General features: G+C 46.7%; 7 non-coding genes across 7 annotated transcripts; 3 read left to right on the top strand and 4 right to left on the bottom strand.

The window, feature by feature from the left end:
- Positions 1-5,662: 5,662 nt before the first annotated feature.
- Positions 5,663-5,734, bottom strand: trnae-cuc (transfer RNA glutamic acid (anticodon CUC)). The gene has a single exon. It is a non-coding gene; the product is annotated as a tRNA-Glu (tRNA).
- Positions 5,735-11,347: 5,613 nt separating this feature from the next.
- trnaw-cca (transfer RNA tryptophan (anticodon CCA)) lies at positions 11,348-11,419 on the bottom strand. The gene has a single exon. It is a non-coding gene; the product is annotated as a tRNA-Trp (tRNA).
- A 15,593-nt stretch (positions 11,420-27,012) lies between these two features.
- trnae-uuc (transfer RNA glutamic acid (anticodon UUC)) lies at positions 27,013-27,084 on the top strand. Its single transcript has one exon. It is a non-coding gene; the product is annotated as a tRNA-Glu (tRNA).
- A 6,367-nt stretch (positions 27,085-33,451) lies between these two features.
- Positions 33,452-33,523, bottom strand: trnaw-cca (transfer RNA tryptophan (anticodon CCA)). The gene has a single exon. It is a non-coding gene; the product is annotated as a tRNA-Trp (tRNA).
- Positions 33,524-46,895: 13,372 nt separating this feature from the next.
- trnaw-cca (transfer RNA tryptophan (anticodon CCA)) lies at positions 46,896-46,967 on the top strand. Its single transcript has one exon. It is a non-coding gene; the product is annotated as a tRNA-Trp (tRNA).
- A 5,633-nt stretch (positions 46,968-52,600) lies between these two features.
- trnae-uuc (transfer RNA glutamic acid (anticodon UUC)) lies at positions 52,601-52,672 on the bottom strand. The gene has a single exon. It is a non-coding gene; the product is annotated as a tRNA-Glu (tRNA).
- Positions 52,673-68,060: 15,388 nt separating this feature from the next.
- Positions 68,061-68,132, top strand: trnaw-cca (transfer RNA tryptophan (anticodon CCA)). Its single transcript has one exon. It is a non-coding gene; the product is annotated as a tRNA-Trp (tRNA).
- Positions 68,133-72,089: the final 3,957 nt, after the last annotated feature.

The raw sequence follows: 72,089 nt of genomic DNA, 5'->3' as shown, positions 1-72,089 counted from the left end.
TGAAGAGATGCATGGATATGGGCTTCGAAATCCCTGTATTCAACAGCTTTCTCCATTTAACATTCAACACTTTTCCTCCTGGCAAAGTGCACAACGTCATTTCCCAACATTCTATTCATTCGGCCAAAGGTTTGCTCATTTGCTTAACCTGTCTATATCCCTCTCCAGATATTTCATTTCATTCTTACCACCTGCCTTCCCATCAACCGTCTCTTCTGCAATCTTGGCAATAGTGCATTCACTTTACTTATTCAAGGAATTAATACAGATTTTGTGAATAATTTTGGCCCCAGCACTGATCCCTGTGGCACGCTACTAGTTACAATTTGCTATCCTGAACATGCCCCTTATCCCAATTGTATCATTGGTTAGCCAATCCTCTGTCCCTGCCTCTTTGCTTATTATTTCATGAGATGTTACAATCATTGACTGTGCCAACAACCCTTCCCAAACTGTCCTTGAATACGTGGTGCTGAGCTGCCTCTTAAATTGCTTCACAATTATGATTTGGTCTGCAATAATGTTCAGGAGCGAATTCCAGGCATTTGATCAATAACAAAGAAGCAATGCGATATATTTCACAGTTGGACTGCTGTGTTCACACTTACCTGCTCTTGGTGGTTGAGATGATGGCTTGGAAGGTGCTTTTGAAGAGCCACCACTTTATCAAGCCAGTCTGATAGATTGTAGCCAGAGATTCTGCTTTTTGACTTTCCTCATTCTTTCCAGCCACATTTTTAGTCTTAAACTGCCACAGAATGCCTCCTGTTATAGCTTGAGTCAACTATACGACGATTCTTGGTTTGATTTTTCACACCTGAGTGCAACATAAATACTGATCATTGTTTTCAACTTTGGTGGAACAAAAAACAGCAAATTGGTGGATAATTACAGTTAGTACAAACAAAGCTAGTGATCAATAAAGATTAACCCAGTTCACTTCAATGGCTAAATTACATTTTGAAAACCAAGTACACTCAGACAACATATCAAAGTGGTTCATAGAAGGCGAAATGGGGCATTGAAGAGCAGTGAAATTATTGCTTTTGGTCACCGCCACCATTGTCTGCCCTTGACGGATTGGGAGGGGGAGTTAAAGTGTTCAGCCACAGGGCGGTGGGGTCGTTCAGTTGTGGAGACCTAGAGCTGTTCCCTGAAATGTTCTGCAAGTTGGCATCCAGTCTCCCCAATGTGGCAGAGCAATGGATATATAAATAAATCTTATACATAAATTCTATAAATTTTAGCATGCCAGAGTTATTATCTTCAATTAAGTAAAAGAAAATTTTAATTAAATTGGGTGACTGCATGAAACGGTTTGTTGGTGAGGCTCAACACATCACCTTCAAATGAGACAATGCCATTGATTACGGTGAACTGCTCTTTTTGCTAGAAAATCACAAGTTATTGATTTATTTTCACAACTTACTGGTATTCACATCTGCACATTCAATGTCAAACTCTGACATCAGAAATGAAATTACACCATTCACTTGGACTTACAATATTCGAACAAACAAATTAATAGCACACATTGAATACCAAGTCTGATAAATATGAAATCAAATTTGACCAAAAAACTATAAAATCAAGATGGGAGTTAAGAAATGGGGAAGAGCAGAAGGCAAGAAATGCAGCATCATAGAAGGTGCTCCTCCAGGGAGTGTATTTTACCAACTACAACTGCTAAGTATAAACAAACACTCTGACATGATCCTCCGGTTTTAATGGAAACCATCGCCCCATACAGTAGGTACCATTTAAATAAGTTAATATGATACAAGCCTTGAGCAAATCCAACCTCCAGCCTTACACCCGGCTTTTTGGAGCTCGGACCTTCCTCCAGCTCCAGGGGGTTGTTGAGCTCCTGGGCTCCAGCTGCCACTACCACTCCTCTACTGAAGAAGCTTTGGGAAGCAGATGCAAAGGCAAGATACAGAACAGAGCACCTTTGCCAAGGAAAGCAGCTTAAGGAGACATTGAGCAATAGCATCATATGGTTTTGACCTATCGACTTCTGGGTTATCTACCCAGCACACTCATGCTGTACTACTCTGCTTCGGTGCTCCCAGCAGCTGGATTGTGGATCGGTTTAAAGTAGGTCCTATATCTCTGATAACATCGCTGCACAAGGCAGTGAAGAAAGGTTTAGGCACACTAATCTTCATCAGTTAGGGAATTGCGACAGATGTTGGGAAGTTATATTGTAGTTATACAGGACGTTCATGAGGATGCACCTGGAATATTGTGATCAGTTTTGGTTCCCTTGGTGTTCTGACTTCTGACTTCTTCAACTCTGGGTTTGTGTTGAACTTGATGGGATACTTTGTCCAACTCAGCATGATTAAACAGTATCGCTCAGAGGGATTCATTTGAAACATTTGAGGAGGTGAGCGCCACAAGATTGAACTATTCAAAGTTACTTGGACTTTATTTTAAACTTACATCAGGACCAGTAGTCAGAGACACATACAGCGTGGAAACAGACCCTTTGGTCCAACTTTTCCATCCTGACCTGAAATCCTAAAGTTATCTGGTCACATTTGACAGCTCCTGACCCATATCCTGTGGCAGGTCATTTCATATATGTACCACCCTCTGCATGAAGAAGTTGTCTATTTGTATATTTCGCCTCTCACCCTAAACCTATGCCCTCTAGTTCTGGATTCCCCCATCCCAGGGAAAATACCTTGTCTATTACCCTGTCCATGCCTCGCATGATTTTGTCACCTCCATTAGGTCACTCCTCTGCCTCCGATGCTCCAGTGAAAACAGCCCCAGCCTATTCAGACTCTCCCTGTAGCTCAAACCCTCTAACCCCCAGCAACATTCCATAAATCGATTCTCATAGAAAAGTCAACGTTTCAGTCCTGAAGAATGGTTAATACCCAAAACGCTGACTACTCCATATCCTGGTGCTGCCTGGCTTGCTGTATTCTCCCAACCTCCTGCTTGCCTACTTCGGGTTGCAACATGTACTGGCTCAGCCTCACACCGCCAGGAACCCAGGTTTGATTCCAGCCTTGGGTGGCTGTCTGTGAGGAGTTTGCACATTCTCCCAGTGTCTGCGTGGGTTTTCTCTGAGGGTCCTGTCCAAAGATGTGCAGGTCATGTGGATTGGCCATGCTGTATTGCCCATAGAGTTAGGTGCATTAGTTAAAGAGAAATGGGTCTGGGTGCGTTACTCTTCAGAGGGTCGCTTCTGGACTTATCGGGACAAATGGCCTGTTTCCACACTGTAGCGAATCTCATCTGAATTTTTTACTCTATCAAATGGCAGAGTAGACTTGAAGGGCCGAATGGCCTAACTTCTGCTCCGATGATCTTGTGGTCTTAGGTTTCTCTGGATCATTTCATTGCCAATGTGCAGTCCCGAGCTCAATGAGCAGCAGTGTCCTCTCAAAGCAAAGCTCAAAGGATCGGAGAAATCCTACAGTGTGGAAACAGGTCCTTCAGCCCATCACATCTGCACTGATCCTCCGAAGAGTAACCCAGTCAGATCCATTTTCCTATCCTCCACAAATTGCACACAGACCCCCAAGGGTGGAATTCATCCTGAGTTCCTGGTGCCATGAGGCAACAGTGCTAAGCACTGAGTCACCGTGACGCCACTGAGTCACAGTGAGGTTATGGTTTTGGGGGGTGGTGGAGGCAATTGCAGTCCAGCAGAAAACAAAAACAGCTCACCTACTCTCCCACTGCACCCACTGTCAGACGTGGCAGGAGGTTTAGTCCATGGGGTGACCCAAGGCAGAACACCGGTGGGATCTGATTGCTGAGAGCGTTGGTGCCCCCGCTGGTGCTTCCACAAGTTGCAGGAAAACATGAATCACTTCCCACACTCGTGCCAGCTGAAGGGTCTCTCCCCGCTGTGGACACACTGGTGCTTCAACAGGGCGGAGGAGCGGGTAAAACCCTTCCCGCACTCGGGGCAGGAAAATGGCTTCTCTCCAGTGTGGACGGATTGGTGGTTAAGCAGGGCTGAGGAATTGCTGAGGGCCTTCCTTCACTAAGGACAACTGAACGACCTCTCCCCCATGTGGATCCACTAGTGGGCCAGCAGGTCAGAGGAAAGAGCAAAGCCCTTCCTGCACTCGGGGCAGAAGGACGGCCTCTCCTCGGTGTGAACCCACTGGTGTCTCAGCAGGTGGGAAAAACTGCAGAAGGCCATCTTGCATTTGGGGCCAGAGTACTTACGTCCCTGGCGCGGGCCAACTGCTCCGTCAGCATTGCAGAGGAATCACTAAAGGCCTTCCCGCACTCAGGACAGCAGAATGGCCTCTCCCCTCTGTTGACCGATAGGTGCTTCAGAACCCTTTCAAATTTCACATTATCCTTCTGATAGGAGGGAGACGAGAATTGCACACAATATTCCAAAATTATTCCACAATATTCCAACGCCCTGTACAGCCACAACATAGCTTCCCAACTCCAACACTCAGTTAGAGGATTAGGAAAGTTTCCAAAATACACAAAATAAAATAGGAAAGAATGGAAGGACAAACCGAATTTTTGAGAGTCAGCTTGGAAGCATCAATGAGAAATTGGCGGAATGGGTTTATTGGGTACCCTTTCTCCTTAAATACACTATATACGTCTTTCTCTTCTGCTCTTCGTAGTTTCTCTGTCCTGCAGTGTGTCCTGGCTCGTTGAAATAATGTCCTGCTGCAGGTTCGTTTGTGGGTGTTGGGATGATTGCTTCTGTGATTAAGGACTTGGTTTGTGTGTGTTATTTTTCTGTCGACGCGAGTTTGAGGTTCCCCATTGACTGTTCGCTCTACTGTAACATCTAGGAATGGCACTTTGTTGCTGTTCTCCTCCTCTTCAAACCAGGAGCACCCCTCAGGCCATAGTCTCACCACTTGGAACACAAATATACAGACTAATCAAAGACCCCCACTGAAGACTAAAACACCAAGTCGAAGATTCGCTGTTACTCTATCCAAGAACTCTTGAACACCAAAGACACCAAGGTAGAAGAGGATGGAATAATGTTGTCCTTTGATATACAGCCATGTTCACATCCATTAACATAAACGTGGCCAAAGAAAAATGAAGACACTACTCGAAGAACCAAAGACACAAACACAGCACCAACTTCATCAGCAAAGATAACACTATCAAGCTCGTGGAGCTGTGCCTTACCACCCACTTCATATTCAGTAACAAATCCTACAAACAAATCAACGAAACACCCATGAAACCACCAGTATCAGGATTCCTAGCAGAAGCAATAATGCAGAGACTCGAACAAACAGCCCTTCCAACGATCCAATCCAAACTTTGGGTCCGCTCCAGCGATGATACTTTTGTCATCATAAAATGAAACAAATTAGAGGAAACATACAACACCATCAATAATATCCTGACTGTCATAAAATTCACAAAAGCGGAGAACAACAAGAAAGTGCTATTTCTAGATGTCACAGTGGAGCGAACAGTCAATGGTAAATTCAAAACAGCCTCTACAGGAAAACAACGCACGCGAACCAAAAACTTAACTACAGAAGCAAACATCCCTACACATACAAACAAATCTGCATCAGGATGCTATTTCAACGATCCACTACACACTGCAGCACCCAGGAACTATGAAGATCAATAAATAACTGTACAGCGCATTTAAGAAGAATTAGTAGCCAACAGACACGCAAAAGATTGGTTCCCTGACCGGGAATCAAACCCGGGCCGCAGCGGTGAGAGCACCGAATCCTAACCACTAGACCACCAGGGATATATGCATGCTCCGTGCTAGCTCTACTGAGAATTGCTTCTCTGCCTGGGAATCGAACCCTTGCCGCGATGGTAAGAAGACTTTCACCTGTACATCCACCAATGTAATTTTTTGTATCCATTGCTCCCGATGCAATCTCTGCAACTTTGGGGAGACTGGAGAGTCAAGTCACATCTCCGGGACACCGGCACCAATCAACCCCATCGTCCTATGCCCAACATTTCAAACCCCCCCTCCCACTCTGCCAAAGACATACACGTCCTGGGCCTGCTTCACCGCCACCCCCTCCCCACCCGACGCCTGGAGGAAGAACACCTCATCTTCCGCCTCAGAACACTTCAACCCCAGGGCATCAATGTGGACTTCACCAGTTTCCTCATTTCCCCTCCCCGCACCTTACTTCAGTTTTAAGCTTCCAGCTCAACACTGACCTCATGACCTGTTCTACTTGCCAAGCTCCCTTCCCACCTATCCGCTCCACTCTCCTCTCTGACCTATCACCTCCATACCCACCACTATTCACCTATTTTACTCTTTGCTACCTTCGCCCCAGCACACCCCCCCCCATCCCCAATTTATCTCTCCAACCTGGAGGCGTCCTACCTCTACTCCTGATGAAGGGCCTCTGCCCGAAACTTCGATTTTCCTGCTCCTCGGAAGCTGCTTGACCTGTTGTGCTTTTCCAGCACCACTCTGATCTAAACTCTGGCTTCCAGCATCTCCAATCCTCAGTTTTGCCTACCCAATAAACCCAGAATGCCGATTTCTCATCAACAAATTGACACAAGCAGACACAACGTGTGCAGAATCCCTAGCCACAATACCTTACATTAAATACATCTGTTAAATGATGTCCAGACAACTCAAACCCCTCAGCATCATGGTAGCCCACTAACCTACCAACCCACTTGAACAGCGGCTAATGAACCTGAAATACCCGATACAAACAACCAGCAAACGAATGTTAGTTACAAAATACCATACAAGGAAATATATACATGAACTCTGCCGCACGGGTCTCTGTGGCAAGAAATGCTGGGATGAGATAAGGAAGATATTTTCAGCCAAAAAGAATTGACACTGACTGGACAGTCATTTAAAATCACCCCTGTCAGCCCAGGATGGAAGACACGAAGGAATGAACATTTTTCTTATTTCCTGAAGATTTACGAAGCTGAGACTGGGTTTTGGTGTTTGTTGGCTTTCCACTCCCAGGAGCCGCAGTGGTTGGGGCGGTGAGTTGGGGAAAGTGAAATGTGCCCGTGAGCAGCGTGTGGGTCTCTTTCAGCTTCCTCTCCTCTGACAGCGCTGTGACTTGACTTTGATGTTCTCAGGAACAGTCACTGACGCGAGACAGTGAAAAGAGTCTCATTCCCGCAGATCGGGAATTCAAACCTTATGCCCGCTTCACGACAATGAGAAAGATTATTTGGGGTGTGTGAAGAAGCTGTGAGCTGCATTTCAAACAGGTAGGTGGAGTCAGATGCGTCATCCATTGCGGCCCCGGCACTGTGCGGACCTGACACCGCCATGCTGCAGAGTTCTGACGTTAACACAGACATGCGCAGCAATGGGAACATTCACAAGGTGAACAGCCAAAGATAATCACCGTCACTGCTTCCCTTCCATAGTACAACTTTGTGAAGCAGTATCTTTCACTGGCAAATAAAACACCTTTGTCCTCAGGTGCCTGCTTCATATCGATCACGACTTCACGCCCCTATTGTTCTCGTCTCATTTCCAAATACTTGACTCACTGCCTCAAAAGCAGCTCTGTGGATATCTGCTTGTACCACCCTGACAGGCAGTGGGTTGCAGATTCCCGACCAGTCCTAACATGTGTGAAATATCTTTCACCCTCCACTGATTTGAATCTGTAAGAAGAAACTGGGGAACAGTCTCCCTTTCTTTTTGACGACATTTCTCATTTTGTAGTCGGCAGGCTTCACACCTGCGTGGGGAAATCGCAGTTTTTAAATCCTAATGTTCAGCAGCACAAGAAAACTGTCGGTCAGCAATCGTATTTCAAGTGTGGTACTTCCAGCTCTGGTAGTCCTGCTGGGTCACCAGAGAGGGAGGGAGAGAAGATGTCACATCTAAAAAGCAAACCGAAAAGTTTTTGTTTGTTCCGTCAGTTGAGTGGGTTCTGCACTCAGATGAGACTGGATTCTGATTTTAATGGATCAGAATTGAACACTACAATGGAACACATTACATTTCAAGAGTGTTGAAAGGGCAAATCAAACTGTAACCTTGGAGAGATATGCTTCCATTTCTAACCTGGGGGGATCCAAATGAGACATTTTTACTGATCGCTCCATTTCAGAGTGCTGCTCTTTCATCAGGTGGTCATGGACAATAAGATCATGATCACAGAATTTATAGCCAAAGGAGTCCACGGTCATGGAGCTGTCCTTCACTAAACAATTTTAGATTAAATCTTTCATATTTTAGAATGGGCTTCTGTTCTTTGGTACATTAATCCCAGAACTTGTTTTAAATTACCTTCAAGAACTTCATTTAAACGCAGAGATTTTTGAACAACAATGCCAGTCTGACTCGATATTGGGACACAGACAGAATTCACACCTATTTTGAGAAAAGCTCTACATTTAAATGACTTTCTGAAATGGCTGATCTTTAACATCATGCTGATGACGTCCTTTTGTTCTTGGCCAATCTGGAGGAGTCCGTTCCTCGATTGATTCAAACAGTTAATTTATTTGGCAGTGTTTTGGGTTGCAGGATCAACTTTACAAAATCGGAAGGCGTGCCGATGTAGGGGGAGAATTAGTGGAGGTGCCTGATCATATTTCAAGTAACAATATGCAGAAATACACAGAGAAGGTAAGTGAATAATACGAATAGAGACACACGTTTACTTACTTTGTCGAACCAGCAGAGTGAAGGTGGGCCGCATGGCGTCCGTCTGCGCTGTGACACATGCTGTGATTCAGAGTGAAATCACAGTTCGACCAACAGAATGTGGGAAGTGAGAAAAAAGTTTATATTTACACCGTCTCCATACGTCTGTGAAACAGCATATTACACGACAGCAGTGGAGGTCTTTGACACCAGTCTCGAACGTGTCTCCTTGAGCAGCTTCTCAGATGGCAATGAACCGGTGAAGTTGAAACACATGACTTGCTGTTTTTGTCCATTTCCTGCAGTAAAGAAACCAACAGCCGTGTAACAAAAGACTTTCTGCAGGATTGCTGTGTCAAGACAAATTCTGAACACCAAACAGGCTGCACAAAAATGCACTCATATCAATTTATCTGAGGGAAGAGTCTCCGGTGTCCATTTCTCTCTGTCCCGACAGCGCAGAATCTTTCTATCTCTCCGTTAACAGGACCTTTGGAACAAGTTCAAAGTTACCCATTTCCTACACATGACTGTAACTGACTTCTCCTGATTCACGTAATAGTGAGAGAGAGCAGAAGAGTGAATGGGCTCTGCCTTCCCCCAGCACAGCTTGTAAGTAGAAACGAAATGGTTCAATTATCCACCAGTGGAGACAGCCTGGCTCCTTGGGACGGGACAAACAGCAGCGTCCTGAAAACAGAGAGACAGAAAGAGAAGCGGATGGTCTTGAAACTCTTTGCTGCTTGTAATTCTGGGAGCAATGTACAATGTATTTCGGACTGAGCAAATCCCAGTTGCTTTTGGAGGCGAGCACTCACATGGTATTTGGCTCGTTGGTCTCGGGGTATGATGCGAGCTTTGGGTTTTCTCGCTTATACAGACGGGTGGGAGGTGCCGGGCTCCAATCCCAGGAGAACCTTAATTTCTTAAATTGACCTAAGCAAAAATACCGGGTCAGTTTTCTCAAAAAGCCGCTTCGTTAAATCAGATCGGACTGCCTGAATTAGGAATGGGACAGAGGTACCATTGCAGTGAACACGGCGAAGGGAAACACTTGCTCAAAGTGAAAACAAGTATTGCAGAGTTTTTGCCCGCGCAATTCGAATGAATCCTCCACCTGTATTACGCTCAATCCTGAGGGTGTTACTTCAGGAAGCGGGGAAATGAAGTCATTGCAGACAGCACTGAATTGGTTGAAATGAATGGTGCCGTGCATGAGGAATGTCAGTCATGAAGGTAGATTGGAAAGTTGGGGCAGTTCTCTTTGGTGAACAGAGGGCTGAAAGCTGGTCTGATTGAATTTTCCACGTAAGGAGGGTTTTAGACAGAGGAAATAATGCAATGAAAATGCTCCCAGGCCGAAAAGGATCGAGAACGATTTGGCAGAGATTGAAAGTCATCAGGAAAATAAGCAAAAGTGACATTCGGAAAACCGTTTAAGCACAGGGAGTGGGGTCAGTAAGTTCCTGAATGACAGTGATCAAGAGGTAGATTCAATGGACACAAAAGGGAATTTGGTGGTCACGTTCAATGTAACAATATGCAGATTTACAGGGAGAAGACGACAGAATTAGATACTTATTTACATATTGTGTTGAGCCAGCAGAGCTCAGGGGGTTACATGGCCTCAGTCTGCGCTTTCACACATTTTGTGATTCTTAGTGAAATCAGAGTTGGACTAACAGAACGTGGAAAATTTGACAACGGGTATATTCTGCCCAACAGGATACTCCATCACAGCAATGAAGGTGTTTTGACAACATTATTGAAGGTACATGCCACAATGCAGATTCAAAACCGAGTAATCCTTTGAATCACTGAGTAATTTGTTTAGTTATGCAGTTGAGGTGAGCGGAGTTACGCATTGGGAGCCACTCCAGTTGATAGGTCGAAGCCATTTTCTCCTGTGTGATAGTCCCACCAGCACTCCAATTTGCTGTGCTTCCAGTTAGAAGATGCAGATTACTATCCCATACTGATACACGGGCCACGATGACCCAGCTGTGGTGATAAGCTTGTGAAGGGCTGAGTGCACTTCTCCTGTTCTCTGTCTGGCTGCTATGATCCGAATCATCAAGCCTCTCTTCTCAAGATAGGAATAAATTGGTGAGGGTGAAACACATCAGTTGCGGTGTGTTCCATGCACAGGAGGCCCTGCAGTAATTCCCCACGCTGTTTCACACAGCAGCATCCTCTCGGTGAGTTACACTTGGCAAAAAAAAGATTGAACCAAATCAGTGTCCGCCACTGGATTTTACTGACACCGTTTATAAAATTCAGGCTCACCGTTAATGTGGAGAGAGGCCGTCAGACTGTAGTTTCCGCTCCTTCTGTTGAATAAAGATAATTTTAACTGTGTCCAGTGAGAGGAAAGGATTTGCTGTTGGTGGGAAACATTTCTATCTGAACTCGCTGTCACTCTCCTGATAGATTGAAACATAAAGCTGGGAGTCTCTGGATTATGTTGTAAAAATATCGGTATTATGTTATTCACACCGCGCTGTCACCAACTGAACGAAGCGGCTGACCAGACGGAGGCGGCTGTGTTTAAATCCCGTGATGAACTGGGGGAGCTGAGCATTTACCCAAACAATGGGCACACCACCTCCCTGACACAGTGTTCACAAATCAAACTGACAGCAAAGCTTCACGTGTGTTCGAAAGTTTCCATAAAGAAGATTTGCCTCAACAGATATCTGGAATGAACGTACTCATTTCTTGATTTGAAATGCAAGAAGTCGACGTCAGTGAACCTGATGTGATTTGAACACGTAACCTTCTGATGTGGAGTCAAACGCGCTACCATTGCGCCACAAGCTCACGGATGACCCAGTCCTTCTGTTCATGCTTAAGGGAAGTGATCGCACTGCAATGATTTTACGTTATGAGTAACAGCGGAGATCAACAGTTGATGTCTGTTCTGTCTCTCCCCTCTCTCCTCCTGTCTGTCGAAACAATTTCCAACTCTACCTCAATAAAAAGGTGAAAGAATTGCGGATGCTGTATATCAGAAACAAAAAAAACAGGAGTTGCCGGTGCTCCTTCCACAGAACTGATGGTGATTGGGAAAACTTTGGTTTATATGCAGGAGATATTGTGGGAGGAAGGCGGATGCAGTAAATGATAGATCAGGATAGAGCCCAAAGCGAGGGAAGAACTGTTGGACAGGAAAGGGAGTTGATAACGATCTGCGTGGGAGGGTGAATGGAGACTGTTTGTGGCTAAGAATAGGTAGTGTGCAAAGACAGACTACGTGATAACAAGGCTTGGTGTGTGTGGAAGGGACGAGGATACGATGGATTTCAGGGCATAGAATTATTGAATTCGACATTGGGACCAGAGTGATGCCCAACCAGGGAGCCCAACCTCGTTTGACGAAGGTGCTTTTTGAGAAAATTAAACAGGCACTTTCGCACAAGTCATGAAACGCGGGCTCGTCCGCGATTGGAACCAGGGATCTCTCGCACGTCTGCGTCAATGAAGACCCAAAGCGAGAATCACACTGCTAGACCAACGAGCCCCCCGGTTGGCGCGCTGGCGTCCCTGCCCCCGCCCTACCTCTTGAACCAGTTGATATTGAATAGGCTGGGGCTGTTTTCTCTGGAACGTCGGAGGTTGAAGGGTGTCTTTATGGAGGTTTACAAAAGTATGAGGGGCATGGATAGGATAAATAGGCAAAGTCTTTTCCCTGGGGTCGGGGAGTCAAGAACTCGAGGGCATAGGTTTAGGGTGAGAGGGGAAAGATATAAAAGAGACCTAAGGGGCAACTTTTTCACGCAGGGGGTGGTGCGTGTATGGAATGAGCTGCCAGAGAAAGTGGCGGAGACTGGTACAATTGCAACATTTAAGAGGCGTATCGATGGATATATGAATAGGAAGGGTTTGGAGATATATGGGCCGGGTGCTGGCAGGTGGGACTAGATTGGGCTGGGATATCTGGTCGGCATGGACGGGTTGGATCGAAGGGTCTGTTTCCATGCTGTACATCTCTATGACTGTATGAACAGCTGCTTCTCATTCTGTCTCTCTGCTGCCGTTTGCCCGTCCCCAGGAAACGGGCCCTCTCTACTGGCAGAAAATTAAATAGTTTTCTTTCTAAACTTTTCTCTGACACCGGAGTGATCAGTGACAAGCATTGGCCTCCTCAACATAGGGTACAGAGAACAGAAGAAGACCCCGTAGACCTCCACGAGTGTGTCATCTCAACTCTGCATACTGGGCCTGTGTATCAATGTGAAATATTTACGTCGAAGTTTTTTGGGAAGCAGATCAAAAGGCGAGGTGCACAACAGTGCGCCGTTCTACGGGAAAGCTGCTAAAGACGACATTGAGTGAATAGGGAAGATGGTTTCCCTTCTGGGTTATGCTCTCATCGCGCACCGGCAGACATATCGCCGACGAACAAATATTAACTCTGTCTAAATTGCCACATTCTGTTTTTCCGAACCGTGATTTCACTCAGAAGCACAATTTACCTGCTCCCTCCAGAATATCCTTCCAGGCTCGAACATTCCTTCCAGGTGAAGCAGCACTTTACCTGCACATTTGCTGCAACCTAGTCTACTGCATTCGCTGCTCACAGTGTCGTTTCCCCAACGGAGCACCAAGTATAAACTGGATGACTGCTTCGCAGAACATCTCGGCTCTGCCCGCAAAAAAAGGCCCTGAGCTTCTGCTTTCCTGCGACTTTAACACGCCACCATGTTCCCTGGCCAACATCTCTCTCTCAGGCTTGCAGCAGTGTTCCAGCAAAGCTCAGCTCCAGATGGAAGAACAACGCCTCATATTCCACTTCAAAACCCTACAGCCCTCCGGTCTTCCAGATCGAGTTCCATGACTTTAGGGCCTGAAATCCCCCATGTCCTTGACCCCTACCACACACATACGAGCCCTTGTTATCACATAGTCTGCTACGACACACTACTTATTGTTAGTCACTAACGGTCTCCATTAACAGTTATTCACCCTCCCACACGGTTCGTTATTTACCCCTTTGTCCCTCCTATTGTTCTCTCTCTGAGCTGGCGGGAAAGAGAGCAATGTACACTGGAGACTCTGAGCCAGCTGAAACTTGCTCAGTGTGAAATACATTCCACTTTGCTCCAAGAATTGCAAGCAGCAAAGAGTTTGCAGAACATCTGCTTGTCATTCTGTCCACGGGATGCGGTTTCCGACATGCGGATTGTCTTGTCATTCACGTCGGAACGGACTTGGCGAACTACTGCAGGGAAGGCACGAAACCACAAGTCATGCGTTTCAATTTTATCAGTTCATTGGCATTTCAGAGAAGTGGTTTTGCGATTCAGTTCATAGGAAACCGACGAAGAACAGGAGAAGACCACTCAGACCTCCAAAAGCACGTTACTTGAACGGTTTGAAAGGCAAGGTGCTCAACAGAGTACCATCGCAAAAGCAAGTCGCTCATGGAGGCACTGAACAATAGCAGAGGATGATTTCGATCCATCGACCTCTGGGTTATGGGCACAGCACGCTCCCGCTACGCCACTCTGCTCGCACGCACAGTGTGCCGCTCTACAGGTCCCTTCAGCCTTTCGGCTGGCGCGTGGCATGCACGTTCGAGACTGATGTCAAAGATCTTCACTGCTGTCGTCTTATATGGTGTTGCGCAGACGTATGGAGGCTGTGTGAATATCAACTTTTTCTAACTTCCCACATTCTCTTGTGATTTCACTCTAAATAGACGCCATGCGGCCCACCTTCGCTCTGCTGGGTCGACACAGTAAGTAAACGTGGGTCTCTATTCGTATCATTCTCTTGCCTTCTCCATGTAATTCTGCACATTGTTACTTTAAACACGATCACCGAATTCCCGTTTGCGTCTAATGAATCTGCCTCTTTGTCAGTGTCAGTTAGGGATTTACTGACCCCAACCACTCCCTGTACGAAAGCATTCTTCCGAATGTCACTTTTGGTTCTTTTCCTCATGCCTTTAAAACTCTGCCGAATCGTTGCCGATCCTTTACGTCGAATTTTTTAGGAAGCAGATGAGAAGGCGAGCTGCACAACAGTGCGCCGTTCTACGGGAAAGCTGCTAACGGCGACATTGAGTGAATAGGGAAGATGGTTTCCCTTCTGGGTTTTGCTCCCATCACGCACCTGCAGACATATCACCGACAAGCAAATACTAACTCCGTCTAATTTGCCACATTCTGTTTTTACGAACCGTGATTTCACTCAGAAGCACAATTTACCTGCTCCCTCCTGAATATCCATCCAGGCTCGAACATACCTTCCAGGTGAAGCAGCACTTTACCTGCACATTTGCCCCAACCTAGTCTCCTGCATTCGCCCGTCCTCGTGAGTTTAAATCTATGCCGAATCACTATAGATCCTTTCAGGCATTTGAGCATTTTCACAGCATTATTTCCTGTTTCTAGGCCCCTACTGACTTGGACAACTTTGGTTCTCCGAGGAGAGCTGGCCCAATTTTTCAACCTACCTTGATTGCTGACATTTTTACCTTATTCGTCAAATACCGCACCACTGACGTCAACCTGTTCAACGCGATCTCCAACCATTTCACTTCCCTGTTTTCTGCCTCATTCGTCTTCCTGGCAGCCCAACCTCGCTTCACGAAGGTGCTTTTTGAGAAAATTAATGGGGCATTTTTGCACAAATCAAGTTAAGAGACGCAGCCTCGTCTGGGATTTGAATCCCGGACCGCGCACAAGTCTGCACAATTAAAGACTCTCGGAGAGAATTATGCCCCCAGACCAACAAGCCAAACAGCGGCTCTTTCTGCATCCACCACACTCCTCTTGAGCCAGCTGAGACTTGCTTAGTGTGAAATACATTTGACATTGCTCTCAGAATTGCAAGTGACAGAGTTTCCAGAACAGCTGCTTCTCATTCTGTCTCCCTGCTGCTGTTTGTCCCGTCCCCAGGAACCGGGCTCCCTCCACTGTTTCGAAACTTTTCTCTAACACCCGAGTGGCCAGTAACAAGCATTGCCCTCCTCAACATAGGATACAGAGAAGAGGAGACCCCTCAGAGGTTGTCACCTCAACTGTGCACATTGGGCCAGTATATCATTGTGAAATATTTATGTCGAAGCTTTTTTGGGAAGCGGATGTGAAGGCAAGGTGCAGAACAGAGCGCCGTTATACGGGAAAGCTGCTAAAGACGACGTTGAATGAATAGGAGAGAATGGTCTCTCTTTTGCGTTACGGTCCCAACACGCACCCGTTGTGCCATTCTCCTGCATTGCCCAGCAGTTTTTCCAGAGACGTATTCAGCTTTTCATCTGGCGTGTGGCAGGCACGTTTGAGAATGACGTCAGAAGATCTTCACTGTTGTCGTGTCATATGTTGTTTTGCAGACATATCGTCGATGTGCAAAAATAAACTCTGTCTAAATTCCCACATTCTGTTTTTCGAACTGTGATTTCGCTCAGAATCACTAATTTTAAAACTCGCGATATTCAAACTTTAACAAATTGCTCATAGAAATGATTAGTGAACACCTGGAAGAAATTCTTCCAAACTTACTTGGGGAATTTCGCTTTGAGGGGTCTTGAACTTTAAGTGGAAGGAAGGGACGTTTGCCTCGAGGCTGCTAATGTGGAGATGTGTTCTCCATGTAAACTGGTCGTAGTTGACCATCCCAGTGCTTCCCGATGCAGGGCTGTCTGACCCCCAGGGAGGTTTACTTGTAGCAACTGGAGTGAATCCAGAGAGGGAGCAGATTCTGCAAAGGTGATCAAATACTTTCTATCTCCCTTATAGGTATTTTCCTTGTTTATTCCCTCAGTTTGGCGCGTATGCAGTTTTCACCCTGGAAAAGGATTGCTTTTTTCCTCATGTTCACGATTAAAAGTGTAGTTTCTCATGGAACTGAGCCACATTGAAAGGAGTGTCATATTGATATATATATGTACACGTATTTAGTTTAAGATTAGATTATATTTGAATGAAGTTTTCCTCTAAACACACCTAAGCCTATCTGGCTGCATGAGGGATTTCAGGTTTCTGTGTGCTGGGTATTATGTGATCAGCAGGCACTTGGCAAACTACAGGAACTGCCACCTATGTTATGTTCGTTTAAGTGTACTGCTAATGATCAATTTATTTTGTGATTTGTTTTGCAGGAAGACGTGCCGAAAGAAATCTGAAAACAAATGATACATCAACTTCTGACAGAGCCACTTGATTCATTGATACTTGAACATCAGCAGCCATTCCAATCAAGAAGACATGGTTGCTTTTGTTGGCTTGAGATATTTTGGACACTGGTGCGGCAGGAAGAATCCTGAGACACCGAGTGAGGGAGATTCAGTGCGTTGACTGTGAAAAGTGCTCCAAACCATTTACTCAGCTTGGGGGAATCAAAGTCTCATCCCTGACGGTGGGGATAGACTATGTCCTCGTTCTGATTGTAATTTCAAAGCCAGACCAACACAAGGGATGCTCCCCCAATGGGGAAACTGTGGGAATGTGGGGACTGAGGGAAAGGATTCCCTTCCCCATCCGTGTTGGAAACCCACAGACGTATTCACAGCGGGGAGAGGCCATTCACCTGCTCGGTGTGCAGGAAGGGCTTCAGTCGGATCAGCCATCTGGAGACGAACCAGTGGGTCCACAAGTGAGAGAAGCCATTCACGTGCCCCATGTACGGAAGGGGGTTCACTCAGTCAGCTGCACTGCTGACCCACCAGTGGGTCCACACCGGAGAGAGACCGTTCACCTGCTGTCAGTGCCGGAAGGGCTTCACCTGATCCTCCCACCTGTGGAGGCACTAGCGCGGTCCCATGCCATCGCAGGGGGGATGGAAGGAGCGATGGCCGAGCGCCGCGAACAACCCAGCTCTGGGGACTCTCAGGTTCGAATCCCGTCGCGGCAGATGGCAGAATTGGGATTCGGTCAGTAATCTGGACTTCAGAATCTAAGGATGAAACCGTTTTCAGAGGGCAAAAGCCCCACTGATTCACTCATGTCCTTTTCAGTGATGGAAACTGCCATTGCAGGAAAGGATTCACTCAGTCGTCCCAGCTGCATGCTTTACCCGGCTGTACGAAGGATCCAGTTACAAAAGGACAACTCAACTGACCAATAATAAAGAAAGTGTGGTGGGAGGAGTTGGGGTGATGTGTGCACTTTGAGCTTGAGGTGTTTTTGTTTTAAGAAAAGCTACTTTTTGTACGCCTTGTGCTGTGGAGATCTGAAGCTGCAACAAAGTTGGGTCGCAGTAAAGGTTACCTGAACTTACCGTCAGGCTTAAACTCTCATTGAAAGCTGTGAGATCCAACAGCTTCTCATTTCTTTCAGCCACCAGGACCGAGTTTCCAATGTCGTGTCTCAGAAGGAACAGTGAATGAGTAGATGGTATTGTTCGAAATTGTAAATTTTTTAGAACTGCAGGTTTATTGTTTCATTGGCATTGCAAAGTTTACTGGCAACAGTGGGAGGTGCGTGCTTTATTCACTTGAAACAAACTTTTAAAATGACACAAACACCAGGGTATAGTCCAACAGGTTTGTTTGGAAACACTCGGTTTTGGAGCGCTGTTCCTTCATCAGGTAGCTGTTGAGTAGAATGGTAAGACACAGAATATATAGCAAAAGATTATAGTGTCATGCAACAGAAATGATATATTGAAGAAACCTGTTAAGTCTTTCATCTTTTAAAATGGGTTGCAGATTTCGGTTCATTAATCTGTAAATCCCAGAACTTCTTTTTAGTTACATTCTCCAGGTAACTTAATGTTTTATAAAGGGAGGTGACACCTCAGGTCAGACAACGCATGAGAGCTGTGAGGTGAGAGGCGTTCTGTATCCCAGTCTTGAGTCAGACTTTTTCTATTTCCAAATATAATCCTGCAAATGCAATTCACCCCAAAGACTTCTATGTGTGAGTGCATTCATGAGACAGAGCGTCTGTGTGTGTGAGTGTGCATGCTGGGTAAAGTGTGCGTGTGATGGAGTATAATTGTGTGAGAAGGTGTGTGCATGGATGTGAGTGTGAGGGGTGTATCACTGTGTGTCTGAGAGAGAGCCTGTCGATCAGAGACGGTCTGCACGACCGTGTGAGTACGTGTGTGTGTGTGTGTGTGAGAGAGAGAGAGAGACACAGAGAGAAAGACAGAGAGAGAGACAGGGTTTGCGTGTATTGTGTAGCTCGGTCTCCTGCAGTGAGACATGAACCCAAGGTTTCAGCTGAGGTCATTCTCGTGTGTTCCAAACTTGTTATCAGCCTCTGCTCGGCCACTAGAAATGATTAAGCAGTTAAGCAGTTTCACAACACACACTGGAGAGGGCAAGGTGAAGGGCTTATGTCTGAAACGTTGATTCTCCTGCTCCTTGGATGCTGCCTGACCTGCTGTGCTTTTTCAACACCACACTCTCGACTCTGATCTCCAGCATCTGCAGTTCTCACTTTCTCCTCATGGGCGAGGTGGGATTTGTCTTTTATTCACTCATTCACTCTTACAGCCTATCCTTGGTTGTGGCCCAACTGTGCATCCTGAAGAAGGGCTTATGCCCAAAACGTCGATTCTCCTGTTCCTTGGATGCTTCCTGACCTGCTGCGCTTTTCCAGCAACACATTTTCAGCTCTGATCTCCAGCATCTGCAGTCATCACTTTCTCCTCAGAGAATAGGGCCCCTCAAAGATCAGAAAGGCGGCCTTTGTGTGGAGCCACATAAAATGGGGGAGATACTATATGAATATTTTGCATCAGTATTTACTGTGGAAAAGGATATCGAAGATATAGACTGAAGGGAAATAGATGGTGACACCATGCAAAATGTCCAGATTACAGAGGAAGAAGTGCAGGATGTCTTGAAACGGTTAAAGATGGATAAATCCCCAGGACCTGATCAGGTGTAACCAAGAACTCTGTGGGAATCTCGAGAAGTGATTGCTGGGCCTCTTGCCGAGTTATTTGTATCATCGATAGTCACAGGTGAGGTGCCGGAAGACTGGAGGTTGGAAAATGTGGTGCCACTGTTTAAGAAGGGGGGTATAGACAAGCCAGGGAACTATATACCGGTGAGCCTGACCACGATGGTGGCCAAGTTGTTGGAGGGAATCCTGAGGGGCAGGATTTGGAAAGGCAAGGACTGATTCGGGATAGTCAACATCGCTTTGTGCATAGGAATTCATGTCTCAGAAATTTGATTGAGTTTTTTGAAGAAGTAACAAAGAAGACTGTTAGTAAGTTTTCAGATGACACCAAAATTGGAGGTGTAGTGGACAGCAAAGAGGGTTACCTCAGATTACAACAGGATCTGGACCAGATGGGCCAAGGAGCTGAGAAGTGGCAGATGGAGTTTAATTCAGATAAATGTGAGGTGCTGCATTTTGGGAAATCAAATCTTAGCAGGACTTATACAATTAATCGTAAGGTCCTAGGGAGTGTTGCTGAACAAAGAGACCTTGGAGTGCAGGTTCATAGCTCCTTAAAATTGGAGTCGCAGGTAGATAGGATAGTGAAGAAGGCGTTTGGTATGCTTTCCTTTCTTGGTCAGTGTATTGAGTACAGCATTTGGGCGGTCATGTTGCGGCTGCACAGGACATTGGTTAGGCCACTGTTGGAATATTGCGTGCAATTCTGGTCTCCTTCCTATCGGAAAGATGTTGTGAAACTTGAAAGGGTTCAGAAAGATTTACAAGGATGTTGCCAGGGTTGGAGGATCTGAGCGAGAGGGAGAGGCTGAACAGGCTGGGGCTGTTTTCCTTGGCGCATCAGAGGCTGAGGGGTGACCTTATAGAGGTTAACAAAATTATGAGGGGCATAGATAGAATAAATAGGCAAAGGATTTTCTCTGGGATCGGGGAGTCCAGAACTAGAGGGCATAGGTTGAGGGAGAGAGGGGAAAGATAGAAATGAGACCGAAGGAGCAACTGAATCACGCAGAGGGTGGTACGTGTATGGAATGAGCTGCCAGAGGAAACGGTGGAGGCTGGTACAATTGCCACATTTAAGAGGCTTTTGGATGGCTATATGAATAGGAAGGGTTTGGAAGGATATGGGCTGGGTGCTGGCAGGTTGGACTAGATTGGGTTGTGATATCTGGTCGGCATGGATGGGTTGGACTAAAGGGTCTGTTTCCATGCTGGACATCTCTGTGACTCTATGATTTTGTCGGGCAGCTCAACCTTTGTATATCTATTCCCCAGGGTGGTGGAAGTCCAAAACTAGAGGTGTTTAGGCTGAGAGGGAAAAGGTTTAAAAGGGACTGAACGGGGTAACTTTTTCACGCAGAGCGTGGCATGCGTTTGGAATAAGCTGCCAGAGGCAGTGGTCGAGGCTGGTAGAATTACAACATTTAATAGGCAACTGGATGGAGGTATGAAGAGAAAGTGCTGAGAGAGATATGGGCCAAATGCTGGCAAATGGATCACGAGGTTAATTTAGGAAATGTTGTCGGCGTGGACCGAAAGGTTTGTTTGTCTTCTCTGCAACTCTTTGACTGCATTTCTACATATTCTGAACCAATTTCACAAGACAAGGAATAGGCCATTCCAAGTTTACCGGCTGTCCTCAATTGTGGCCTAACTGCGCAGATTTCAATGCAAGTTTCAGAAAGATGTCTGCAGCTTTTTTTTTAAACATTTGAATGTGCTTTCAGACATTACTGATGTTTCTGAATATATCATTTTAGCTATTCTCAATGTTAAAGGTCAGCCATTTCTCACGCTTCCCATCCCCACCCCCACCCCAGGTCGTCATCACCATCCATTGTCTCTCTATCATTAGAAGGGTTTGATACAGCGATCAAAGAGGGCTCGAGGCACGAGAAAGGACGGGGGGAGGGTACTCAGAGTGAGATTTGACCGGGGGCGCAGAGACTGGGGGAAGACAAAGAGAGAAAATGGGTAGGAGAGCAGAGCATCGGGGGTAGAGAATGCATGGGGGTACACAGGGTGGGAGCAGAGAGAGAGAATGTGGTGAAGAGGATTGGGGAGGAGAGAGAGAATGCGCAGTTGCAAAGTGCGAAGTGAAAGAAATTGGTTGCAGAGTGTGGGGAGAGAGAATGGATGGGGCAGTGGGTGGGGAGAGAATGGACTGGGGCAATGGGTGGGGAGAGAATTCATGGGGCAGTGGATGGGGAGAGATTGGACGGGGAGCAGTGGTCAGGACAGAATGGACACGGGGCAGTGGGTGGGGAGAGAATGGACAGGGGTCAATGGGTGGGGAGATAATGGACGGGGATAGTGGGTGGGGAGAGAATGGACGGGGGAAGTGGGTAGGGAGAGAATGGATGGGGTCAATGGGTGGGGAGAGAATGGACAGGGAGCAGTGGGTGGGGAGAGAATGGACGGGCGGCAGTGGGTAGGGACAGAATGGACGGGGCAAAGGTTGGGGTGAGAATGGACAGGGTAGAGGGTGGAGAAAGAGAGCAACAACGAATGGCAGGAGAAGGTGGGGGAGAGAAGGAATGGATGAGGGCAGAGTGTGGGAGGTGAGAGAAAATGAGTGTAAGGGAAGGGACTGGATTGGGGAAGGCAGAGGGTGGAGCGATAAATGGAATGGATGGGGACAGTGGGTAGATGAGGGACTGGACAGAGGGCAGAGGGTGTAGAGATAGAATGGACGGGGTGGGGAGAGTGGCATGTGTGGGAGAGAGAGAGAAGGGACTGGTAGGTTAGGGTAGAGAGAGAGAATGGACAGGGGATGCTATGGGTGGCGGTGAGGGAATGGACATGGGACGCTATGGGGATGATTGGATGGGGAGGTGAGAATGCATCCCACCCACTCCCAGCATCCCCTTCTCTGCACATGTGCAGTGCAGACTTTTCTGAATGACAGGAGAGACGAGTCTGGAACACTGTGTGAGTGCAGTCACCCTCACATCCTGGCATCAGCAAACCACTGCCTTTCTGTTTTAAAAACTAAATAAAGATGTAGGCTATATACTAAGGATGGCGAGATGTGGCTGAGAAACTGAACAGAGGGTCAGCACTTTCAGGAGAGGGGAGCTGGGCAAAGGCAGGAGGATGGAAGGATGAATTTGGGTTGGAATACATTGAAAGGTTTAGGAATTGAGAGACAGAGATTTCGGGTAGAAGAAAGAGAAGGCTGTTCTGTTCAAACCAAAATTCTCTCATCCTATTTTCTGCCCTGCACTAACAGCAGTGATCTGTTTTCTCAAGTTATCAGCCGAGGAGAATTAGCTTTTCAGGCATGGACAAGAAATTTAGTCAGGGCCTGAATATCATTAGTGTTTGAATCCAGGAGGGGAAATGTTTGTCTGCAGGAAATTATTTCAAATATCAACATGCATTGAGAATCCCCGTGAATACACGCAGCCTGCGTGGGAGTACTCAAGGGTTCTAATTGCGGAGAGAACTTTAATTTTTCAGCGAAATGTGGACCAGTGTTCTCGCTATAGACGAGCCCTTCATTGGATCGTTGAATCTGCCGAGTAACAACGACCCTGCCCCGTGGAAACTCTGTGGAAGCAAATTGAATTCCTCAAACTGATTAGAGTGTCACCAGGATTGGGGAGAAGCCAAGAGCTAGAGAGGGGATTCCTCGCAGTGCCAGGGACCTGGGTTCAATCCCACCCTCACAGTGACTGTGTGGATTTTGCACTTTCCTACCCCTCCCCCACCCTCTGTCCACGTCGGTTTCCTCTGGGTGCTCGGGTTTCCTCCCATGTTCCAAAGATGTGCAGGCTAGAGTGGATTGGGCGTTCTAAATTCAGGGATTAGCTGTGGGGTTATCGGGTGGGTCGGGGGGGGTGTGGGGGTATGTTCTTCGGATGGTCAGTGTGGACTTGGTGGGCCAAACGGCCTGTTTCCTCAGTGAATCCTCCAACGTGTCTGCAGCCTGGCTTCCAGCTCCATCTCTCTGTGCCGAAGCTCCTCCAGTATGTGTATTCCTTCGTTTCCAGCACTCAGAACGTCCCACCTTCTGCAAATCGAAACACAAGTGCCACCCTGCCCTCTCCAATGTGTGTTGTGTAACTGCTTAATCATTTTTAGTGGGCCAGCAAAGGCTGATAGCCAAGATCGGAAACCAAGAGGATGGCCTCAATCGCGACCTTGGGTTCATGTCACATGACAGGTGACCCCACTTCACTGTTCCGCTCTCTCTCTCTCACACTCGCACACACACACATACTCTTACATGCTCACACGCTCGTGCAGAGCCTTTCCGACAGACATGCTCTCTCTCAGACACACACTAATGCGCCCCCCCACTCACACCCACGCATACATCTTCGCACATGATGACACTCAATCACACACACACTTTACCCAGCATGTACACGCACACACACACTCTCTCTCTCTCATGCATGCACTCACACATTTGGGGTGAATTTGCATTTGTATGATTATATATTTGGAAATCGAACCAGTCTGACTCAAGATTGGGATACAGACAGACTCTCACCTCACAGCGTTCATGCGTTGTTTGATGTGAGGTGTTACCTCCTTTTATAAAACATTAAGTTTCCTGGAGAACGTGACTTAAAAGAAGTTCTGGAATGTACATATTAATGAACCGAAATCTGCAGCCCATTTTAAAAGATGAAAGATTTAACAGCAATCTAGGTTTCTTCAATATGTCACTTATGTTGCATGGCACTATAATGTTTTTGCGATATATTCTGTGTCTTGTGATTCCACACCACAGCTACCTGAAGAAGGAGCAGCACTTCGAAACCTAGTGCTTCCAAATAAACCTGTTAGAATATACCCTGGTGTTTGTGAGATTTTAAATCTTTGTTTCCAGTTCATACAGCCCACACCTCCCACTGTTGCCAGTAAACTTTGCAATTTCAATGAAACAATGAACCTGAATTCCTGAAAAAATAAACAATTTGTAACAATATTAGCAACTCATTCACTGGTCCTTCTGAGACATGACATTAGTGCTGGAGGCTGAAAGAAATGAGCAGCTTTAAAACAAAAACCCGTTGGATCTCACAGAGTCTAAGCCGGGCGGTAAGTTCAGGTAACCTTTACTACGACCCTATTTTGTTACAGCTTCAGATTTCCCCAGGAAAAAGACATACAAAAAGTAGTTTTTAAAGAAAACACCTCCAGCTCAAAATGCACCCATTTCTCCCCACCCCACTTTCTTTGTTGGTCAGCTGAGTTGTCCGTTTGTAACTGGATCCCTTGTACAGCCGGGTAAAACATGCAGCTGGGATGACTTAGCGAACCCTTTCCCGCAACGGCAGTTTCCTTCACTAAAAAGGACATGAGTGAATCAGATGGTGTTTTTTCCCCCTAAAAGTCGTTTCATCCTTAGATTATGAAGTCCAGATTACTGACCGAACTCCAATTCTGCAATCTACCGCAGTGGGATTCGAACCTGGGACGCCCCAGTGCTGGGTTGATCGGAACACTTGGCCATCGCTTCTTCAATCGCCTTGTGCTGGCTCGTGAACTCGATGGCGCCTCCTCAGGTGGGAGGAGCAGGTGAAGCCCTTTTGGAACTTACAGCAGGTAAACGGCCTCTCTCCAGTGATGACCCACTGGTGGGTCAGCAGTGCAGCTGACTGAGTGAACTCTCCCCTGCACAGGGGGCACGTGAATGGCTTCTCTCTGTCTGAACCCCTTCCTGCACACTGAGCAGGTGAACGTCCTCACCACGTTGTGAATGCGTCTGTGGGTTTCCAGCACTGATAGGGAAGGGAATCCTTTCCCACAGTCCCCACATTTCCACGGTTTCCTCATTGGGTGGAGCTTTCCTTGTGTTGCTCTGGGTTTGAAATTACAAACAGAGCGGGGACATAGTCTTTCCCACCGCGAGGGGTGTGATTTTAATTCCCCAATCTGAGTAAATGGTTTGAAGCACTTTTCACAGACAACGCACTGAATCTCTCTCACTCGGTACCTCAGTATTCTCCCTGCCACACCAGTGTCCAAAGTCTCTCAAGCACACAAAAGCAAACATTTCTTCAGGACCATGGGGGCAATGGATGACGTATCTGACTCCACCTACTTGTTTCAACTGCAGCCCACAGCTTCTTCACACATCCCAATTAATCTTTCTCATTGTCCTGAAACCGGCGTATGGGTACAATTCCTAATCTGCAGGAATGAGAATCTTTTCACTGTCTCGCGTCAGTAAATGTCCCTGAGAACATCAGAGTCAGTTCACAGCGCTGTCAGAGGAGGGGAAGCTGAAAGAGACCCACACGCTGCTCATGGGCACATTTCACTTACCCCAACACACCGCACCAACTACTGCGGCTCTTGGGAGTGGAAAGGGAACAAGCACCAAAACCCAGTCTCAGCTTTGTAAATCTTCAGGAAATAAGAAATAAGTTCATCCCTTCGGATCTTCCATCCTGGACTGACAGCGTTGATTTTAAATGGCTGTCCAGTCTGTGTCGATTCGTTTTGGCTGAAAAAATCTTCCTTATCTCATCCCAGCATTTCTTGCCCCAGAGAACTGTGCAGCAGAGTTCATGTATATATTTCCTTGCATGGTATTTTGTGAATAACATTCGTTTTCTGGTTGTTTGTATCGGGTATTTCAGGTTCATTAGCCGCTATTTAGGTTGTGTTGGTAGGTTTGTGGGCGACCATGATGCTGAGAGAGTTGAGTTGTCCGGACATCATTTCCCAGATGTCTTTAATGTAAAGTAATGTGGCTAGCGTTTCTGCAAACGTTGTGTCTGCTTGTGTCAGTTTGTTGATGTGAAATTGGCACACTGGGTTTATTGGGTAGGCAAAAGTGAGGACTGCAGATGCTGGAAACCAGAGTTTAGATCAGAATGGTACTGGAAAAGCACGGCAGGTCAGACAGCTTCCGAGCAGCAGGAAAATCGACGTTTTGGGCAAAAGGCCTTCATCAGGAATCGAGGCAGGTCCCCTCCAGGGTGGAGACATAAATTGTGCGTGGGGTGTGCTGCGCCGAAGGTAGCAAAAAGTACAATAGCCGAATGGGGGTGGGGATGAAGGTGACAGATCAGAGAGGAGGGTGTAGCGGATAGGTGGGGAGGGAGATTGGCAGGTAGGACAGGTCATGAGGACAGCGCTGAGCTGGCAGGTTGGAATTGAGGTAAGGTGGGGGGAAGGGGAATGAGGAATCTGATGAAGTCCACATTGATGGCCTGGGGTTGAATTTACCCCAAGTGGAAGATGAGACGTTCATCCTCCTGGCATCGAGTGGGGAGGGAGCGGCGATGAAGGAGGCCCAGGACCTGCATGTCCTCGGCAGACTGGGAGGGGGTTTGAAATGTTGGGCCATAGGGCGATGGGATTGATTGGTGCGGGTGTCCTGTAGATGATCCCTCAAGCGCTGTGGCTTGACTCTGCGAGGAGTCTCCAGTCTCCCCAATGTCGAGGAGACCGCATCAGGAGCAATGGATACAAGAAATGACATTGTTGGATACACAGGTGAAAGCCTTCGACCGACCACAGCCCGGATTCGGTTTCCGGGCAGGGAAGAGATTTTCAGTAGAGCTATCAAGGTACTGTTGCGTCTCCCTGGTGGTCTAGTGGTTAGGATTCGGCGCTTTCACCGCCGTTGCCCGGGTTCGGTTCCCGGTCAGGGAAACCGTTTTCAGGGGGTTTATCGGCTACCCGTTCTTCTTAAGTGCTCTGTACAGTTATTTATTGATCTTCGTCGTTCCTGGGTGCTGCAGTGTGTCGTGGCTTGTTGAAATAGTGTCCTGATTCAGATTTATTTGTATGTGTTGTGGCGATTGCTTCTGTAGTTAAGTTCTTGGTTCGCGTGCATTGTTTTCCGGTAGACGCTGTTTTGAATTTACCATTGACTGTTCGCTCTACTGTGACATCTAGAAATGGCACTTTGTTGTTGTTCTCCTCTTTTGTGAATTTTATGCCAGGAAGGATATTGTTGATGGTGTTGTAGGTTTCCTCTAATTTGTTTCATTTTTGATGACAAAAGTGTCATCGCTGTAGTGGACTCTAAGTTTGGGTTGGATCGTCGAAAGGGCTGTTTGTTCGAGTCTCTGCATTATTGCTTCTGCTCGGAATCCTGATGCTGGTGGTTTCATGCGTATTTCGTTGATTTGTTTGTAGGGCTTGTTCCTGAATATGAAGTGGATGGTAAGGCACAGTTCCACGAGCTTGACAGTGTTATCTTTGCTGATGAAGTTGATGCTGTGTTTGTGTCTTTGGTTCTTCGAGTAGTGTCTTCAGTTTTCTTTGGCCACGTTGATGTTAATAGATGTGAACAGGGCTGTTATGTCAAAGGACAACATTATTCCATCCTCTTCTATCTCAGCGTCTTTGGTGTTCAGGAATTCAAAGTTTGGGAGAAGATTTGTAGCTCGGGTGCTTGTTGTTGTGGTTCTGTCCGCCGAGCTGGGAATTTGTCTTGCAAACGTTTCGTCCCCTGTCTAGGTGACATCCTTAGTGCTTGGGAGCCTCCTGTGAAGCGCTTCTGTGATGTTTCTTCCGGCATTTAGAGTGGCCTGTCTCTGCCGCTTCCGGTTGTCAGTTCGAGCTGCCCGCTGTAGTGGCCGGTATATTGGGTCCAGGTCGATGTGTTTGTTGATAGAGTCTGTGGATGAATGGCAATCAATGGCACTACAAATGGCAGAGGAAACATCACAGAAGCGCTTCACAGGAGGCTCCCAAGCACTGAGGATGTCACCTAGACAGGGGACGAAACGTTTGCAAGACAAATTCCCAGCTCGGCGAACAGAACCACAACAGTGTTCAGGAATTCTTGGATGGAGTAAATGAAGTGGAGAGAATCTTCGACTAGGTGTTTTCGCCTTCAGTGGAGACCTTTGACGAGTCTGTATATTGGTGTTCCAAGTCGCGAGACTATGGTCTAAGGGGGGCTCCTGGTTTGAAGGGGAGGATGACAACAACAAAGTGCCATTTCTTGATGTCACAGGAGAACGAACAGTCAATGGGGAACTTCAAACTAGCATCTACAGAAAAACAACAGACCCAAAACAAGTACTTAACTGCAGAAGCAATCATCCCAACACCCACAAACGAAGCTGCATCAGGAGATTATTTCAACGAGCCACTGCACACTGCAGCTCAGAGAAACTACGAAGAGCACAAGAGAAATTCGTATATAGTGTATTTAAGGAGAACGGCTACCCAATAAACGTCAGTCCGCCGATTTCTCAGTGATGCTTCCAAGGTGATAATCAAAAATTCGGTTTGACCCTCCATTCTTTCCTGTTTGTTTTGTGTGGGTTTTCAAAGCTTTCCCAATCCTCTGACTGAGTATTGGAGTTGGGAAGTTATGTTGTGGTTGTACACAACATTTTTTAGACCACTTTTGGAATATTGTGTACAATTCTGGTCTCCCTCCTATCAGAAGGATATTGTGAAATTTGAAAGGGTTCCGAAGCACCAATGGGTCCACAGAGGGGAAGAGGCCCTTCTGCTGCCCTGATGTGGGAAGGTCTTCAGTGATTCCTCTGCCCTGCTGACGCACCAGTTGGTCCACACTGGGCAAGGCTGTTCTCCGGCACCAAGTGCGAGATGGCCTTCAGCGGTTCTTCCCACCTGCTGAGACACCAGTTGGTCCATATTGAGGAGAAGCTGTTCTTCTGCCCCGATTGCAGGAAGGGCTTTGCTCTTTCTTCCGACCTGCTGGCCCATTGGTGGGTCCACATGGGGGAGAGGGCGTTCAGTTACCTAAGTGCAGGAAGGCCTTCTTCAATTCCTCAGCCCGGGTGAGGCACCAGTCCGTCCACACCGGGGAGATGCCATTCTCCTGACCGAGTGTGGGAAGGGCTTTACCCGCTCCTCCACACTGCTGAAGCACCAGCTAGTCCACACGGGGGGAAGGGGGGTGGAGAGGGGAGGCCTTTCTGCTGCCCTGAATGCGGTATGTCCTTCAGCAATTCCTCCACCCTGCTGAAGCACCAGTGTGTCCACACCGGGGAGAGGCCCTTCAGCTGGCCCGAGTGTGGGAAGAGGTTCGTGTTTTCCTGCAACTTGCGGAAGAACCAGCGGGGGCACCAGCGCACCCAGCAATCAGATCCCACCGGTGACGCTGCCTTTAGTCACGCCCCAGGACTGAACCTCCTGCCAGTTCTGACAGTGTGTGCAGTGGGAGAGTAGGTGGGCTGTTTCTGTTTTCTGCTGGACTGCAATTGCCTCCCCCACCCCCCCACAACCAAAACCTCATGGTGGCTCACGGTTAGCACTGCTGCCTCATGGCACCAGGAACCCAGGAATACTTCCACCCTTGGGGGTCTGTGTGCAATTTATGGAGGGTAGGAAAATGGATCTGAGTAGGTTACCCTTCGGAGAATCTGTGCAGATGTGTTGGGCTGAAGGACCTGTTTCCACACTGTAGGAGTTCAACCATCATATGAGCTTTGCTTTCATTGGAAGCTACTGCTCATTGAGCCAGGGACTGCACATTGCCAAATGAAATGATCCAGAGAAAAGTAAGACCGCAAAACCATCTGAGCAGAAGTTAGTCCATTCGGCCCATCGGGTCTACTCAGCCATTCGTTAGTGACAAAAGTAGTGTAAATGAGATTAGCTACAGTGTGGAAACAGGCCATTTGTCCCAACAAGTCCACATCGACCCTCCGAAGAGTCACCCATCCAGACCCATTTCTCTCTGACTAATGTACCTAACTCTATGGGCAATTATGCATGACCAATCGACATGACCTGAACATCTTTGGACTATGGAAGAAAACAGGACCACCCAGAGAAAACCCATGCAGACACTGGGAGAATATGAAAACTCCTCACAGACAGCCACCCAAGGCGTGAATCAAACCTGGGTCCCCGGCACTGTGAGGCTGCAGTGGTAACCACTGAGCCACTACATATTGCAACCCGAAGTTGGCAAGTAGGAGGTTGGGAGAATACAGCAAGCCAGGCAGCACCAGGATGTGGAGTAGTCAGCGTTTTGGGTATTAACCCTTCTTCATGACTGAAACGTTGACTTCTCCGTGAGAAACGATTTACAGGAATGTTGCTGGGGCTTGGAGGGTTTGAGCTACAGGGAGAGGCTGAATAGCGTGGGGCTGTTTTCACTGGATCATCGGAGGCAGAGAAGTGACCTAATAGCGGTTATAAAATCATGATGGGCATGGACAGTGTAATAGACAAGGTATTTTCTCTGGTGTGGTGGCGTCCAGATGTAGAGGTCATAAATTTAGGGTAAGAGGCAAAACATATTAAAGGGACAACTTCTTCATTCAGAGGGTGGTCCATATATGAAATGAGCTGCCAGAGTATATGGGTCAGGTGCTGTCAAATGGGACAAGATTAATATAGGATATCAGGTCAGCATGGACAAGTTGGACCGAAGAGTCTGTTTCCATGCTGTACGTGTCTCTGACTACTGGTCCCTATGTAAGTTTAAGATAGAGTCCAAGTAACTTTGAATACTTCAATCGTGTTGAGCTCACCTCCTGAAAAGTTTCAGGTGAATCCCTCTGAGAGAAACTGTTTAAACATGCTGAGTTGGACAAAGTATCCCATCAAGTTCAACACAAACCCAGAGTTGAAGAAGTCAGAAGTCAGAACACCAAGGGGACCAAAACTGATCACAATATTCCAGGTGCGGCCTCATCAACGTCCTGTATAACTACAACATAACTTGCCAACATCTATACTCAGTTCCCTAACTGATGAAGGCCAGTGTGCTGAAACCTTTCTTCACTGCCTTGTGTACCGATGTAATCAGAGATATAGAACCTCCTTTAAACTGATCCACGATCCAGCTGCTGGGAGCACAGAAGTAGAGAATTGCTGCGTGAGTGTGGTGGGTAGATAACCCAGAGGTCGATGGGTAAAAACCATGTGATTCTAGTGCTCAATGTCTCTGTAAGCTGCTTTCATATACAAAGATTCTCTGTTCTGCATCTTGCCTTTGCATCTGCTTCCCAAAGCTTCTTCAGTGGAGGCGTGGCCGCTGGAGCCCAGGAGTTCAACAACCCCCCGGCGCTGGAGGAAGGTCCAAGCTCCAAGAAGCGAGGGGGGGGGAGGGGGTAAGGCTGGAAGCTGGATTTGCTCAATGATTGTATTTTTGACTCATTTAAATGGTACCTACTGTATGGGGCTATGATTTACATTAAAACCGGAGGATCATATCAGAGTGTTTATATTTAGCAGTGGCAGTTCGTAAAATGCACTCTCTGGAGGAGCACTTTCTATGATGCTGCATTTCTTGCCCTTTGCCCTTCCCCCATTTCTTATCTCCCATCTTGATTTTATATTTTTTGGTCAAATTTAATTTCATATTAATAAGACTTGGTATTTATTCACTGTGTGCTATTAATTTGTTTGTTCGAATATTGTAAGTCAAAATTAATGCTGTAATTTAATTTCTGATGTCAGAGTTTGACATTGAATGTGCAGGTGTGAATACCAGTAAGTTGTGAAAATAAATCAAGAACTTGTGGTTTTTAACAAAAAGAGCAGTTCACTGATATTCATGGCATCGTCTCATTTGGGTGTGATGATTCAAATCTGACCAACAAACCGTTTCATGCAGTCATCCAACTGAACAAAAAAATTCTTTAATTTAATTGAAGAAAATAACTCTGGCAGGCTAAGATTTATGCAATCTATTTATAAGATTGTATCCATTGCTCGCAATATGGTCTCATCCACATTGGGGAAACTGGACGCCAACTAGCGGAACATTTCAGGGAACAACTCTGGGACTCTAAATCTAAACGACACACCGCCCTGTGGCGGAACACTTTAACTCCCCCTCCCATTCCACCAAGGACATGCAAGTCCTGGGCCTCCTCCACTGCCAAATTCTTGCTACCCGACACTTGGAAGAAAACACCTCAACTTCTGCTTTAGGACCCTCCAACCACATGGTATCAATGCAGATTTCATCAGTTTCCTTATTTCCTCTCCCCCACCTTGTCCCAGATCCAACCTGCCAATTCGACACCAACCTCTTGACCTGTCATACTTATCCACTTTGCTTCTCACCTATTTGCTCCATCCTCATCTCTGATCTGTCACCATCAATCCCTACCTCCATCTACCTATTGCACTCCCACCTGCCTTCCCTCCAGCCCCACTTCCTTCCCATTTATCTCTCAGCCCCCTTGGGCCACCCTTTATTCCTGATGAAGAGCTTATGCTCTAAACCAAGACCGTGATGAAGCAACATCCTCAACAAATAGGAAATAGCTCCCAAGTCAGATTTCATTCCCTCTTCTGTTTCCCAGTTCTTTCAGAAATAAGGAATGTCTTTTCCTTCCCCTAGAAAGTGGTCTTCCCCTTTGTGCTGTCTGAAGTGTTATCCCTCACCACTCCTTCAGACACCTTTTAAGAATCCTTTCAACCTGTTTTTCTAACAATTGTGGAGGTGACCAAAAGCAAACATTTCACTCCTCCTCAATGCCCCATTTCTCCTCCTATGAGCCATTTTGTCATGTTGTCTATGTTACAAGCAGCCGAGTGCACTTGGTTTCTCAATTGAAATTTGGCCATTGAAGTGAACAGGATTAATATTTATCGATGGCTAGCTGTGGTTGCACTAACTGTAATTATCTACCAATACGATTTCTTTTGTTCCACCAAAACTAGAAGCAATGATCTGTGTTTATATTGCAGTCGGATGTAGAAAATCATCCCAGCGATCTTCACGTTATTATAGTTTACTGAGGCCATAACATCATTACGTGGCAGTTTGATGTGACTAAAACCTGGATGGCAATCTCTAGATTATGTTGTAAAAATATCGGTATAATGCTATTCACACCCCGCGGTCACCAACTGAACGAACAGTCTGTGTTTTACTTCTCACATTGCGGGGAGCTGAGCATTTACCCAAACAATGTGCCCATCACCTCCCTGACACAGTGTTCACAAATCAAACTGACAGCAAAGATTCACGTGTGATCGAAAGTTACCGCAAAGATTTGACACGACCGATATACAAAAAGAACGCACTCCTTTCTTGATTTGAAATGTATGAAGTCGTTTGTAGTGAGCCTGACGTGATTTGAACACGCAACCTTCTGATCTGGAGTCAGACGCGCTACCGTTGCGCTACAAGCTCACGGACGGCTGCTAACCTCCATTCATGCTTAAGGGAAGTGATCGCACTACAATGATTTCACGTTCATGTCTGTTCTGTTTCTCCCCCTTCTCTTCCAAGGGTTGGGCTTGTCTTTCGATTTGCAGAAGTTGAGATGCTCTGGATGCTGTGATCCAGGGCAAACACAGGCTGGAGGACCTTCGGCTCAGAAAGATGCAGCTGGAAGCCGGGCTGCAGACACGTTGGGGGGAAAAGGGGAAAGTTAACTGGACACTTTATTCTGGGAGATGGTCATTCTTCTACAGAAACAAGCCTTCTGACTGGGTCAGTGGACAGGGTCAGGAGGGTGTCAGCACAGGTCAGACAGATAAAGGGGATCTGAGAGAGGTCTGCACGAGTGAGGAGCGAACTGGCTGCGTGGTGGGATTAAGAACAATGTTGGGGAGGGGGCAGTGGTGGTCAGGGAGAGAATAGTGGCAGGGATTGTCACCATTCTCTGCAGTTGGCAGCAGAAGACCAGATTGCATCAGTGTCTGCCTGGCGCCAGGATTTGGGAACCGCTATGCTCAGGGCTGGAGAAATGGGAAAGGGAAGTTGCAGCAGGTGTGGTCTAACAATGTCAGGAGGAGAGAGCCTCTGCTGAAGGCTCATGACAAATCAGAACCTAGAAAGACAAAGCAGAACTTCAAAGCTCTGGGTAGTATGGTGGCTCAGTGGTTAGCACCACTGCCTCACAGTGCCAGGGACTTGGCTTCAATTCCACTCTCATGCAGCTCTCTGCGTGACCTTTGGCATGTTCTCACCTTTGTGTCTGCGTTGGTGAACTCTGGGTGCTCCAGTTTCCTCCGACAGTCTAATCATCTGAAGTTTAGGGTGGATTGGCCATGCTGAAGTGTCCAGGGATCTGCAACCTAGGGTGGGTTAACTATGGGGAAAGTAGGTGGTTGGAAGGTCAGTCTGAACTTTATGGGCCAAATGGCCCGTAGGGATTATATGAATCTACCGTCTTAGCCATGTGTCTATTGAGAAACGATTGCCCCCAAGTCTGCTGTTAATGGAGTGGGTTCCAGTTCATGGAACACTGACACCATTCCTGGATAAGGTGGGATTTGTGCTGTCACTTGCCCAACGCACTGTCCCCATGCATTCTCTCTCTCCTCACAGTCTGCACTCACCAAATCTCTCTGCGCAGCCATTCTCTCTCTCTCCCCCTCATTTTCTGCCCCCCATTCTTTGTCCCCAAGTCTTTCTCATCCCCTCCACTCTCTGTCCCCTGTCCATTTTCGCTCTCTCTCTCCCTACCCTTTGCTCCCCTATCCATTCTCTCTGTCTCTCTTCTCCCCCAGCCTCTGCGCCCCTGTCCATTCCGCCCCCCGCTCCCCCCCACCCCACCATCCTTTATCGTACCTCGAGCCCGCTTTGATTGCTGTATCAAGCCCTTCTCGGGAAAGAGAGAGAATGGATGGTGATGAATCAACCTGGAAGACAGGGGTGCACAAGAAACGGCTGATTTTAAAATTGAGAACAGCTGAAATGATATATTCAGAAACATTGTTAATGTCTAAAAGCATAAAGCTGCAGACATGTTGCTGAAACTTGCATTGAATTAGGCGGGTAAAGTCATACAGCACAGAAACAGACTCTGCAGTCCAGCTCACCCATGCTGACTGGATATCCTAGATTAATCTCGTGACCCATTTGCCAGGATTTGACCCATATCTCTCTCAACCCTTCCAATACATATACCCAACCAGATGCCTTTTAAATGTTATAATGGTACCAGCTTCCATCACTTCCTCTGGTTGCCCATTCCACACACGCACCGCCCTCTGTATGAAGAAAATACAAATCTATGCCTTCCTCACCCCCTAGTTTTATCTGTACTGATACCTTCTGGCATCTCTGGCCTTGGACAGCAAGGTTCCTTTGTTCCTCAGCACTCTGTAGGGACCTACTATTTATTGATTACTTTCCTCCATTATTACATTTCCCAGAATGCCTGGAGATTAAATTCCATCTCTCTGCCCCATTTACCAGCTGATTGGTATCAAACTGTGGCCGGAGACCATCGTCCTCACTATCAATACCACCACCTTTCCAGAGTTTACTCCTAAACAGGGGAGGGCAGCACTGTCTCCAGCTTAGCAGAGGGAATTGTGTGTGGGTGTTGTGGGGGCTTGGAAACTTTGCAAGCTCCCTTTCCTTCATTTTTGAATCCCACCAAATCCATGTGGTTTGAGTTTTTATAACAGAAAACAGCACAGGGTTTAATTTTAACTTACCACTGGCTGAAACTTTGTCCTGCCCGCTAACATCTGAGAGTAAAACACTTTACTTCCCCTCCCCTCCCTCCATGTGTAACACAGAGTTGAGGGATTGGCACTTGTTGTTATTTTGTGATGTATTCCAAATGAAGTTTTATCTATGCGGAGGCGCAAGTGAACAGTCTGTTTTTGTGCTTTCTGTGAGATCAGGCTAGCAGCTTTTAAATCCTTATGTTAAGCAGCAGAAGCAAACAGTAGATCAGCAATTATATTTTGAGAGTGATAATTCTAGCCCTGGTAATCCCGTTGGGTCAACAGAGAGAGAGAGGGAGAGGATGTCACATCTAAAGTGTATACAGAAGAGTTGTTACACTTGTTCAGTCAGTTGAGTTGGTTCTGCCCTCAGATGTGACTGGATGTTGCTTTTCATGGATCATAATTACACTACAACGGAACATATTAAATTCAAGGAATTCAATTGAAAGGGCAATTTGAGTGAATAAATGGAAAACTGCTTTAAGATTGGCTCCTGGTCTTTTACTTCACCAATTAGAAGTTGTCGGTTTGACAGCTCTCCTAATCATAGAATCCTTACAGTGTGGGAGCAGGCCATTTGGCCCATCGAGTCAACACTGACCCTCCAAACAGCATCCCATCCAGACTCACAAAAATGTGCACCGCATGTGTGCAGAGAAGGGGATGCTGGGAGTGAGTGGGATGCTTTCACCACCACCATCTCCCTCCAAGACCCAAACATCCCCACAGCACCACCTGTCCATTCCTCCACCACCACAGTGCCTCTGGCCTTAACCCCTGCCAACCACAGTGCCACTGTCCTTTCTCCCCGCCACCCACAGCATCCCTTATATTCTACTCGCCACCCACAGTTCCCCCTGTCCATTCTCCCCGCCACCCACAGCACCCAGTCCATTCTCCCCTCCACCCACTGCATCCCCTGTCCATTCTCCCCCACCAACCACGGCACGACCTGCCCATTCTCCCCTGTAGCTCCCACGGGACCCCCATCCATTCTCCCCCGCCATTCATGGCTCCGCCCTCTCCATTCCCCCGTGCCACCCACGGCACCCTTGTCCATTCCCTCGCCACCCCCGACACACCTTCCATTCTCTCTCTCTTTCTTTCTCTCACCCCCATCCTCTGCATCCCTGTCCAGTCCCTCTTCCCATCTTCTGACTCCCCATGCATTTTTTCTCTCCCCCACATCCTCTGCTCTCCATCCCTCTGTTCCTCCATCTATTCTCTTTCTCAGCCCACGTTGCCGCGTTTCCCGTCCGACGTTGGCAGTGGCAGGGCCGGGCGGCCGTCAGCTCTGGCTATTGCAGCCCCCGACTCGTCGCAGAAGTCCGCTCGCCGACACTCCGCCACGTGCACGGGTCAGTGACGCTGCCGAACCGATTGCTGGTCCCGTTTCCGCCTCTGCTTTTCCTCGGGCAAAGCTGCTGCATGCCTCGTGATACTCAGCGGGCGACATAGTGGAGGAGATCCTGCCTCGGTCGCTGCGGTGCGTGCCGACATGCATCGCCTCTAGGGCGCCCTTTTTTTTTCCCAATAGACCTATGTTCAAAGTTTGGTAGAAGATTTGTAGCTCGGGTGCTCGTTGTTGTGGTTCTGTTCGCCGAGCTGGGAATTTGTCTTGCAAACGTTTCGTCCCCTGTCTAGGTGACATACTCAGCGCTTGGGAGCCTCCTGTGAAGCGCTTCTGTGCTGTTTTCTCCGGTATTTATATTGGCCTGTCTCTGCCACTTCCGGTTGTCAGTTCGAGCTGTCCACTGCAGTGTCCGGTATATTGGGTCCAGGTCGATGTGTTTGTAGATAGAGTCTGTGGATGAGTGCCATGCCTCTAGGAATTCCATGGCTGTTCTCTGTTGGCTTGCCCTATAATGGTCGTGTTGTTCCAGTCGAATTCATGTTCCTTGTCGTCTGTGTGTGTGGCTACTAAGGATAGCTGGTCGTGTCGTTTCGTGGCTAGTTGGTGTTAGTGTATACAGATCGTTAACTGTCTTCCTGTTTGTCCTATGTAGTGTTTTCTGCAGTCCTTGCATGGGACTTTGTGCACTACATTAGTTTTGCTCATGTTGGGTATCGGGTCCTTTGTTCTGGTGAGTTGTTGTCTGAGCGTGGCTGTTGGTTTGTGTGCTGTTATGAGTCCTCGTGGTCGCAGTAGTCTGGCTGTCAGTTCAGAAATGCTCCTGATGTATGGTACCACATGGGGATGTGACTACAGTGTTTTTAAGGTTGTTGGTCTCCGACCGGTGCCTGCGTAGTCACCTTTGTGATTCGTTTATATGTATTTTGTCGATCACAAAGTAAGGTCGAACCTCCACGTGGTTCCCCCTGGTAACAGCCTGTATGAGGAAGCTCTTGCCGGGAAGGTGATTTTAAATTGTTTTGTGGTTGTTTTAGTCTGGTCTTATCAGTGTTTTTACCATCGATTTTATCTTTGGTCTTAACTTGATTTCACCAGTGCTATACGCCACTGGCTGATTTTATTGTTTTCTCCATCGTTGGAGCATTACTCAGACCAGGCCGGCCACGACGATCTCCAGAAGAGATACGAGATGGCTGGTGACCATTCAGTCTGGTTGAAACCAAATTTGGCAGAGGCGATTATAGCCGATTCCAAAATTTCTGGTTGGGTGAGGGACCGGGAAAATAACAGCCCCGCACGGTTGCTTTTGGCGGCTCCATGTGCTACATGTATGAGCCAAAAACGGACTGGGCAATCCGTCTCGACTCAGACTCAGACGGAAGAGACCATAAGAATTATTCTGGCAAGGCTATCCTCGGGCAGGCACGAGGGAGCTGTAAACATTGTCCAGAATAATCAGGACAGAATTCAAAGGGAAGGGCTTGTAGAGGAGGCCCCTCGACAGCCAAGTCCATTTAACAGCCGGATGATTTTAAATTCAAATTTTAAAGGGCCATTTGTTTTTAGTCGATGTGGAGATTTAGAGAGCAATGAGGAGAGGTACAAAGGAAGAATTATTCACCCGGTAATTAAAGAAACAGATAAACTAGAGTTAATAATTAAATACCCTAAAAAAGATTTTAAATGTAATTCTTGTAATAATATCTACAATACCACAGGGATGTTTAGGAAACACTTGAAAATATGCAAGGGAATTAAATCAGTGAGGATTAGGTGCAGTAAATGCGATTGGGAAGGGAACTATCAGGCGGTAGCGTGCCAATATCCAAAATGTAAGATGAGTGATAATGTTAGTAGTAGTAGTAATAGTACCAGTAATAGTAATGAAGGAGATGGATTAGAAAAATCATACCAGTGTGAAGGATGCCCGTTAAAATTTAAATCAGCCAAAGGGTTCGGGCAACACGAAAGACATGCTCAAACCATCTTGAGAAATGAGAGAAGGAAAGAAGGGAAGCCGGAGAGTACGGATAAGATAGATAAGAGAGAGGGAAACAAGAGGGGAGTATGGTCTAAGGAAGAGGTGGAAAAGTTGCAACAACTAGAAGTAGAATTTAGTGGCTGTAAGAATATTAATAAAAGTATTGCAGAGAGAATCGGTTCCAAAACCGCTAAACAAATTTCGGATAAAAGGAGATTATTGAATAAGAAGAATAAAACTAGCGATAATAATACGGGTATAGAATTAGAAATGATCTTTAATAGTAATGACAATAATGAAATGCAAGATAGCGATCTGGGGTCAGATAGGTTGTTGGAGGAAGAAAGATTGAATGAACAGAGGGACCAGGAGAACGCTAATATTATGGATTGTCAAGATTATAATGGTAGGTCGATATTAGAATTGATAAAAACAATTGAAGATGACCTGGGTAAGAATAAAGGTATTAATAAGGATCAGGAGAATATTATGGGTGTAAGAATGGATAATTTAGGAAAGAAAAAAGGACGATGGGACAGGTAAGAAGGTAACTCATATTAAAAGAGTAAGTTTTAAGCTAAGGGATAGTGGGCAAAGAAAGAAGAAGGAAACAAAGCTAAGAAAAGATATAGTAAAAAGAAGGGAGAATTTAAAGAAATGCAAGTTCTATATAAAACTAAGAGGCAGTATTTAGCAAGAACCCTAATGGGGGGCCCCAGTTAAGAGTGAATGTCCCCTGAGCAAGGTAGAGTTAGAGGAATATTTTAAGTAAAAACTAACAAATTTGAATGGTTTTGCATTTAAAACCTTCCACCTGAGGAAAATTATTCTCATATAAGTTTGTAATTCGTATAATAAAAATTTGCGGGAGCTGGAATCTTTTCAATGCTGTAATAATTAATCTATGACCGACAGTATCAAAGGCTTTCACTAAATCTACAAAAACCACAGCTAAATTCCTCTTATTCTTTTTAGCACCTTTCATAATATTTTCTAGGATTTTTATGTTCTCCTCACATCCTGCTACGCCAGTCATAAATCCTTTCAGCCTTTTATTCAGATTTACGACTTTACTAAGTCTATTCGCAACGATTTTTGTAAACATTCTAAACATAATTGGCCCTATAATAATCGGCCTCCAATTTTTTATATCTTTTATCTCATCTTCTGTGCTCACCTTAGGAATCAGAACCGTTCTACTTATTTTTAAGTGATCTGCAATTTTACTGGTTTTTATCCAAATTGTAAATAGTCGAGGAAATAATAAATTATCCTTATTAAATATCTTAATTATTTCTTTGTGTTACCCTGTCCGGCCCTGCAGCGGTTTTCACGTTCATGGCCAGATCCACGTCTTCCACCGTCACAGGACCAGTCAGAATGCCACTCAAGGAACCCTCACTTTGATTTTTATATTTAGCAAAATCCCTTAAATTATTCTTTTCATTCAAATTTGTTAGTCTTTCCTTAAAATATTCCTCTAACTCTACCTTGCTCAGGGGGCATTCACTCTTAACTGGGCCCCCCCATTAGGGTTCTTGCTAAATACTGCCTCTTAGTTTTATATAGAACTTGCATTTCTTTAAATTCTCCCTTCTTTTTACTATATCTTTTCTTAGCTTTGTTTTCCTTCTTCTTTCTTTGCCCACTATCCCTTAGCTTAAAACTTACTCTTTTAATATGAGTTACCTTCTTACCTGTCCCATCGTCCTTTTTCTTTCTTACTTTATTCATTCTTACACCCATAATATTCTCCTGATCCTTATTAACACCTTTATTCTTACCCAGGTCATCTTCAATTATTTTTATCAATTCTAATATCGACCTACCATTATAATCTTGACAATCCATAATATTAGCGTTCTCCTGGTCCCTCTGTTCATTCAATCTTTCTTCCTCCAACAACCTATCTGACCCCAGATCGCTATCTTGCATTTCATTATTGTCATTACTATTAAAGATCATTTCTAATTCTATACCCGTATTATTATCGCTAGTTTTATTCTTCTTATTCAATAATCTCCTTTTATCCGAAATTTGTTTAGCGGTTTTGGAACCGATTCTCTCTGCAATACTTTTATTAATATTCTTACAGCCACTAAATTCTACTTCTAGTTGTTGCAACTTTTCCACCTCTTCCTTAGACCATACTCCCCTCTTGTTTCCCTCTCTCTTATCTATCTTATCCTTACTCTTCGTCTTCCCTTCTTTCCTTCTCTCATTTCTCAAGATGGGTTGAGCATGTCTTTCGTGTTGCCCCAACCCTCTGGCTGATTTAAATTTTAACGGGCATCCTTCACACTGGTATGATTTTTCTAATCCACCTCCTTCATTACTATTACTGGTACGATTACTACTACTACTAACATTATCACTCATCTTACATTTTGGATATTGGCACGCTACCGCCTGATAGTTCCCTTCCCAATCGCATTTACTGCACCTAATCCTCACTGATTTAATTCCCTTGCATATTTTCAAGTGTTTCCTAAACACCCCTGTGGTATTGTAGATATTATTACAATAATTACATTTAAAATCTTTTTTAGGGTATTTAGTTATTAACTCTAGTTTATCTGTTTCTTTAATTACCGGGTGAATAATTCTTCCTTTGTACCTCTCCTCATTGCTCTCTAAATCTCCACATCGACTAAAAACAAATGGCCCTATAAAATTTGAATTTAAAATCATCCGGCTGTTAAAAGGACTTGGCTGTCGAGGGGCCTCCTCTACATGCCCTTCCCTTCGAATTCTGTCCTGATTATTCTGGACAATGTTAACAGCTCCCTCGTGCCTGCCCGAGGACAGCCTTGCCGGAATAATTCTTATGGTCTCTTCCGTCTGAGTCTGAGTCAAGACGGATTGCCCAGTCCGTTTTTGGCTCATACATTTAGCGCATGGAGCCGCCAAAAGCAACCGTGGGGGGCGGTTATTTTCCCGGTCTCCCACTCAACTGGAAATTTTGGAATTGGCCATAATCGCCTCTGCCAAATTTGGTTTCAACCAGACTGAATGGTCACCAACCGTCTCTTATCTTTTCTGGAGGTCGTATTAGCCGGCCTGGTCTGAGTAATGCTCAAACGATGGAGAAAACAATAAAATCAGCCAGTGGCGTATAGCACTGGTGAAATCAAGTTAAGACCAAAGATAAAATCGATGGTAAAAACACTGATAAGACCAGACTAAAACAACCACAAAACAATTTAAAATCGCCTTCCCGGCAAGAGCTTCCTCATACAGGCCGTTACCAGGGGGAACCACGTGGAGGTTCGACCTTACTTTGTGATCGACAAAATACATTTTAACGAATCACAAAGGTGACTACGCAGGCACCGGTCGGAGACCAACAACCTTAAAAACACTGTAGTCATATCCCCATGTGGTACCATACATCAGGAGCATTTCTGAACTGACAGCCAGACTACTGCGACCCCGAGGACTCATAACAGCACACAAACCAACAGCCACGCTCAGACAACAACTCACCAGAACAAAGGACCCGATACCCAACATGAGCAAAACTCATGTAGTGCACAAAGTCCCATGCAAGGACTGCAGAAAACACTACATAGGACAAACAGGAAGACAGTTAACGATCTGTATACACTAACACCAACTAGCCACGAAACGACACGACCAGCTATCCTTAGTAGCCACACACACAGACGACAAGCAACATGAATTCGACTGGGACAACACGACCATTATAGGGCAAGCCAACAGAGAACAGCCATGGAATTCCTAGAGGCATGGTACTCATTCACAGACTCTATCAACAAACACATCGACCTGGACCCAATATACCGGACACTGCAGTGGACAGCTCGAACTGACAACCGGAAGCGGCAGAGACAGGCCACTATAAATACCGGAGGAAACATCAGAGAAGCGCTTCCCAGGAGGCTCCCAAGCACTGAGAATGTCACCTAGACAGGGGACGAAACGTTTGCAAGACAAATTCCCAGCTCGGCGAACAGAACCACAACAACGAGCACCCGAGCTACAAATCTTCTACCAAACTTTGAACATAGGTCTATTGGGAAGAAAACAGGGCGCCCAAGAGGCGATGCATGTCGGCACGCACCGCAGCGACCGAGGCAGGATCTCCTCCACCATGTCGCCCGCTGAGTATCACGAGGCATGCAGCAGCTTTGCCCGAGGAAAAGCAGAGGCGGAAACGGGACCAGCAATCGGTTCGGCAGCGTCACTGAGCGGACTTCTGCGAGGAGTCGGGGGCTGCAATAGCCAGAGCTGACGGCCCTGCCACTGCTAACGTAGGACGGGAAACGCGGCAACGTGGGCTGAGACAGAGAATAGATGGAGGAACAGAGGGATGGAGAGCAGAGAATGTGGGGGAGAGAGAAAATGCATGGGGAGTCAGAAGATGGGAAGAGGGACTGGACAGGGATGCAGAGGATGGGGGTGAGAGAAAGAAAGAGAGAGAGAATGGAAGGTGTGCCGGGGGAGGCGAGGGAATGGACAAGGGTGCCGTGGGTGGCACGGGGGAATGGAGAGGGCGGAGCCATGAATGGCGGGGGAGAATGGATGGGGGTCCCGTGGGAGCTACAGGGGAGAATGGGCAGGTCGTGCCGTGGTTGGTGGGGGAGAATGGATAGGGGATGCAGTGGGTGGCGGGGAGAATGGACAGGGGCCACTGTGGTTCGCGAGTAGAATATAAGGGGATGCTGTGGGTGGCGGGGAGAAAGGACAGTTGCACTGTGGTTGGCAGGGGTTAAGGCCAAAGGCACTGTGGTGGTGGAGGAATGGACAGGTGGTGCTGTGGGGATGTTTGGGTCTTGGAGGGAGATGGTGGTGGTGAAAGCATCCCACTCACTCCCATCATCCCCTTCTCTGCACATTTTTGTGAGTCTGGATGGGATGCTGTTTGGAGGGTCAGTGTTGACTCGATGGGCCAAATGGCCTGCTCCCACACTGTAGCCATTCTATGATTAGGAGAGCTGTCAAACCAACAACTTCTAATTGGTGAAGTAAAAGACCAGGAGCCAATCTTAAAGCAGTTTTCCATTTATTCACTCAAATTGCCCTTTCAATTGAATCCCTTGAATTTAATGTGTTCCGTTGTAGTTTAATTATGATCCATGAAAAGCAACATCCAGTCACATCTGAGGGAAGAACCAACTCAACTGACTGAACAAGTGTAACAACTCTTCTGTATGCACTTTAGATGTGACATCCTCTCCCTCTCTCTCTCTGTTGACCCAACGGAATTACCAGGGCTAGAATTATCACTCTCAAAATATAATTGCTGATCTACTGTTTGCTTCTGCTGCTTAACATAAGGATTTAAAAGCTGCTAGCCTGATCTCACAGGAAGCACAAAAACAGACTGTTCACTTGCGCCTGCGCATAGATAAAACTTCATTTGGAATACATCACAAAATAACAACAAGTGCCAATCCCTCAACCCTGTGTTACACATGGAGGGAGGGGAGGGGAAGTAAAGTGTTTTACTCTCAGATGTTAGCGGGCAGGACAAAGTTTCAGCCAGTGGGAAGTTAAAATTCAACCCTGTGCTGTTTTCTGTTTTAAAAACTCAAACCACATGGATTTGGTGGGATTAAAAAATGAAGGAAAGGGAGCTTGCAAAGTTTCCAAGCCCCCACAACACGCACACACAATTCCCTCTGCTTAGCTGGAGACAGTGCTGCCCCCCTCTGTTTAGGAGTAAACTCTGGAAAGGTGGTGGTATTGATAGTGAGGAGGATGGTCTCCGGCCACAGTTTGATACCAATCAGCTGGTAAATGGGGCAGAGAGATGGAATTTAATCTCCAGGCATTCTGGGAAATGTAATAATGGAGGAAAGTAATCAAAAAATAGTAGGTCCCTACAGAGTGCTGAGGAACAAAGGAACCTTGCTGTCCAAGTCCAGAGATTCCCGAAGGTCCCAGTACAGATAAAACTAGGGAGTGAGGAAGGCATAGATTTGTATTTTCTTCATACAGAGGGCGGTGCGTGTGTGGAATGGGCTACCAGAGGAAGTGATGGAAGCTGGTACCATTATAACATTTAAAAGGCATCTGGTTGGGTATATGTATTGGAAGGGTTGAGAGAGATATGGGTCAAATCCTGGCAAATGGGTCACGAGATTAATCGAGGACATCCAGTCAGCATCAGTGAGCTGGACTGCAGAGTCTGTTTCTGTGCTGTATGACTTTACCCGCCTAATTCAATGCAAGTTTCAGCAACATGTCTGCAGCTTTATGCTTTTAGACATTACCAATGTTTCTGAATATATCATTTCAGCTGTTCTCAATTTTAAAATCAGCCATTTCTTGTGCACCCCTGTCTTCCAGGTTGATTCATCACCATCCATTCTCTCTCTTTCCCGAGAAGGGCTTGATACAGCAATCAAAGCGGGCTCGAGGTACGATAAAGGATGGTGGGCTGGCGGGGGGGAGCGGGGGGCGGAATGGACAGGGGCGCAGAGGCTGGGGGAGAAGAGAGACAGAGAGAATGGATAGGGGAGCAAAGGGTAGGGAGAGAGAGAGAGAGAAAATGGACAGGGGACAGAGAGTGGAGGGGATGAGAAAGACTTGGGGACAAAGAATGGGGGGCAGAAAATGAGAGGGAGAGAGAGAGAATGGCTGGGCAGAGAGATTTGGTGAGTGCGGACTGTGAGGAGAGAGAGAATGCATGGGGACAGTGCGTTGGGGAAGTGACAGCACAAATCCCACCTTATCCAGGAATGGTGTCAGTGTTCCATGAACTGGAACCCACTCCATTAACAGCAGACTTGGGGGCAATCGTTTCTCAATAGACACATGGCTAAGACGGTAGATTCATATAATCCCTACGGGCCATTCGGCCCATAAAGTTCAGACTGACCTTCCAACCACCCACTTTCCCCATAGTTAACCCACCCTAGGTTGCAGATCCCTGGACACTTCAGCATGGCCAATCCACCCTAAACTTCAGATGGTTAGACTGTCGGAGAAAACTGGAGCACGCAGAGTTCACCAACGCAGACAGAAAGGTGAGAACATGCCAAAGTTCACGCAGAGAGCTGCATGAGAGTGGAATTGAACCCAAGTCCCGGGCACTGTGAGGCAGTGGTGCTAACCACTGAGCCACCATACCACCCATAGCTTTGAAGTTCTGCTTTGTCTTTGTAGGTTCTGATTTGTCATGAGCCTTCAGCAGAGGCTCTCTCCTCCTGACATTGTTCGACCACGCCTGCTGCAACTTCCCTTTCCCATTTCTCCAGCCCTGAGCACACCGGTTCCCAAATCCTGATGCAATCTGGTCTTCTGCTACCAACTGCAGAGAATGGTGACAATCCCTGCCACTATTCTCTCCCTGACCACCACTGCCCCCTCCCCAACATTGTTCTTAATCCCACCACGCAGCCAGTTCGCTCCTCACTCGTGCAGACCTCTCTCAGATCCCCTTTATCTGTCTGACCTGTGCTGACACCCTCCTGACCCTGTCCACTGACCCAGTCAGAAGGCTTTGTCTGTAGAAGAATGACCATCTCCCAGAATAAAGTGTCCAGTTAACTTTCCCCTTTTCCCCCCAACGTGTCTGCAGTCCGGCTTCCAGCTGCATCTTTCTGAGCCGAAGGTCCTCCAGCCTGTGTTTGCCCTGGATCACAGCATCCAGAGCATCTCAACTTCTGCAAATCGAAAGACAAGCCCAACCCTTGGAAGAGAAGGGGAGAAACAGAACAGACATGAACGGAAAATCATTGTAGTGCGATCACTTCCCTTAAGCATGAATAACAGTTATCAGCTGTCCGTGAGCTTGTGGCGCAACGGTAGCGCGTCTGACTCCAGATCAGAAGGTTGCGTGTTCAAATCATGTCAGGCTCACTACAATCAACTTCTTACATTTCAAATCAACAAAGGAGGACGTTCTTTCCGTATATCGGTTGTGTCAAATATTCTTTACGGAAACTTTCGATCACACGTGAAGCTTTGCTGTCAGTTTGATTTGTGAACACTGTGTCGGGGAGGTGGTGTGCCCATTGTTTGCGGAAATGCTCAGCTCCCCGCAATGCTGTTATGGCCTCAGTAAACTATAATAACGTGAAGATCGCTGGGATGATTTTCTACATCCGACTGCAATATAAACACAGATCATTGTTTCCAGTTTTGGTGGAACAAAAGACATCGTATTGGTCGATAATTACAGTTAGTGCAAACACAGCTAGCCATCGATAAATATTAATCCTGTTCACTTCAATGGCCAAATTTCAATTCAGAAACCAAGTGCACTCGGCTGCTTGTAACAGAGACAACATGACAAAATGGCCCTTAGGAGGAGAAATGGGGCATTGAGGAGGAGTGAAATGTTTGCTTTTGGTCACCTCCACAATTGTCAGGAAAACAGGTTGAAAGGATTCTTAAAAGGTGGCTGAAGGAGTGGTGAGGGATAACACTTCAGACAGCGCAAAGGGGAAGACCACTTTCTAGTGGAAGGAAAAGACATTCCTTATTTCTGAAAGAACTGGGAAACAGAAGAGGGGATGAAATCTGACTTGGGAGCTATTTCCTATTTGTTGAGGATGTTGCTTCATCACAGTCTTGGTTTAGAGCATAAGCTCTTCATCAGGAATAAAGGGTGGCCCAAGGGGGCTGAGAGATAAATGGGAAGGAAGTGGGGCTGGAGGGAAGGCAGCTGGGAGTGCAATAGTTAGATGGAGGTAGGGATTGATGGTGATAGGTCAGAGATGAGGGTGGAGCAAATAGGTGAGAAGCAAGGTGGACAGGTATGACAGGTCAAGAGGTTGGTGTCGAATTGGAAGGTTGGATCTGGGACAAGGTGGGGGAGAGGAAATAAAGGAACTGATGAAATCTGCATTGATACCATGTGGTTGGAGGGTCCAAAAGCAGAAGTTGAGGTGTTTTTTCCTACAAGTGTCGGGTAAGCAAGTGTTTGGCAGTGGAGGAGGCCCAGGACTTGCATGTCCTGGGGGTGTGTCGGTTAGATTTAGAGTCCCAGAGTTGTTCCCTGAAATATTCGGTGAGTTGGCGTCCAGTTTCCCCAATTTTGATGAGACCATATTGCGAGCAATGGATATAATCTTATAAATAGATTGCATAAGTCTTAGCCTGCCAGAATTATTTTCTTTAATTAAATTAAAGAAAATTTTTATTCAATTGGATGACTGCATGAAACGGTTTGTTGGTCAGATTTGAATCATCACTCCCAAATGAGACGATGCCATGAATATCAGTGAACTGCTCTTTTTGTTAAAAACGACAAGATCTTGATTTATTTTCACAACTTCCTGGTATTCACACCTGCACATTCAATGTCAAACTCTGACATCAGAAATTAAATTACAGCATTAATTTTGACTTACAATATTCGAACAAACAAATTAATAGCACACAGTGAATCGAAAGTCTGATTAATATGAAATTAAATTTGACCAAAAAAATATAAAATCAAGATGGGAGATAAGAAATGGGGGAAGGGCAGAGGGCAAGAAATGCAGTATCATCGAAAGTGCTCCTCCAGAGTGTGCATTTTACGAACTGCCACTGCTAAATATAAACACTCTGATATGATCCTCCGGATTTAATGTAAACCATAGCCCCATACAGTAGGTACCATTTTAATGAGTTAAAAATACAAGCCTTGAGCAAATCCAGCTTCCAGCCGGACCCCCCGCTTCTTGGAGCTTGGACCTTCCTCCAGCGCCGGGGGGTTGTTGAACTCCTGGGCTCCAGCGGCCACGCCTCCACTGAAGAAGCTTTGGGAAGCAGATGCAAAGGCAAGATGCAGAACAGAGAACCTTTGTATATGAAAGCAGCTGACAGAGACATTGAACAATAGCATGACATGGTTTTTACCCATCGACCTCTGGGTTATCTACCCAGCACACTCATGCAGCACTACTCTACTTCTGTGGTCCCAGCAGCTGGATCGTGGATCAGTTTAAAGTAGGTCCTATATCTCTGATTACATCGGTACACAAGGCAGTGAAGAAAAGTTTCAGCACACTGGCCTTCATCAATTAGGGAATTGAGTATAGATGTTGCAAGTTATGTTGTAGTTATACAGGACGTTGATGAGGCTGCACCTGGAATATTGTGATCAGTTTTGGTCCCCTTGGTGTTCTGACTTCTGACTTCTTCAACTCTGGGTTTGTGTTGAACTTGATGGGATACTTTGTCCAACTCAGAATCTTTAAACAGTATCTCTCAGATGGATTCATCTGAAAATTTTCAGGAGGTGAGCTCAACAAGATTGAACTATTCACAGTCACTTGGACACTATTTTAAACTTACATCAGGACCAGTAGTCAGAGACACGTACAGCATGGAAACAGACCCTGCGTTCCAACTTGTCCATGCTGACCTGATATCCTAAATTAATCTACTCCCATTTGACAGCACCTGATCCATATACTCTGGCAGCACATTTCATATATGTACCACCCTCTGAATGAAGAAGTTGTCACTTTAATATGTTTCGCCTCTTACCCTAAACTTATGCCCTCTAGTTCTGGACTCACCCACCCCAAAGAAAGGACATTGTCAACAATACTGTCCATGCCCCTCATGATTGTATGACCGCTATTAGGTCACTTCTCTGCCTCCGATGCTCCGATGCTCATTGTAGCTCAAACCCTCCAACCCCCAGCCACATTCCTGTAAATCGTTTCTCATGGAGAAGTCAACGTTTCAGTCCTGAAGAAGGGTTAATACCCAAAACGCTGACTACTCGACATCCTGGTGCTGCCTGGCTTGCTGTATTCTCCCAAACTCCGACTTGCCAACTTCGGGTTGCAATATGTAGTGGCTCAGTAGTTACCACTGCAGCCTCACAGCGCCAGGGACCCAGGTTTGATTCCAGCCTTGGGTGGCTGTCTGTGACGAATTTGCACTTTCTCCCATTGTCTGCGTGGGTTTTCTCTGGGTGGTCCTGTTTTCTTCTAAAATCCAAAGATGTGCAGGTCATGTGGATTGGCCATGCTTAATTGCCAAGAGAGTTAGGTACATTAGTCAGAGGGAAATGGGTCTGGATGGGTTACTCTTCGGGGGGTTGGTGTGGACTTGTTGGGACGAATGGCCTGTGTCTGCAGTGTAGCTAATCTCATCCAATACTTTTGTTACTAACGAATGGCAGAGTAGGCCAAATGGACGAACATCTGCTCCGTTGGTCTTGCGGTCTTAGGTTTCTCTGGATCATTTCATTGGCAATGTGCAGTCCCGGGCTCAATGAGCAGCAGTGTCCACTGAAGGCAAAGCTCATAGATTCATAGAACTCCCACAAAGTGGAAACAAGTCCTTCAGCTGAACACATCTGCACTGATCTTCCGAAGACTAACGCACTCAGATCGATTTTCCTACCCTCCACAAATTGCACACAGAGCCCCTAGGGTGGAATTATTCCTGGGTTCCTGGTGCCATGAGGCAGCAGTGCTAACCCTGAGCCACCATGGAGTTGTGATTGTGGGGTGTAGGCGAGGCAATTGCAGTCCAGCAGAAAACAAAAACAGCCCACCTACTCTCCCACTGTCAGAACTGGCAGGAGGTTCAGTCCTGGGAGGTGACCGAAGGCAACATTGATGGTAGGATCTGATTGCTGGAAGCGCTGGTGCTCCCGCTGGTGCTTCCGCAAGTTGTCGGAAAACATGAACCTCTTCCCACACTCGCGCCAGCTGGAGGGCATCTCCCAGGTGTGAGCACATTGGTGATTCAGTAGGGCGGAGGAATTGCTGTAGGCCTTCCTGCACTTAGGGGAGCAGAATGGCCTTCCCCCTCCGCCACTGCCCCTCCCGCCCCCAACACCCCCGTGTGGTCCAGCTGGTGATTCAGCAGTGTGGAGGAGCAGGTAAAGACCTTCCCACATTCGGGGCAGTAGAACGGCTTCTCCCCCGTGTGGATGGACTGGTGCCTCAGCAGGGCATCAGAATTGCTGAAGGCCTTCCTGCACAGAGGGCAACTGAACGACCTCTCCCCCATGCGGACACACCAGTGGGCCAGTAGGTCGGAGGAAAGAGCAATACCCCTCCTGCAGTTGGGGCAGAAGAACGGCCTCTCAGTGTGGACCCACTGGTGTCTCAGCAGGTGGGAAGAACTGCTGAAGACCATCTCACACTTGGGGCCGGAGAACAGCCTTCCCCGGTGTGGACCAACTGGTGCGTCAGCAGGGCAGAGGAATCACTGAAGGCCTTCCCACACTCAGGGCAGCAGAAGGGCCTCTTCATCTCTGTGGACCCATTGGTGCTTCAGAACCCTTTCAAATTTCTCAATATCCTTCTGATAGGAGGGAGACCAGAATTGCACACAATATTCTAAAAGTGGTCTAACCAATGTCCTGTACAGCCACAACATAACTTCCCAACTCCAATACTCAGTCAGAGGATTGGGAAATCTTTCAAAACCCACAAAAAACAAAGAGGAAAGAATGGAGGTTCAAACCAAATTTTTGAGAGTGAGCTTGGAAGCATCAATGAGAAATCGGCGGCCTGGGTTTATTGGGGACCTGTTCTCCTTAAATGCACTATATACTTATTTCTCTTGTGCTCTTCGTAGTTTCTCTGTGCTGCAGTGTGTAGTGGCTCATTGAAATAATGTCCTGATGCAGCTTATTTTGTGGGTGTTGGGATGATTGCTTCTGTGGTTAAGTATTTGGTTTGTGTGTGTTGTTTTTCTGTAGATGCTAGTTTGAAGTTCCCCATTGACTGTTCGCTGTACTGTGACATCTAAGAATGGCAGTTTATTGTTGTTCTCCTCTTTTTCAAACTAGGAGCCCCCCTCAGGCCATAGTCTCACTACTTTGAACACCAATATACAGACTTGTCAAAGGCCTCCACTGAGGAATAAAACACCAAGTCGAAGATTCATGCTACTCTATTTACTCCATCCAAGTATTCCTGAACACCAAAGACACGAAGATAGAAGAGGATGGAATAATGTTGTCCTTTGACATAACAGACCTGTCCACATCCATTAACATCAACGTGACCAAAGAAAACTGAAGACACTACTCGAACAACTAAAGACAAAAACACAGAACCAACTTCAGCAGCAAAGATAACACTGTCAACCTCGTGGAACTGTGCCTTACCACACACTTTATATTCAGTAACAAGCCCTACAAACAAATCAACGAAATGCCCATGAAACACTTGTGTCATCAAAAAAATGAAACAAATTAGAGGAAACCTACAACACCATCAACAATCTCCTTACTGGCATAAAATTCACAAAAGAGGAGAACAACAACAAAGTGCCATTTCTAGATGTCACAGTAGAGCCAACAGTCAATGATAAATTCAAAACAGCCTCTACAGGAAAACAACACACGCGAACCAAGTACTTAGCTACAGAAGTAATCATCCCTACACATACAAAAAAATCTGAACAAGAGCACTATTTCAACGAACCACTACACACTGCAGCACCCAGTGCCAACAAAGACCAATAAGTAACTGTACAGCGCATTTAAGGAAAATAGGTAGCCAAAAAAAAAGACTGAAATTTGCTTCCCTGACCGGGGATCAAACCCGGGTCGCAGCGGTGAAAGCGCTGAATCCTAACCACTAGACCACCAGGGAAACATAGGCGAGGCTTGACAGCTCTACTGAAAATTGCTTCCCTGCCCAGAAATCGAACCGGGGTCATGGTCGTTCGAAGTTCTCCACCAAAGTCATTTCTTGTATCCATTGCTGCCAATGCGGTCTCCTCTACATTGGGGAGACTGGAGCCCCGTCGCAGTGTCAAGTCACAGCGTTTGAGGGAACATCTCCAGGACACCCGCAACAATCAACCCCATCGCCCTGTGGCCCAACATTTCAACCTCCCCTCCCATCTGCCAGGGACTTGCAGGACCTGGGCCGCCTCCATCGCCGCTCCCTCACCACCCAATGCCTGGAGGAAGAACGCCCCAACTTCTGCCTCGGATACATTCAACCCCAGGACATCAATGTGGACTGTACCAGTTTCCTCATTTCCCTCCACCCCACCTTACCTCAGTTCCAACCTTCCAGCTCAGCGATGTCCTCAGGACCTGTCCTCCCTGCCAATCTCCCTTCCCACCTATCCGCTCCACCCTCCTCTCTGACCTGTCACCTCCATCCCCACCCCCGTTCACCTATTGTACTCTTTGCTACCTTCGTCCCAGCACCCCCCAATTTATCTCGCCACCCCTGGAAGCGTCCTGCCTCTATTCCTGATGAAGGACTTTTGCCCGAAATGTCGATTTTCCTGCTCCTCGGAAGCTGTCTGACCTGCTGTGCTTTTCCCTTACCACTCTGATCTAAACTCTGGGTTCCAGCAACTGCAGTCCTCACTTTTGCCGACCCAATAAACCCAGTGTGCCAATTTCACATCAACAAACTGACACTTTCAGACACAACGTCTACAAAACCCTCGCACATTACTTTACATTAAAGACATCTGGGAAATGATGTCCAGACAACTCAACCCTCTCAGTATCATGGTCGCCCACAAACTTACCAACACACTTAAACAGCGGGTAATGAACCTGAAATACCCGATACAAACAACCAGCAAACAAATGTTATTTACAAAATACCATACAAGGAATTATATACATGAAATCTGCCGCACAGTTCTCTGTGGCAAGAAATGCTGGGATGAGATAAGGAAGATTTTTTTTAGCCAAAACGAATCGGCACTGACGGACAGCCATTTAAAATCAACGCTGTCAGCCCAGGATGGAAGACACGAAGGGATGAACAGTTTTCTGATTTCCTGAAGATTTACAAAGCTGAGACTGGGTTTTGGTGTTTGTTCCGTTTCCACTCCCAAGAGCCGCAGTGGTTGGGGCAGTGAGTTGGGGAAAGTGAAATGTGCCCATGAGCAGCGTGTGGGGCTATTTCAGCTTCCTCTCCTCTGACAGCGCTGTGACTTGACTCTGATGTTCTCAGGGACACTTACTGACGCGAGAGAGTGAAAAGAGTCACGTTCCTGCAGATCAGGAATTCAAACCGTATGCCGGCTTCAGGACAATGAGAAAGATTAATTGGGGTGTGTGAAGAAGCTGTGAGCTGCATTTCAAACAGGTAGGTGGAGTCAAATGCGTCATCCATTGCCTCTGTCACTGTGCGGATCTGACGCCGCCATGGGTCAGAGTTCTGACGTTAACACGGACATGCGCAGCAATGGGAACATTCACAAGAGGAACAGCCAAAGATAATCACCGTCACTGCTTCGCTTCCATAGTCCCAACTTTGTGAAGCAGTATCTTTCATTGGCAAATAAAGCACCTTTGTCCTCAGGTGCCTGCTTCATTTCGATCACGACTTCACGCCCCTCACTGTTCTAGTCTCATTTCCAAACTCTTGGCTCATCGCCTCAAAAGCAGCTCTGTGGGTATCTGCTTGTTACACGCTGGACAGGTAGTGGGCTACAGATTCCCGACCAGTCCCAATGTGATTGAAATACTTCAAACACTCCACTGATTTGCTTCTTTAAAAAAACCGTGGAGCAATCTCCCTTTCTTTCTGACGACATTTCTCATTTTGTACTCGGCAGGGTTCACACCTGCGTGGGGAAACCGCAATGGATTTCATCTCCATCGCATTCACCACTCGGCCCACCAAGACAGAACCACACTGACAGCTTCATTTCCCAGGTCTCTCTGCCTGTGGAGCTGAGAAAATGTGAATCATTGCAGAGTTTGTTTGAATGCAATCACTTCACAGGTTTCGAAAGGGTTAAATATTTGCAAATGGCGAGTCTACGTGTTCCATCCCGAAAGATGAAATGGACGCTCAGTTAAAAACAAAAACAGAAATTACAGGAGCAACTCAGCAGGTCAGGCAGCATCTGTGGAAAGAGAATCAGAGACAACATTTCAGAACTCGTTTTTTTCCTCATCCAGGTCCAGCCAAACCTGCTGAGTTTCTCCAGCAGTTTCGCTTTCTGTCTCGGATTCTCAGCATCCGCAGTCCTTCACGTTAGAAATTCAAACAATTCAGAAACCCCTTTGTGCTACCTCAGTGGAGAAGAATTCCGTTTGGGTATTATTTTCCTAAAACCATTAAATACGTACACTTTCGCAGCCAAGAAAGCGGTAGGAGCGAGAACAAGCAACACTCCGTCCTTGGGTGGCCTCGAGGTACCAACCTTTCGGTTAACAGCCGAACGCGCTGACCAATTGCGCCACAGAGACAGACCCGAAAAGCACCTGCACAGTGTCTTTGAGGAATCTACTAATCAATTCATAATACAACCCGCCCCGCCCAAAATTACCATTGTCTTCTATCAGTTTTACATTTCCATAATAAAGCCTTGGACATTCATTGTGGAGACATGGGGACAGTCTGATCCCACCATCTGCAGGCACATCCATGTCACGAGGAACGAGCTGTCCTACACCGGGGCCATCGCCCTCCGAGCCTTTCAGTGTTTTGCCTCTTCCCGAATTTTCTCATTGGCCCCGAGCCGAGAATGGGTTTGAATTCCTGATGTGCAGAGAATTCTTTCAATGTCTCGGGTCAGTTCATGTCCCGAGAATATCAGAGTCAATCCCCCGGCCTCTTAAACAAGGGGACGGTGTCTGGACTATCTCTGCTCAGTCCGTCAGTTCATCCTTCATTCTCCTCTAATTCCACTTCCCAAAGAGTTTCTAAAGATTCACAAAGCTGGAGACTGGGATTTGTGTTTTACTTCCTGAACATTTTTCCACCTGCTAACTTTTGCAATATTTTGCCAAAACCTCTTCCCCCTTGTAACATTTGCATCATGTCCAGGGATGAGCAATTTCCATTTTGTGGAGACATTCCCAAGTTTGGGAATGTTCTCTTTGGAGCAAAGAAGGTTAACTGGAGATTTCCAGGGGCTGTTGGCAATGATGGGAGAAGACGTGGTGTGAATGGGCAGATTAATGATCAGAAGAACCTATTGCCACTGACTAGGGTCAGTTACCAGAGGACAGGGATTGAAGTTCTTTAATGGAAAGCAGCATTTGTGTCGAACAAACACAGCGAATACTGCAGAAAGCCAACGGGTCGAGCAGCATCTGTGGAAAGGTAAACAGAGCCGACGTTTTGAGTGTGCTACGGTTTTTGTTCAGAACTCAGTCTTTTGCCTCTTCCTGAAGTTGGTCCAGGCCTGTGTCTCAATTGACAAACACATGGCAAGTGCAGTGCCGCAATGTGAAATTATAGCCTTTGCTGTTTAAAAAAAAGCAGTGCATTGTTTAAATGGTGATACATTGGAATGTGGAGAAAGTGAGGACTAGAGGTGAAAGTCGAAAAATGTGGCACTGGAAAAGCACAACAGGTCAGGCAGCATCTGAGGAGCAGGACAGGGGACGTTTCGGGCACAAGCCCTTCATCAGGAATGATGTATGAATGTACTAAGGGGTCTCAGAGTCCCTCCAAACAAGTCAATGCCAGTTGTCGGGCAGATGCAGCAGGCAATGGGCAAGGCAAGTGATATATTACGAAGAGGAATTGAGTTCAGAAGTGGGGTCATTGCACATATTCAAGGCGAAGTTCATCTGAGTTTTGAACAACAAAGAAGTGGATGGTTATGGGGGGAGGTAAGAAAATGGTTTTAAGACCAGTACAGGTCAGTCACAGAGTCTGACAGCACTGAACAGACCCTTCATCCAACTAGTCCATGCTGAGTATGTTCTCAAACTAAACTCGTCCCACCAACCAGTGTTTGGCCCATAAACCTTCGAACCTTTCGTATTCATGTACTTATCCAAATGTCTTTTAAACGTCGTAACTGTACGTGTATAAAATCATGAGGGGCATGGATAGGATAAATAGACAAAGTCTTTACCGTGGAGAGGGGGAGTCCAGAACCAGAGGGAATGGGTTTCGCGTTAATTAATTGACAGCACACATTGATGAGAATAATTTTGATCTGAGACTCAGCTCCTCCGAATTGCATTATCCCAACTACCCTGAATTCGCTTACCACGCAGACAACCCATCCAACAGTGTCTTAATGAAGCTGCCTCTACTGCTTCCTTGAGCACAGAATTCCATTAATGTGGCTTCAGAATGACAAGGATTGGATCCGGAAGTCTCAGATCATAATTATTCTCATCAATGTGTGCTGTCAATTAATTCGCTTTTGTTACAATGCAGCACACATTCACATACTGAGATTTTAGTTTTATTTTTTGTGATGGTTAGAATCCAGTTTTGATTGCTAGTACATTTATTGTCCTTGTCCCTTTCTATCATTCTCTGGTATTTGGTTTCCAAATCACGACATTGCTCACTGGCCTTGATTTGGATTGGCTATGCTAAATTGCCCAGTGTCCAGGGATGTGCAGGTTAGGTGGGTTAGCCATGGGAAACGCAGGGTTATAGTTTCAAAGTAATAGAGGGAGTAGGCCATTTGGACCATTGACTCTGCTCCGCCGTTCATTAAAATCATGGCGGATCGATCAATCGACTCAGCTCCTCCGAATTGCATTATCCCAACTACCCTGAATTCGCTTACCACGCAGACAACCCATCCAACAGTGTCTTAATGAAGCTGCCTCTACTGCTTCCTTGAGCACAGAATTCCATTAATGTGGCTTCAGAATGACAAGGATTGGATCCGGAATATCGAAGGGATACGTGGCATTCAATTCGAGTGAGGAGCTCAGTAACGGTAGAGGGTGGGCACTGCTAATCAAAGCACTGATAGCATGGTAGTCTGGTGTCAGCTCGGATTTCAGGTACTGATTTCTCTGTCCTCTGATCTCCCTGTTCCCACAGAATTAAATGTTGTATGTTCTCAGCTCTGCTCGATTTCTGCTGAAGCTTTGACCCCCTTTTACACCTTCCGGAGCAATAAAATATTCTGAGCCTCCTGGAAATGACACCTGATTTAAAAAATCTCTAAAGTTATCTGTCAACTTCCTCGGCTCCATTGGAAAAATGTCCCAGCTTCTTCTTAATTCAAACCCTCCATTCCCAGCAACACGCTGGTAAAGTCGGGAATAGGGAATTGCATCAAATCACATCAATGTACTGTCTGAAACAATCTAGCTGTGTTCTGGCCTGAGATATGGAGAGTCCCTGGTGTAACTAATTACGAATGCAATAAATTTGGTCACAGAATTTTACAATCATTTTGCAACAAAGGGGTCTACTTTGATAAGGAGGAAGTGGTCATTTCTAGGGTAAGTGAACAGTTTCTAGATCAGGGAGATGAAGTTCCAGACACTTGGGAAGGGAAAGAAATGAATTTGATAAATAAGACATCGAACTGTGGATGCTGGAAATCTGAAACAAAAACTGAGAACACAGGAAAAACTCAGCAGGACTGGAAGCATCTGTGGAGAGAAAGCAGAGTTAAAGTTTCGATTCCAACAACTCCTCTTCGGGATTCTGAAATACTTTGTGAGAACCCCTTAAGTCATCTGCCCAGCTTTAAGACCATAATACACAGGAGCAGGATGAGGCCATTTGGCCCATCGAGTCTGCTCCACCAGTCGATCATGGATGATATGTTTCTCCATCCCATTCTGCTGCCCTCTCCTCATAACCCTTGACCCCTTATTAATCAAGAACCTATCTCTGTCTTAAATGCCCTCAATGACTTGCCATCCTCAACCCTTCTCCTAGTGGAAACATCATCTCCACGTCCACATTGTCCAGACATAGAGTAGCACAGCGCTGCCTGACCCACTGTCCACTTCCTGTTGTTTTCAGGAAGGATTCCAGCATCTCCAACAACGCGCTTCTAAATTTTGTGCCCAGTTGGTTAGCTCTCCCTGGATCCCGTGAGATTTAACCTTACTCAACAATTCACTGTGTGGTACAATTAACAAAGTTCCCAGCCCCCACCTCTTTCCGCACACATGGGCAGCCCGATGGATCAGTGGTTCGCACTGCTGCCTTACAGCGCCAGGGATCCGTTTTCGATTCCAGCCTTGGGGCGACTGTCTGTGTGGAGTTTGCACATTCTCCCTGCCGTGTCTGCTGGGTTTCCTCCGGGTGCTCTGGTTTCCTCCCAAAATCTAATGATGTGCAGTTTCGGGAGAAGTGGCCATACTAAAGGGGTCCATAGTGTGCAGTACGTTTGGTGGAATGGGATAGGGGAAAGTGTCTACATAGGTTACGCTTTGGATGGTCGGTGTGGACTTGTTAGGCTGAATGGCGTGTTTCCACATTGCAGGAATTCTACGTGGCATTCCCCCAACTCCAGAGTCTCAGCACTCTTGGTTTTTCACATGAACAGTGTGGGGGAGGGAAACAATGTTTTACACGGGAGTAAGGTTCCGTGAGTGTGAAGTTAAAAGTAAACGCATTGCTTCAGCTGTTTTCCCCGGTATACCAGAGGGTGAGGGGTGATCTTACAGACGTTTATAGAATCATGAGAGGAATGGATAGGATAAATCGATAAGATCATTTCCCTGAGATGGGAGAAGTCCAGAACAGGAGGGTAATATGTTTGGGGTGAGTTTGGCAAGTGTAAGGAATGATCTGCCAGAGGAAGTGGTGGATGTAGGTCCAATTACAATATTTAAAAGGCATCTGGATGGGTATATGAATAGGAAGAGTTCAGAGGGATATGGGCCAAGTGCTGGTAAATGAGACGAGATTAATTTAGGCTATCTGGTCGGCACGGATGAGTTGGACAGAAGGACCTGTTTCTGTGCTGTGTATCTCTGTGACTCTGGCTTACCCGTAATGTTTGCCCTGCCAGTGTGTTCAGTTTCTGTCTGGTGTCGATGACAATGCCTTGATATCTCATTTCCTCCATCGCCCCACTTCCACCTCCCCAGATGTTAACCATTTCGTGTCTGGTTGTTTCTCAAGCAGCTGCATTGTAGGTTCATCCTGAATTGACACTTTTTTTTGCTTCCCAAAATCAGACTTACTCACTCCTTCATATCGTGAAAGATACTAACTTTCCGGTGGAGGCATCCAAAATTCAGAGGTGTCTGTCTTGATGTTTTCATTTTTCGGTCTCTGTAAGATCCTGTATCGTGATAAATAGTTTGAGCGGAGTGAGAATAGAGGGGTGAGAGGGGGTGGGATGGTGCTTTCAATTTTGTGGGAAAAGAAAAGAATGTTCTGCGGAAAGTAGAATTGCTTGTTTGGAATTTCTAACCTGGACTGACAGTAATGACTTTTGTAATCTCTTTTTACAGATTATTTGAAGATCTGAAGACGGACGTTTCAATATCAATAGATGAAGAGCTTTGCCTGAAACATTGACTCTGCTGCTCCTCAGATGCTGCCTGATCTGCTGTGCTTTGACTCTGACTCTCCAGCATTTGCAGTCCTCAATTTCACGTTAATGTCTGGCAGTCACTGAATCCATCGGGACAATAACAATTTTCGACTATGATTCTGTGAGAAGGAACCAAGCTTTTTGGTTCCTCTTTCAGTACGTTTTCAGCATCAGTGAGACTGGAAGAGAGACCCGACTGTTGCAGCACTCTGATTGTGGAGCCAGTAAAAGTTATACAGACTGGGAGGAGGAATTCACGGCGGGGAGGTACTGTACACGCGTTTGTGTGCAGCTGAAGCTTCGGTCATGGAGAAACCCAAGGAATCCCGTCCCGTGGCGAAACCATGAAAATGTGGTGACTGTGGGAAAGGTTTCCATTTCCCATCTAACCTGGAGACTCATGGGCGCAGTCACACCGGGGTGAGACTGTTCTCCTGCTCTGAGTGCGGGAAGACCTTCAGCAATTCCTCTGTACTGCAGAGGCACCAGGGGGTCCACACAGGCGAGAGGCCATTCTCCTGCCCCAACTGCAGGAAGGCCTTCAGCTATTCGTCCGTCCTACTGACCCACCGCCGGGTCCACATATTGAAGAAGCCCTTCAGCTGCTCCAAGTACGGGAAGGCCTTCAATGATACCTCTGCCCAGCTGAGGCAACAGCGGGTCCACACCGGGGAGAGCCCATTCTCCTGCCTCAAGTGCAGGAAGGGCTTTACCCAGGCATCCCACCTTCGGGTCCATACGGGGGAGAAGCCCTTCCCCTGCCCAGAGTGTGGGAAGGCCTTCACCAATTCCTCCCACCTGCTGAGGCACAGGTGGGGCCATACCGGGGAAAGGCCGTTCACCTGCCCCGAGTGGAAGTGGAGGTTCTCATCATTCTGCACCTTGCAGAAGCGCCAGCGGGCACACCAGTGCTCCCAACAATCTGATGCTGCTGGTGAAGCTGCTGTGGGCCACTGAGAGGACTGAACCCTTGCACATTCTGACAGTGCTTATAGTGGGAGAGTCGGTTGGATTTTTTTGTTTTCTGCCGTCGTGCTCCCCCACCCCTGCAACTTTGCTTCCAGTGGGCGCTGCTGCTCGTTGATACCAGCAGCTGTTCTCTTTAGTTTTTTCTTGTCCAGTTAAATAATTATTAACTCTGTCTGGGAACGACCTCCAGTCTGTAAGAAATAGCTGAATACTTCAGGGTGTCCATTCGCATTCAGCAGTGACTTTGAAATTGAATTTACAGTTATGTGCCTGTGAACAACTCATCATCGAAGGATTTGCCAACGGCTGGAGAACTGTGCGGCAGAGTTCATGTATATATTTCCTTGTATGGTATTTTGTAAATAACATTCGTTTGATGGTTGTTTGTATAGGGTATTTCGGGTTCATTATCCGCTGTTTAAGTGTGTTGGGAGGTTTGTGGGCTACCATGATGCTGAGAGGTTTAGGTTGCCTGGACATCATTTCCCAGATGTTTTTAATGTAAAGTAATGTGCTCGGGTTTCTGTAGACGTTGTGTCTGCTTGTGTCAGTTTGTTGATGTGAAATCGGCACACTGGGTTTATTGGGTAGGCAAAAGTGAGGACTGTAGATGCTGGAAACCAGAGTTTAGATCAGAGTGGTGCTGGAAAATCACAGCAGGTCAGACAGCTTCCGAGGATCAGGAAAATCGACGTTTCGCGCAAAAGCCCTTCATCAGGAATAGAGGCAGGACCCCTCCAGGGTGGAGAGATAAATTGGGGGGTGCTGGGCCTAAGGTAGCAAAGAGTACAACAGGTGAATGGGGGTGGGGATGGAGGTGACAGGTCAGAGAGGAGGGTGGAGCGGATAGGTGGGAAAGGAGATTGGCAGGGAGGACAGGTCATGAGGACAGTGCTCAGCTGGAAGGTTGGAACTGAGGTAAGGTGGGGGGAGGGGAAATGAGGAAACTGGTACAGACCACATTGATGTCCTGGGGTTGAATGTATCCGAGGCAGAAGTTGGGACGTTCTTCCTCCAGGCATCGGGTGGGGAGGGAGCAGCGATGGAGGAGGCCCAGGACATGCATGTCCCTGGCAGAGTGGGAAGGGGAGGTTGAAATGTTGGGCCACAGGGCGATGGGGTTGATTGTTGCAGGTGCCCTGGAGATGTTCCCTCAAACTCTGTGACTTGACTCTGCGACTGGGCTCCAGTCTCCCCAATGTAGAGGAGACCGCATCGGGAGCAATGGATACAAGAAACAACTTTGGTGGAAGCCTTCTTACGACCGTGACCCGGGTTCGATTTCCGGGCAGGGAAGCAATTTTCAGGAGAGCTGTCAAACTTTTCCAATGTCTCCCTGGTGGTCTAGTGGCTAGGATTCGGCGCGTTCACTGCTGTGGCCCGGGTTCGATTCCTAGTCAGGCAAGCAATTTTTACTGTGAATGCTTGGCGATCCATTCTTCTTAAATGCGCTGTACAGTTACTTATTCGTCTTCTTCGTCACTGGGTGCTGCAGTGTGTAGTGTTTCGTTGAAATAGTGTCCTCGTTCAGATTTGTTTGTATGTGTAGGGATGATTACTTCTGTAGCTAAGTACTTGGTTCGCGTGTGGTGTTTTCCTGTAGAGGCTGTTTTGATTTTACCATTGACTGTTCTCGACTGTGACATCTAGAAATGGCACTTTGTTGTTGTTCTCCTCTTTTGTGAATTTTATGCCAGTAAGGAGATTGTTGATGGTGTTGTAGGTTTCCTCTAATTTGTTTCATTTTTTGATGGCAGAAGTGTTTCATGGGTATTTCGTTGATTTGTTTGTAGGGCTTGTTACTGAATATAAAGTGGGTGGTAAGGCACAGTTCCACGAGCTGGACAGTGCTAACTTTGCTGCTGAAGTTGGTTCTGTGTTTTTGTCTTTAGTTGTTCGAGTAGTATCTTCAGTTTTCTTTGGTCACGTGGATGTTAATGGATGTGAACAGGGCTGTTATGTCAAAGGACAACATTATTCCATCCTCTTCTATCTTCGTGTCTTTGGTGTTCAGGAATTCTTGGATGGAGTAAATGGAGTGGCATGAATCTTCGACTTGGTGTTTTAGTCCTCAGTGGAGGCCTTTGACTAGTCTGTATATTGGTGTTCCAAGTAGTGAGACTATGGCCTGAGGGGGGGCTCCTAGTTTGAAAAAGAGGAGAACAACAATAAACTGCATTCTTAGATGTCACAGTAGAGCGAACAGTCAATGGGGAACTTCAAACTAGCATCTTCAGAAAAACAACACACACAAACCAAATACTTAACCACAGAAGCAATCATCCCAACACCCACAAACGAAGCTGCATCAGGACATTATTTCAACGAGCCACGACACACTGCAGCACAGAGAAACTACGAAGACCACAAGAGAAAAACGTATATAGTGTATTTAAGGAGAACGCGTCCCCAATAAACCCATTCCGCCGATTTCCCAGTGATGCTTCCAAGCTCACTCTCAAAAATTCGGTTTGTCCCTCCATTCTTTCCTGTTTGTTTTTTGTGGGTTTTGAAAGCGTTCCCAATCCTCTGACTGAGTATTAGAGTTGGGAAGGTAAAAACAATGACTGCAGATGCTGGAAACCAGATTCTGGATTAGTGGTGCTGGAAGAGCACAGCAGTTCAGGCAGCATCCAAGTAGCTTCGAAATCGACGTTTCGGGCAAAAGCCCTTCGTCAGGAATAAAGGCAGTGAGCCTGAAGCATGGAGAGATAAGCTTATCTCTCCATGCTTCAGGCTCACTGCCTTTATTCCTGACGAAGGGCTTTTGCCCGAAACGTCGATTTCGAAGCTGCTTGGATGCTGCCCGAATTGGATTTGCGAAGTTATGTTGTGGCTGTACAGGACATTTGTGAGACCACTTTTAGAATATTATGTGCAATTCTGGTGTCCCTCCAATCAGAAGGATATTGTGAAATTTGAAAGGGTTCTGAAGCACCAATGGGTCCACAGAGGGGAAGAGGCCCATCTGCTGCCCTGAGTGTGGGAAGGCCTTCAGTGATTCCTCTGCCCTGCTGACGGACCAGTTGGTCCACACCGGGAAAGGCTGTTCTCCGGCCCCAAGTGCGAGATGGCCTTCAGCAGTTCTTCCCACCTGCTGAGACACCAGTGGGTCCACACTGAGAGGCCGTTCTTCTGCCCCAACTGCAGGAGGGGCATTGCTCTTTCCTCCGACGTACTGGCCCATTGTTGTGCCCAAATGGTAGAGAGGTCGTTCAGTTGCCCTATGTGCAGGAAGGCCTTCAGCAATTCCTCGGCCCTGCTGAGGCACCAGTCTATCCACACCGGGGAGAAGCCGTTCTCCTGCCCCGAATGTGGGAAGGTCTTTACCTGCTCCTCCACACTGCTGAATCACCAGCTGGACCACACGGGGGTTTGGGGGTGGGGGGGAACAGTGGCGGAGGAGGGGAGGCCATTCTGCTGCCCTGAGTGCGGGAAGGCCTTCAGCAATTGCTCCGCCCTGCTGAAGCACCAGTGTGTCCACCCTGGGGAGAGACCCTTCAGCTGGCCCGAATGTGGGAAGAGGTTCATGTTTTCCTGCAACTTGCGGAAGTACTAGTGGGGGCACCAGCGCTCCCAGCAATCAGATCCCACCAGTGACGCTGCCTTCGGTCACCCCCCAGCAATGAATCTGCTGCCAGTTCTGACAGTGGGTGCAGTGGGAGAGTAGGTGGGCTGTTATTGTTTTCTGCTGGAATGCAATTGCCTCCCCTACACCCCACAAACCCAACCCCATGGTAGCTCAGGGTTAGCACTGCTGCCTCATGGCACCAGGAACTCAGGAATAATTCCACCCTTGGGGGTCTGTGTGCAATTTATGGAGGGTAGGAAAATGGATCTGAGTTGGTTAGTCTTCGGAAGATCAGTGCAGATGTGTTCGGCTGAAGGACCTGTTTTTCCACATTGTGGGGGTTCTATGATTCTATGAGCTTTGCCTTCAGTGGACACTGTTGCTCATTGAGCCCGGAACTGCACATTGCCAATGAAATGATCCAGAGAAACCTAAGACCGCAAGAACATCGGAGAAGAGGTTTGGCCTACTCTGCCATTCGTTAGTAACAAAAGTATTGGATGAGATTAGCTACATTTTGGAAACAGGCCATTTGTCCCAACAAGTCCACACCGACCCTCCGAAGTGTAACCCATCCAGACCCATTTCCCTCTGACTAATGTACCTAACTCTATGGGCAATTAAGCATGGCCAATCCACAAGACCTGCACATCTTTGGTTTAAGGAAGAAAACAGGATCACCCAGAGAAAACCCACGCAGACATTGGGAGAATGTGCACACTCCTCACAGACTGCCACCCAAGGCTGGGATCAAACCTGGGTCCCTGGCACTGTGAGGCTGCAGGTGTAACCACTGAGCCACTACATATTGCAACCCGAGGTTGGCAAGCCGGGGGTTGTTAGAATACAGCAAGCCAGGCAGCACCAGGATGTGGAGTAGTCAGCGTTTTGGGCATTAACCCTTCTTCAGGACTGAAAGAGTGACTTATCTATGAGAAAAGATTTACATGAATGTTGCTGGGGTTTGGAGGGTTTGAGCTGCAGGGAGCGGCTGAATAACTTGGGGTTGTTTTCACTGGAGCATCGGAGGCAGAGAAGTGACCTAATAGCGGTTACAAAATCATGAGGGGCATGGACAGGGGAACAGACAAGGTCTTTTCCCTGTGCTGGGGGAGTCCAGAAGTAGAGGGCATAGGTTTAGGGTGAGAGGCGAAATATATAAAAAGGGACGACTTCTTCATGCAGAGGGTGGTACTTATATGAAATGAGCTGCCAGAGTATGTGGGTCAGGCGTTGTCAAATGGGAGTAGATTAATTTAGGATATCAGGTCAGCATGGACAAGTTGGACCGAAGGGTCTGTTTCCATGCTGTATGTGTCTCTGACTACTGGTCCTGATGTAAGTTTAAAATAGAGTCCAAGTAACTTTGAATAGTTCAATCTTGTTGAGCTCACCTACTGAAAAGTTTCAGATGAATCCCTCTGAGAGATACTGTTTAAACATGCTGAGTTGGACAAAGTATCCCATCAAGTTCAACACAAACCCAGAGTTGAAGAAGTCAGAAGTCAGAACACCAAGGGGACCAAAACTGATCGCAATATTCCAGGTGCGGCCTGATCAACATCCTGTATAACTACAACATAACTTGCCAACATCTATACTCAATTCCCGAACTGATGAAGGCCAGTGTGGTGAAACCTTTCTTCACTACCTTGTGTACCGATGTTGTCAGAGATATAGGACCTACTTTAAACTGATGCAGAATCCAGCTGCTGAGAGCCGAGAACCAGAATAGTGTTGCGTGGGTGTGCTGGGCTTTAGATTTTGAGACCACCTCCCCACACCTCTGGAGACCTCAGGTCTGTAGCTTGCCTTCTTATCTTTGAGGGTTTTCCACCTGTTTGAAACAGCCTGTCCTGCAATTAACCCCTTTATTCCAAGGCGTTCCTTCTACAGGTAGAATTAATTGTCCTTCTGTCACACAGTTATTAAACACCATTATCTCATCTGCCCAAACGAACAGCTCATTGTTTTGCCTCCTCCTTCCCAGCGATAGTTAATGTATGTTATTTGTTAACACCCTTGTAGCAGTTTCTCATTGGCCCTTTCGTTTCTTGGTCCAGAAAGAGTTATTGCTGACTCATGAAGTTTTCAAAGTTCTGGAGTTTACAGGACCACACCACATTCCTCTCTGCCTCCCCCAGGAATAACGATTGCTCCTGAGGTACTCACAGTTCCTGACGTTCCTTGATATCCCCAAATACAATCCATATGTCAGGAAATCACTGGTGCTGCCCTGACATAGATAGTCAATGTTTGAACAGAAGATTATGGGGAGAAAATGCAGAAATCCGAAATGCAAGGAGACTTGGGAGTTCAAGTCCAGGATTTTCTCAAAGTACACTTGCAGGTTGAGTTGCACTTTCCCCTGCAAGTGCCGAATGTGTGACGCCAGCCGATTTACCTGCTCCCTCCTCGCTATCCAAGGGGCCAAACTTACCTTCCAGGTGAAGCAGCACTTTACCTGCACTACCCACAACCCAGTCTACTGCATTTGCTGCTCACAATATGGGCTCATCTACATTGGGGAAAACGAACCGTAAACTGGGTGACTGCTGCACAGAACATCTACGTTCTGCCTGCAAAAAAGACCCTGAGCTTCCAGTTGCCTGCCAATTCCACACCCCACCCTGTTCCCTGTCCAACATCTCTGTCTCAGGTTTGCTGTTGTGTTCCAGCGAAGCTCAGCACCAGCAGAACGAAGAGCACCGAATATTACACTTGGGGACATTGCATCCCTCCGGTCCCAATATCGAATTCAATAATTCTAGGGCCTGAACTCCATGGTATCCTCGTCCCTGCCGCACACGCCAAGCCTTGTTATCACACAGTCTGTCATTCCACACTACTTAACCACGAACAGTGTCCATTAACAGTTATTCACCCCCCTCCCCCCCGCCCCCCCCCCCCACGCAGATCGTTATCAACTCCTTTTTTCTGTCCAACAGTTCTTCCTTCGCTTTGGGCTCTGTCCTGATCTTCCCTTCCTCCCACAATATCTCCTGCATATAAACCGACATTTTCCCAATCACCATCTGTTCTGTGGAAGGGTCACCGGCAACTCCTGTTTTTTGTTCCTGATATACAGCATCCGCAGTTCTTTCAGCTTTTTATTGAGAGAGAGTTGGAAATTGTTTATAGAGACAGAAGGAGAAGGGGGAGAAACAGAACAGACATGAACGTCAAATCATTGTAGTGCGATCACTTCCCTTAAGCATGAATAGAGCGCAGGGGTCATCTGTGAGCTTGTGGCGCAACGGTAGCGCGTCTGACTCCAGATCAGAAGGTTGCGTGTTCAAAACACGTCAGGCTCACTACAATCATCTAACATTTCAAATGAAGAAAGGAGTACGTTCACTCCGTATATCGGATGTATCAAAAGTTCTTTGCGGAAACTTTCGATCACACGTGAATCTTTGCTGTCAGTTTGATTTGTACACACTGTGTCAGGGAGATGGTGTGCCCATTGTTTGGGTCAATGCTCAGCTCCCCGCAATGTGAGAAATCGAACACAAACTGTTCATCACGGGATTTAAACACACAGCCGCTTCGTTCAGTTGGTGACCACGAGGTGTGGATAACATTATACCGATGTTTTTACAACATAATCTAGAGATTTCCATCCAGGTTTTAGTCACATCAAACTGCCACGTAATGATGTTATGGCCTCAGTAAACTATAATAACGTGAAGATCGCTGGGATGATTTTCTACATCCGACTGCAATATAAACACAGATCATTGTTTCCAGTTTTGGTGGAACAAAAGACATCGTGTTGGTGGATAATTACAGTTAGTGCAAACACAGCTAGCCGTCGATAACTATTAATCCTGTTCACTTCAATGGCCAAATTTCAATTCAGAAACCAAGTGCACTCGGCTGCTTGTAACATAGACAACAGGACAAAATGGCTCAAAGGAGGAGAAATGGGACATTGAGGAGGAGTGAAATGTTTGCTTTTGGTCACCTCCACAATTGTTAGAAAAACAGGTTGAAAGGATTCTTAAAAGGTGTCTGAAGGAGTGGGGAGGGATAACACTTCAGACAGCGCAAAGGGGAAGACCACTTTCTAGTCGAAGAAAAAGACATTCCTTCTTTCTGAAAGAACTGGGAAACAGAAGAGGGGATGAAATCTGACTTGGGAGCTATTTCCTATTTGTTGAGGATGTTGCTTCATCACAGTCTTGGTTTAGAGCATAAGCTCTTCATCAGGAATAAAGGGTGGCCCAAGGGGGCTGAGAGATAAATGGGAAGGAAGTGGGGCTGGAGGGAAGGCAGCTGGGAGTGCAATAGGTAGACGGAGGTAGGGATTGATGGTGATAGGTCAGAGATGAGGGTGGAGTGAATAGGTGAGAAGCAAGGTGGACAGGTATGACAGGTCAAGAGGTTGGTGTCGAATTGGAAGGTTGGATCTGGGACAAGGTGGGGGAGAGGAAATAAGGAAACTGATGAAATCCACATTGATACCATGTGGTTGGAGGGTCTTAAAGCAGAAGTTGAGTTGTTTTCCTACAAGTGTCGGGTAGCAAGAGTTTGGCAGTGGAGGAGGCCCAGGACTTGCATGTCCTTGGTGGAATGGGAGGGGGAGTTAAAGTGTTCCGCCACAGGGCGGTCGGTGGTTTAGATTTAGATTCCCAGAGTTGTTCCCTGAAATGTTCCGCTAGTTGGCGTCCAGTTTCCTCAATGTGGATGAGACCATATTGCGAGCAATGGACATAATCTTATCAATAGATTGCATAAATCTTAGCTTGCCAGAGTTATTTTCTTTAATTAAATTAAAGAATTTTTTTATTCAATTGGATGACTGCATGAAACGGTTTGTTGGTCAGACTTGAATCATCACTCCCAAATGAGACGATGCCATGAATATCAGTGAACTGCTCTTTTTGTTAAAAACCACAAGTTCTTGAGTTATTTTCACAACTTACTGGTATTCACACCTGCACATTCAATGTCAAACTCTGACATCAGATATGATATGACACCATTAATTTTGACTTACAATATTCGAACAAACAAATTAATAGCACACAGTGAATCGCAAGTCTGATTAATCTGAAATTAAATTTGACCAAAAAAATATAAAATCAAGATGGGAGATTAGAAATGGGGGAAGGGCAGAAGGCGAGAAATGCAGCATCATAGAAAGTGCTCCCCCAGAGTGTGCATTTTACCAACTACCACTGCTAAATATAAACACTCTGATATGATCCTTCGGTTTTAATGTAAACCATAGCCCCATACAGTAGGTACCATTTAAATGAGTTAAAAATACAAGCATTGAGCAAATCCAGCTTCCAGCCTTACCCCCCCCCCCCCCGCCCCCTCTCACTTCTTGGAGCTTGGACCATCCTCCAGCGCCGGGGGGTTGTTGAACTCCTGGGCTCCAGCGGCCACGCCTCCACTGAAGAAGCTTTGGGAACCAGATGCACAGAACCGTTGTATATGAAAGCAGCTTACAGAGACATTGAGCAATAGCATCACATGGTTTTTACCCATCGACCTCTGGGTTATCTACCCAGCACACTCACGCAGCAATTCTCTACTTCTGTGCTCCCAGCAGCTGGACCGTGGATCAGTTTAAAATAGGTCCTATATCTCTGATAACATCGGTACACAAGGCAGTGAAGAAAGGTTTCAGCACACTGGCCTTCATCAGTTAGGGAACTGAGTATAGATGTTGGCAAGTTATGTTGTAGTTATACAGGACGTTGATCAGGCCGCACCTGGAATATTGTGATCAGTTTTGGTCCCCTTGGTGTTCTGACTTCTGACTTCTTCAACTCTGGGTTTGTGTTGAACTTGATGGGATACTTAGTCCAACTCAGCATGTTTAAACAGTATCGCTCAGAGGGATTCATCTGAAACTTTTCAGGAGGTGAGCTCAACAAGATTGAACTATTCAAAGTTACTTGGACTCTATTTTAAACTTACATCAGGACCAGTAGTCAGAGACACGTACAGCATGGAAACAGACCCTTCGGTCCAACTTGTCCATGCTGACCTGATATCCTAAATTAATCTCGTCCCATTTGACAGCACCTGACCCATATACTCTGGCAGCTCATTTCATATAAGTACCACCCTCTGCATAAAGAAGTTGTCACTTTAATTTGTTTCGCCTCTTACCCTAAACTTATGCCCTCTAGTTCTGGACTCCCCTGCCCAAGGAAAGGACATTGTCTATTGCACTGTCCATGCCCCTCATGATTTTATAACCGCTATTAGGTCACTTCTCTGTCTCCGATGCTCCAGTGAAAACAACCCCATGCTATTCAGCCGCTCCCTGCAGCTCAAACCCTCCAACCCCCAGCAACATTCATGTAAATCTTTTCTCATAGATAAGTCACTCTTTCAGTCATGAAGAAGGGTTAATACCCAAAACGCTGACTACTCCACATCCTGGTGCTGCCTGGCTTGCTGTATTCTCCCAACCCCCGGCTTGCCAACTTCGGGTTGCAATATGTAGTGGCTCCGTGATTACCACTGCAGCCTCACAGTGCCGGGGATCCAGATTTGATTCCAGCCTTGGGTGGCTGTCTGTATGAATTTGCACTTTCCCCCAATGTCTGAGTGAGTTTTCTCTGGGTGGTCCTGTTTTCTTCCATAAACCAAAGATGTGCAGGTCATGTGGATGGGCCATGCTTAATTGCCCATAGAGTGAGGTACATTAGTCAGAGGGAAATGGGTCTCGATGGTTTACACTTCGGAGGGTCGATGTGGACTTGTTGGAATGAATGGCCTGTTTCCACACTGAAGCTAATCTCATCCAATACTTTTGTTACTAACGAATGGCAGAGTAGGCCAAACTTCTTCTCCGATGGTCTGCGATCTTAGGTTTCTCTGGTTCATTTCATTGGCAATGTGCAGTCCCGGGCTCAATGAGCAACAGTGTCCACTGAAGGCAAAGCTCATAGAATCATAGAAACCCCACAATGTGGAAACAGGTCCTTCAGCCGAACACATCTGCACTGATCTTCCGAAAACTAACCAACTCAGATCCATTTTCCGACCCTCCATAACTTGCACACAGACTCCCAAGGGTGGAAGTATTCCTGGGTTCCTGGTGCCATGAGGCAGCAGTGCTAACCCTGAGCCATCATGCAGTTGTGATTGTGGGGTGTCGGGAAGGCAATTGCAGTCCAGCAGAAGACTAAAACAGCCCACCTACTCTCCCACTGCACCCACTGTCAGAACTGGCAGGAGGTTCAGACCTGGGAGGTGACTGAAGGCATCATCACTGGTAGGATCTGATTGCTGGGAGAGCTGGT

The sequence above is a fragment of the Chiloscyllium punctatum genome, chromosome 36, assembly GCF_047496795.1.
Source record: "Chiloscyllium punctatum isolate Juve2018m chromosome 36, sChiPun1.3, whole genome shotgun sequence".
Lineage (NCBI taxonomy): Eukaryota > Metazoa > Chordata > Chondrichthyes > Orectolobiformes > Hemiscylliidae > Chiloscyllium > Chiloscyllium punctatum.
This window is presented reverse-complemented; position numbering and strand designations above follow the sequence as displayed.